Raw genomic sequence first — 70,939 nt, forward strand, 5'->3', positions numbered from 1 at the left:
CGACTCCTACACGTTAAAAATTTACGACACCTGCTGGTCTGTTAAGAAGTGTTGCTTTCTCTTTTTGGAACTCCTCCCAATGTAGCTTGCCGCCTATAATAAAATTTAAATAAGAAATAAATATAACAGGGTGGAAATACTGTATTTCATTTTTATGTGGGAACGTTGAAAAAAATAAAAAAAAAACTATTTCCAAGCTTGTGAAGACGCGCAATTCGTAAGTCCATTTCGTGCCGTAAAAACATGTTTTTGTACGATATTAATGCTTAAATATAAAACATACAAACAATATATACACTTTCTAGACTTGATTTTCGCATAGAAAACTATCACATCTACATTTTAACAAAAAATAAAAAAAATAAAAAATGGGTTTTTTGAGAAAATCAATTTTAAAAATGGTACTTTTTGGTTTTCACATAACATTAACGTAAACGTACCGCAAAGAATATTTTATACAGCTAAGTTATTTTATAATACATATAAAGAACGTGTTTTGGGCTCTCCGTGGACATAAAAAGTATTGATGTAACCCAAGTAGATCGCCAGTAATTAATTGTCAAAGTTCGTCAACAATTGACCAAGGGGGCGTTTTTGACATTTTTACAGAAAAAAAGCAAAACGCCTAAAATTATTTTATGGTATTGGAGCCTTTTAAATGTGTCCACAGAGTGCTTTAAAAAAGATAATATAATGTGGACTGAAAATCCACGGCGGGAGATCAAGCGAAACATCCGACCCACGACGGGTGTGAAAAACACTGCTTTTCGCCGCGGCCTCTTTAAAAATTCATAAGTCGCGAACAAAAAATCCGACGAACTTGCGGTCTGCGGCGACTGCGTTTTTAAAAACGGCGCCATAACATATATTTTTTTCATCGAAATTAAAAATTCGACCCTTTTTGCCTGCACGATTTGAGATGAAACCACCCATATATATATATATATATTTTTTTTTTTTAAGCGCAGCTTTTAGGCATTCGTTTCTGGCTTGAGCGGCGTCGGCATAACCGCGCGGTGCATTATGGGACATTTCCCATGATGCACCGCGCGGGGAGGAGGGGGAGGAGGACGAGGTAGATGAGAGGAGGGAGTGAAGGAGAAGGGGAAGAGTAGTAGCAGGAAGGGTGAGGAGGTGAGTAGAAGGGAGGAGTGGTATTCAATTCAATTCAATGTTTATTTACCATTTTCTTTACAATGGCGGGGGCTGGGAAAAAAAGCTGCATGGACAGCTTGACGAGTTCCACGCTCCCCTCAGTACCCTTGCATCCTCCTCCCTAAGAGCTGCGCTCTAATTCGGTGTTGCAGGAAGTTGTAAACGTCTTTTTTTTTTACATTGGTTTTGCCTAATTTGCAACTAAGCGGCGGAAAAAAGAAAAAGCGTAGCGCGGTGCAGGAAAGTGCAGCGCAGTGTCCTTTCCTTGAGATACAGTCGTGAATCGAATACGGCGCTGGGCACCGAGTAACGACCCAGGTAATTTTTTTAAAGGAAGGAACGAGTACCTGGTTTTCGTTACTTTTTTGACGAAGTAGCGAGTATACTTCTGGGGGGTGAACGTGTATACGACAAAGGTACCCAACCCCACCCCAGCTTGCGCCTGTACTTTGCACGACAAGAAAGACGTCAAATAAACTGTAAAGGAAAAAAAAAATTATTAGCGGAGACCAATATTGGAAGCGGATTCGTACAAATACAAAAAAAAATAGTAAAAAATAAATACGGGTTTGGTTCGCGCCGATGTAACGCGTTCCTTTTGAGTCGCAGTCGCGGTTAACGTACTTCGGTAGTTACTTTTGAGAAAGTAACGATATTTAGTCAATTTGAGTAACCCGTCTGCCCGTATATCTCTCGACGCCCCTGCCGCCACGTGTTCGGAGTTTCAACACCGGAGGCACGCGGTTTAGAGAAGCTCGTTTTAGCGAACGCCGTTTTAGCGACCCCAATTTATCGGTCCCCTTTTGGATAAACGGCGTTTCTCTAAACTGAAGCTCCGCCTTCTCTAAAACGTGCTTCGATGAAATGGCGTTCGATCAACCGTAGTAAACCACTTCAACACAATGGCTCCCAGTAGACTTTGTCTCACCTTAGCATGGACTAATTGCTAAAGCTGAGCAAGCGCGAGCGGCAAGCCTCGACTGCCTTGGCTGGAGCACTCGCTGCACGAGCGCTTGTGCAGCCAACGAGGCTTCATCCAAAGCAACTATAGCTTGCGCTTTTCGCATGTGCGGCTAACAATAGTCCATGCTAAGGTGAGACGAAGTTCATCCGCCATCTTGCTATGTTCTCGCTTTCAGCTGCAGAAATAGCACTGTTCTCCTTGAAAACCAAGTAACTTTTCGTGTAGAATACATTTAACTGGTTTCCGTGACACGTTATCGTGAATCTTGACTTCTCCCGCAATGTTTAGCGGATGGGGTTTCGCTTCGCCGCCGTCTGCCCAACTCGCGATAGCTCTCTCCCGCGGCCGCTGTGGCCTTCCTGATGGCAGCGGCCCGCCTCGCTGTTACACATGCAACCGGGCGCCCTTTTACTTGTTCATTTTTTGTTATCCGCGTTTCGAAGGGCCGTTTGCGCGATGTTCTTGGCTGGTTCGGTCGAGAGTGAGGCGCGTCACTCGGGCAGTCCCGAGCACGCGGCAAGACGCAGCTGCGAAGGCGGATCGCGCGGCGGACGACGCGAACAATGCATTCTAAAAAAACTTAGTCTCGGACTGGGAGGTTATTGTCGCAGGTGTCTGTGCCGATCTTTTATCTGCGCACAACGGAGTTTCGAAAAGTGTATACTGTACGCAAGATTAGAGATCGCTGTACACGCGTGTAGCGACACTCTGTTGTGGTCTGTTGAAGGTTAGAGGGGCACTAGACCACTTAGTCTATTTACTGTCACAACTAAGCACCCAGAAATACCAAACATGACATTCGTGCGTGACCGATTTCTCTATTAAAATTGGTATCAAATATAGACTACTTCGGAACCATCGCACAGACCTGTCCGACGGTGATTCTCCTCGTGCGCCGGCACATCCCATCCGTTGACCTCGTTTCCCGCTAAAGGATGCCCGCTGTTTTGGCAACAGTTTGCTGCAGCGGCCGTCTTGACGTGTGCAAGCACCCATTTGGCTGGGCTGCCCTTGAATCTCTCCTATTCACCTTCACCCATGTAGCGTTCCATTCCGGTTGCCCTGTGCTCGGGCTGAAAAAGTCAGGGCCACTCCGGTTTCGCTCCTCTTTTTATTTCTCGTCGCTTCCACTTTTGCCGAGGCTGAAACAGGCGGCGCGTGTAACTGCGTGACCCGACCGTCCAAGGACGAACGCGGTTATTTTAGCGTTGTCCCTCGAGGGTGGCCAAACCCCCATACATGTTCGGTCACTCGTCGGATGCCGTAACCAGTCGGCTCGGATGGATGGATAGATGTTAGCTATACCCTTCGTAACGAGCGGTAGCTTGCGCCACCTAGTGCATCCTCACAACGCCAAGGTTGCCAGGTGCTCGCAGGTTAGCGCGCCGAATTCTTTGCGAGATTTAGCCCAAAAGTGGCCAAATGTCGGGCTATAAAAATAGCCCAAATGATAGATCTTCATAATAGGTATTTGAAACATTTGTTTGGAACACTGACAATATAATATGTGACATTAGACGTGTATTTACAAAAAGAATGCGAAATAGATGATAAAACATTACTAGTTTCCAGATGCAATGGCGAAGCACAAAAACTTGCAAAAAACAAACAAAAAAAAACTTTTAGACCGTAGTATTTTGTATATAAATGATAGTGTCTCCACGACCAACACCACTGAGGGCCCGCTTATTGTATTCTCACGCTTGCGATTAGGATAGTTTCATTTTCTACATGCTTCAATTTATCTTTATTTCTTACCTGGCTCAAAAACACTACGTTTAAGGCTCTGAAACCAAGTGTTTTGAAATAGTTTGAATCTCCTGTATGAAATAGCCCAATAATTGCCAGATAGCTAACCACCAGATTTTCCCGCCAACTACGAAACTAAGCTCAGTGGACCACTCGCTAGATCCGTCAAGCGCCTCGGCCCGCACTCGAGGAATCATGGGAACAGTGTTCCTTCGGTTCCCTGGTTATCGGGCTATTTATAGCTCAACATGGTAACCCTGCAGAACGCTCGTCGCCATGTCGCGAGCCTGCCAAAGTCCGAGTTCGACCAGGTTCGAGCTTCTACCGATAAGGTCGACAAAAGTTTGACTTCTGTGCGCATGCGCAAAAATCGAAAACGAGTTGCCTAGTGGAGGCAGAGTGCTACATTTATGGGTTATATTGCTCGATTGTTTCACATTAATAAACCAACTAAAGCAGGGGTCGGCCAGCTTTTGCAGTGGCGGGCTGGATCCCGCCGTACAGATTAGGACCCCAGTTTTTTTTTTAAGAAGAAATGGTTATTTTTCGGTGAGATAACAAGTAAGTCAACTAACCCCCAGGCCCGACCCATAAATCTGCTTCTGAAGCGAAGCTTTAAAAGTACACATGTTTTGCTTTTATACAGAGTTCTTTTGTTTTTTTTCTTAAGCTTAACAGATTTGTTTTTGAAAAAGCCGTGAAAGCTACACTTATGCCGTTTGTGCAGGTGAGGGCCAAGGGGACGTAGTTCAGGGAGCTAATCATAACAATGATTTGGCTAGTTAAGTAAAATTTCAGTTAAAATTTAAAACAAATGAAGTAAAATTGTTAATTAACTTCTTAATTAGTGAAAACAAACATCTGGTTCAATTAGAAACTTCCTGAGCATCTTCGAAAACCACTAAATCCATTTTTAGAGCGTGTGAGAAGCGCAGTAGTGCGTTAAAGTTACCACTTGTGCAGCAGCTACAGGTGCAATAACAAGCCCACACTTTGTTTTCATCTCTTATCATGGCCCCAGCCTTGCACCTGCTGCCCGAGTGGTGACTTTGGCGCACTACTGCACTCCTCAGGCGCTCATATCCTTTCTAAATATTGATATGGTGGTTTCCAATGACACTAAGCAGGTTTCCAATAGGGAACATGTCTATTTTCACTAATTAAACAGTTAACAGGTTTTAATTAATTATCCCTTTGGCCGTTGCGATTAGCCCTCTACACTATGCCCCCCGGTCCGTGTAACTCGCCTGCAAAAACTGCATAAATGCAGCTTCCACTGCCTTTTTTCAAAATTTCTCAAGGTTAAAAAAACAAAAGAACCGTGTATTGTGTAGACACTGGTAATGTAACAAAATGTAGAATGCAAGTTATTTGTTCCTAAATTTTCAGAAACAAATTTCTGCAGCAGTTGAGAAATATACTGTTAATACGTCAAACTTCATGGAATTTTGCTAAAAATTGGAAGCTTAGCTGAACCAGTCAACCAAAGTTTGCGACACCTCCAGTTACTGCTAACACAGTTTGGATGTCCACTCGCAAAGAGATTTCTTTTACCGATCACAACACACAAGTAGCACACACACAAAACACAACACACACACCTCGCTGAACTCACAACTCTATTTTGTGTTTTTTATCATTGATCAGGACCTTAGGACACAAAACACAACACACACACCTCGCTGAACTCACAACTCTATTTTGTGTTTTTTATCATTGATCAGGACCTCGTCCCCACTGCAGCAACAAACACTGCCCAAAGACGTGTAAATGACATCTTGTTACCCATACTTTTTTTTTTTTGGAGCCTTAGCATTATCAGTTACCAATAAATGCCAGCTGAAGACATTTTTCATCGTGCTGAAAGGAACGAGTCGACATTCCGAACGTCCACATTAGTGAAGGCTTGACATTTCTATGTGTGAGGCAACCTGTTGCTGTGCAGCTCCTCTGGCTTTCATTTACACTTTTTTTTTGTTTACCATCCAACTGACTCACCAGCCGTCCTTCCCCTTTGAGAATTTCTATATGTGCCTTTTCTTGGGCCTGTCATTGCAAGGATCTAACATTCTAAAAGGTTAAGGCCAGCACTGGGCGAAGCAGCCATTGTTTTCGAGGAGAGTTTGCGCGTTGCGAGGTGAACGTGACAAATAGATGAAGAAGGAAACTGAGCAGAAGAACATGTCCCACACTGTTGCACATGGAGTTGACAGTTATTATTTGTGAAGGTCAGGTTCCATTTCAGCTGCTCCATTGTTATTGTTATTTGAACTTTTAGTATACGGTGAGCTTATAACAATATTGCCAGGTTTACGATGTCAAGATCATATGCCCCTCCTTCATCCAACTGCTCCAGATGGGAGCTCGCTGGGGTTTTGCCACATCGAAACAATAGTGTTCAGCAGCCGCAATCGATCCTTATACATTCTCAGTTTACGGTGCTTTAAGTATCACTTTGACCTATCATGGCATTGCATGTGGTTCCATAAGACAGATATGACCTTTTAATTGTTTGTTCCTTTTTTTCTCTTGATCAACCATTACATATTTATTTTGATGTAGAAAATTGTGCGGGGTATTTAATTAAGCCTCCTGCAGATCTGGAGATACTAAGTTGAAAAAAAAGAACAAAAAAAAAACAAGACAGAACAAGATACATAAAAGAATGCAGTGGAATCAACAAAACCTGAGTAACACTGCATACTCAGTTAAGTGAAGAATCGTGGTATACAATATAAACACCCTTAGCACAGTGACAGATGTCCTAAATAACAATGCTGGAATCAAAAGAAAAAAAAAAAGCTTGTCACAACAATATCACGTTTACCCTTCAACTAGCTATCAGTAATGCTTTTTCATGTTCAGTCCCACTGTAACCGAGAACGAGAAATGATTCCACATAACGCTGCAAATGTTAAAATAAAAAAAAAATCGGCATGTATTAAAGTTGGTACAGCAGTATGCTGTGTATAATATTTAGAAGAAACAAAAAAACTGGGTCTTTCGTAGATGTTTTTGGAAAACTCCTATGTAGGTGCTTCTGTAAACAATCTTGGCTTAGAATTTTGTTGGGTTGTAGCCGGCCAAAACTTTTTCATAATAAACTTATCTTTGCATTTGGTCACATACTGCTGTTTCCTGCTGTGTCATTGATTGATAAGACAGTTTACTGATAACACATTTTTGTCTGTATTTAATAACAGCATCCATTGCACACCGTAAAAACACCTACCCTTTGCCACATGTTTGGGCAAACCGTTAGCTGAAAGTTGCTCACGGATATGTTTGGGTCATTTGGCAAGCAATGTGGTGTTCCATCTAGAAGAGAAGTGTCTTACGCATCTGTCTTGTTCCTGTTGCAGGCAAAGAGGAAATGAGCCCGAGCAGTGGTGGCATGAATGGCTACTATGCGGACAGCTTCGGAGACCCCAAGAAAAAGAAAGGTCCAGCCCCGAGACAGCAGGAGGAACTCTGCCTCGTCTGCGGAGACAGAGCCTCTGGCTACCATTACAATGCCCTTACCTGCGAAGGTTGCAAAGGTAGCTGCTCTTCCCTCGCCCTTTGTGCTTTTGGTCAGTGTCACCTGGCGAGCATTGGAGATGTGCACTCCTGCCCAGAGTGGGAGCCAAAACAAACTCAATGGCCTCAGCTCTGTCCCAGTGACGTCTGTCGCTACATGCTCTCTTATGCAGTCCTTGGACGGTTAGCTTTCTTTCGTGTGACGAGCAGAGAATAAGAAATAAGCAGACTATTAACAGCATTCTTTTAATGATTTTGTTGCCAAGTCAATGGCCTCAGCTCTGTCCCAGTGACGTCTGTCACTACATGCTCTCTTATGCAGTCCTTGGACAGTTAGCTTTCTTTCGTGTGACGAGCAGAGATAAGAAATAAGCAGACTATTAACAGCATTCTTTTAATGATTTCGTTGCCAAGTGTCATATTATACAGCATTTGGTCACCGTGGCAGGCATACCTAACTAACAACCTGGAATCCGTTCAAAGCAGGGCCCTCCGTTTTATTTATTCCGACTATTCCCCATACGCAAGCATATCAGGACTTCGCCAATCAGCTAACCTTGACACTCTTTCTCACCGCCGCAGGGTGTCTCGTCTTTCTCTTCTTCATCGGATCTTTTATTACAACAGTCATCTCAGACAAAGTTTGTTATCACCTCCTTACCGCATTTTCCCTCGTCTCGACCATTCTTGCAAACTCCGTCCGATTTCATCGTCAACCGTCACTCACCAAATGTCTACTTTACCATTGGCCGTTGACGACTGGAACTCACTGCCTGACGTAATTGTTACCTTATCTGATACTGAGAAATTTTCTGCAGCCGTTAGCTTATTTTTTCTAACCCATAACTAGATTACAGCGTGTTTTCGTAGATAAATAGTTTTGTTACTTGTTTGTTTTTTAAGTGTTCACTCCCTTGTGTAATGCCCCCTGGGCCTTCAAGGAATAATAAATGATGATGATGATGATGATGATTTGGCAGTGATCAGGATCCTGTGACTGTCACTGCTTGAGCGTAAGGTACTGGCTTGAGTTGCTGCGTGGCTCACTGCACTTATAGACAGGAACCAAACAGGGAGAACAAGGTTGCATTGCTGCTCTGTTTTCAACTTGTTTGTTATCATGTGAGTGTTCTGATGAAAACGCACATTTTCTGAATTTTCTCACGATTGAAATCGACGGACAGTGGTTAAAATGGAAGAAAGATGTCACCTCCAAAAAGTGTTGAGTCAGTGGCAAGATGATTTCTGCAACTTGCATTGTCTTGTCCTTGCAAGCGTCTGTCCAGCACTGTCTGCTCAAACACTGCTTGCTTTCCTGTGGTGTTCTTGGTTTCCTGTCACTGCCTTAACACAGTGTGATATAACTGTTTGTGTTGGTGTCTTCTCTGTGCCCCAGGGTTTTTCCGGCGGAGCATCACCAAGAATGCGGTCTACCAGTGCAAGTATGGCAATAACTGTGACATCGACATGTACATGCGGCGCAAGTGTCAGGAGTGCCGCCTTAAGAAGTGCCTCAGCGTCGGAATGCGGCCAGAGTGTGAGTTGTGACCCTCCATTGCCTCACTGGTTGCAGGCTTCCATAGCTGGCATTGTTCTTGAACACATTGGTGGTGTGCGAGAATAACGAGGAAGGAGTCACCATATTTACTAAATTCTCCTCCCCAAGAAAAAGACGATTGAAGTAGGTCAAATTAGGGACTTGAGCATGATCTTTGGCAGGTGGTAAAGCAAGACTGTCACTTGCGGGAGAAAAAGAAAAAGGCAAGGCTCAAAGTGGCAATGACAGAGCATGCTGCATATAGCAAACAATGAATTAAGACAGCTGGTTTTTCTGTTTCTTCTCTCTTACATGCAGCTTTGTTTTCTCTGTCCTGTCCCCTTCATCTCTTCTTAGTCATTTGCGCTTTTTAAATCACCATCCAGATATTTGTTTTCTCCAAGGTAAAATATGCACAAAACATCTACACACGTTCGTAACACAAGCAGCAAGCGTCGTAAGAGGTGGCTGCATAAAGTCTCAAGTGTTTCGGGAAAAGACTGAAAAAATGTTGATCGGTTTGATATACGGAGCATGATACAGCACAAATGAGCGATTGTCGTTTTTCTTATGTTTCTCTTACAGTCGAAACGCTATCATCAAAATTATGATAGTTTGTTTCGCTTTATGTGCAGGCAAAGCCGAAGCTAAAAGCATGACGGAGCATGTTGCCCCAAACATGCTTGCACTGCACGAGCGCGCGATCGTCAGCAAGGCCGAAAGCTCCGAATTTGTTTCTTGCAGCTTCTGCTACTCTCGCGCATAAAGTGAAACTGAGCATCCTCGATTTAAGAGAGACAGCAACTTAAACCGTGGAGAGCGTTTACGGTAGACGCCTCTTGCGCAAATTGGGTGCCTGCGCGCATGCTGGTGTGATCAATTGGCAAGGAGGGTGGTCTGAGGAGAGGCCGAGCAAAGTTGAGACGTTTGTGGACAATCAACTTTTTTTGCTCCACCCTGCACCTCATATTGTAAACGTGGCGCACAAACGACTCGACCCCAATCGAGCGATTGAAAACACCCAACCTTGGCCCACCGAGCATAGTCAGGTGCTCCTCCGCGCGGCGTGGCTGATGCCCCGTCGACCGTGCAGGTGTGGTGCCCGAGTACCAGTGTGCCATCAAGCGAGAGTCCAAGAAGCACCAGAAGGACAAGGACCGGCCCAACAGCACGACGCGGGAGAGCCCCGCCACCTCGATGGGGCCTTCCCCGGGTCCCCCCCCACCGTCGGGGATGGGGGGCGGCATGCCACTGGGCAACAGCAACAGTAGCAGCAGCAACAACCTCAGCGGAGGGGGCAGCAGCGTGGTGCAGCTTATGGAGCCCGAGGACAAGAAGCCCCTTGTGCTCAGCCCCGGGGTGAAGCCCCTCTCATCGTCCCAGGAGGACCTCATCAACAAGCTAGTCTACTACCAGCAGGAGTTTGAGTCCCCCTCCGAGGAAGACATGAAGAAAACCACGGTGAGAGGCCTCCCTTCTTCCTCCCGCGGAGGATTGCTAGTGGCCTTATCTTGAACAGCGTCATTTAACATGGCTCTAGCTTTGACAGTGTCAATGAGCATAGTTTTATCTGTGACATTGAATATGGTTTTATCTTTGATATTGTCATTGAATATGGCTTTACATCTTTCACGGTCTCATTCAATGTGGCTTTATATCTTTGACAGTGTCAATGAATATGACTACATCTTTGACTGTGGCATTGATTTGACTTTATCCAACATCGTTGTTGAATATGACTATGTTTCTGACATTGTCATTGAATATCACCTTATATTTAATATTTTTGTTTAATGGGGGCTTTATCTTTGTTGTCGTCCCTCTTGTTTCGCTGTTAATGGACGGCCTCTCCAATCATTTGAGCCGTTCTGATAGGCTAGGATTAAGAAATGACAAATTCAGATGTCAAGGTTGTTGTGGGTACTTTGTACTTCCCCTTGGAGTCTTTTTTTTTTTTTTTTATTCTACTTCTTTCCATTACTGTAGTCCGTTGCAACTCAAGAAGGTAGGGCGAGGATAAGGCAAGTCGGGGAGGAGGAAGCAAACGGAACGATGGACAAGAGAGGAGAAAACCTTCTCTCTTTAGCGTTCCGTCTGCTTCCCCCTCCCCGGCCCGTCTTACCCTCGCCCTACCTTCTAGGGTTGCACCGAACTATAGTTAATCCGAGGATTTTTTTGGACAATTGGACTAGCGTGGGAAAAGTATGGTGTGTAGATGGCATCTAGTGCATCTGAACGAAATTCTAGTTATTTGCATAGTTCAGCAGATTTCAGTAAAAGCTACTGATTTTGGTGCATACGAATGCAGCCACATGGTGCTCGTTCCACGGGTTTGAATGAGCCTAAAAACTGGCTTCTCTTCTGCGCATCTTAGATTTCCTTGGGGCGGTCTTGTTAAATGAGCACAGTGATCTGGAGCGGTGCTCGTGGCTCTAACCACCCCCTCCCCTGCGTGCAGCCCTTTCCGCTGGGTGACAGTGAAGAGGACAACCAGCGGAGGTTTCAGCACATCACGGAGATCACCATCTTGACAGTGCAGCTCATTGTCGAGTTCTCCAAACGAGTCCCCGGATTCGACACCCTCGCCCGGGAAGACCAGATCACGCTGCTCAAGGTAGGCCTGCCTCTTCGGCCGCATCCATGTTTCGGAATCTGCAGGGAACCCCACCTTTTCTTGACATCTGGAGCCCTATTCGGGCCCCTAGAGCTTCCTTGGCTCCCGATTGGACAAGATGTCACAGCTTTAGTCTGTATGAGCGTTGTCAACCAGAGAAATTTTTGCATTCGTTCGCAAGTCCAAGACCGGGTAGTATTTTGGTGAGAACCTTTGACTTGCACCAGGATGGTGAGAGAGGTCTCGTGGCCACTTACGTGCTCGTACTAAGCGTTTCTTTATCCATCTGTAGACTTCAGCAAGTGTAAGGCAACAAAACTTCCTGAGATTTGCAGAGCAAGCGTGGATTGTCAGTTGCCTTCTTTGTGCAGTAGCAGACAGCCATTTTTAAGCTGGCTTTTTATCTTGTGTCTGCAGGACTCAATTCGTAGCAGGCAGTCCACTTTCTTTCCTTTTCGATTCTGTTAGCAGACGACGCTAGGCGCTTTCTCGTTTAATTTCGGTCCAGGAATGACACCTTGTAGCAGACGAGCCTCTTTGTTTACTCGCATTAGGAGACGAGTCATCCGCCAGTGATAGCTTGGCTTGCTCTGTGGGAGACTTCGCTCACACGGTGACCAAAATCGGTCCTCTGGACTAGGGTCTCGGTTCAGGAGCTCCGCTTCCCTTTGTCCCTGAAGGGGAAATCGGGAAGCGGCACCGGTGGAAGTGCACCCTCTCACCATGCCGACCCTGCTTCCCTCGTGGCGCAGGCGTGTTCGAGCGAGGTGATGATGCTGAGGGGCGCCCGCAAGTACGACGTCAAGACGGACTCTATCGTGTTTGCCAACAACCAGCCGTACACGAGGGACAACTACCGCAGCGCCAGCGTGGGGGACTCTGCGGACGCCCTGTTCCGCTTCTGCCGCAAGATGTGCCAGCTGCGGGTCGACAACGCAGAGTATGCCCTGCTCACCGCCATTGTTATCTTCTCCGGTGAGTTGGAAGATGGCCGCAATCCGGCGGCGCGGTAAACACGCCAGACGGAGATGTGTTCCAGCACCATAGTTTCAGCCCCTGTCACCATGAGCTACTGCAACGAGCAGTCAGCTGAAAACACAAAAATTTCACCTGGTGCGCTTTGGCAGCTGTTGCAGCTTGGACTCTTGACTATTTACGATGATGCATCACATCGCTTTCGTATCATATGACATGTTGTACAGACAGTAAAAGTAGCAAAACGATTTCAGTTTATAGAGCATGACTTTGCGGTGAGACAGGTGACAATTGTGTATAGGGAAAAAACGCAAGTATTCCACGAAGGAATAATAATAAAAAAGAAATGGATAGGACAACAAAGTCTCAAATGCAGCTTTGAAGTTTATTCGACAAAAATCACCTTGTATACACGTCCATACCCCCTTCACAGACCCAAAAACACTTCCTCGCTAAACTACACAGCGTATCCTTGCCTCCAACACTAGGGATGGACCGTATACCTCATTGGCATTGTAGCTGAGAATAGAGCAATGTGGTGTTCTTTAAAATTGGCACACCCTTAGAAATCAAAATTCTGCCCATGTGCTTGGATGTAGTAACTACCCAGGCATGTGCCCTGATTATCCAAAATGGAAGTGAATCCAGTATTGTTCCAACAAGCTTCGAATGAGAGCTTTGTGACAGAGTTTCTTGGCCCTGGTTCAGAAAAGTTGCAGGAAGTGATGCACAACGCACGACACTGTTAGCGTGAACATTCAATCGGTGAATTTTCACGCTTTACGTCTGTTGCTTATGTAAGTGCCTCAAATGACTACTTTCCCCTTCACTAGTAAATTTTTAGACAGTCCTAAAATTGTAAGAGACAAAAAAATAATAAATGAAGGTGACTAGGTGACTGCTTCTTCACGCTAGCAGTGTTGTGCTGTGTACTATCGGGCAGGAATGAAAGGCCAACTGCAGAACATATGGCCTTCGATAAGTGCTGCGCTACCTAGGGGCCCCAGCAACCGATCAAATTGTGGAGTAGAGTGTGTGCAGATTGGAGTAGATGCACACCATCGCATTCTCGACTCCGCCGTTTTATAACCTCCAGTCGCTGTCAGGGAGGAGTTTCAGTTACCTTCAGCAAGAGTTTGCCACTTTCGATAACAATTTTGTATCGCACAAGCGCTAAGCATGCATCCGCAACCAAAGCACGTCGAAAAGCATCATGCACTTGCCAAAGGCCGGGCCTTTGAAAGAAGGCTCGGCCCACGGCCCCGTCCTTCTCATTCCATTTGTAGCTATTGGGGCCTCTAATAGCCCAGCATGTATCGAAGACCACATGCTCCGCTGTTCGTGTTTCGTTTGTACCAGGAAGCACATAGAATGCACTCAAGCTTGGCTGACGTGCTCGAGAGGTTGTTGGAACTTCCCGCGGCCGTTCGCTTGATGAGGGTGGTTTCATCGTCTTGCAGAGCGCCCCTGCCTGGTGGACCCACACAAGGTGGAGCGGATCCAGGAGTACTACATCGACACGCTGCGCATGTACTCTGAGAACCACCGGCCGCCAGGCAAGAACTACTTTGCCCGGCTGCTGTCCATCCTGACGGAGCTGCGCACCCTGGGCAACATGAACGCCGAGATGTGCTTCTCCCTCAAGGTGCAGAACAAGAAGCTGCCCCCCTTCCTCGCAGAGATCTGGGACATCCAGGAGTGAGCGTCCCGGCGCACAAGCAGCAGCTCCCTTTCGACGCCGCGCGGCTGGCTCGCATCGTCGTCTGCTTCCGGACTCGTGGCGAGGTCGGAACTTTCGCGTCTCGCCCGGCGCGATGCCGGCGGCCAGGTGCGGTCAAAGTCGAATCGGCCAACGTTGGTTTCCTGGGGAGAGAAGGGTTCGAAACGACGACGAAAGAAGAGGGGAACCGACGAGTGGTGGCGACGACTACGGTCGGTGCTGCGTCTCGTGTGTCCGCCGTTGCAGTGATACGAAGAACGATCGGCACCGCCATCCACAACAAACCCCCCAACCACCCAACTTCATGTTTTTTTCCCCTCTTACATCGTGTTTTTTAAGTTAATTGTGCCGTGAAAAAAAAAAAAAAAGAATACCCAACACAGAAACAACCTCCAGAGGGGCATTTTGGAGTGTCACACGACGAATCGTGGAAGGATCGAAAAGGAAAGGGCAAGGTGGCAGGGAGAGGAGATGGGATTCCCTCTGCCCAGTCGGGTGGGGTGCGATCGGTCGACGCGGGCTGCTGCCACAGAGGTGCATTCATTCCATGCTTGTCGTTTTAGAGTTTTGTTTTTCAACCTCCCCGGGTCGGAGAGGTTAGATCGTTGACTGCCGCTGTCTGACTGCCCACCTTCACGGGTTGCTCTCTCGGGGTGACTTTTGGTCGCCCCACTCTAGGTTTTTAGAGAGGCCGAAGCAACGAGCCGTCGTCTCGCAGCACAATTTTATCGGACTTCTTGTCAACTCCATTCTCTTGGCCCTGCTGCTACAGCCTTTTTTCTTTTTAAACTGGGGAAGCTCTTCGTTCAAGTGCCTTAAAAATGTAGACAAAGTAAGGGAAGAGTTTGGGTATTGCGTCGTGCCGTCAATCTTTTTTTTTTCTTTTCTTTTTTATATACTTTGGATTTGGAAAGTTTTTGCACCGAGGGCTTTTATCATTTCATGCATCGCATCATCCTTCATTTAGGTAGGACTATCTAAGAAAAACAAAATAACATAAGTATCTCGCTTCCTTTTACGTTTTTGCTGACTCGAACAATGGGCAAGTTCTCAATGCGATTCTTGGCGTTTTGGGGGGGGGGGGGGGGGGGGGGCAAATGGAAAGAACGATTTTGGGACAAAGTTCTATGTGATCAGGCTGCCGTAGCCAGCGAGAGGATTGGGCGTCGTGCCCGGAAGCGCACGGCGTAAAGAAAATCGCGGGGATTTTTTTCTTTCTTTTGTTTTGCTGTGCTTGCACATCCCGCCCCACTCCCTGCCACCTTTGGAAGTGAAGGCAGCTGCCGGAGTCGCAACTGCACGTCGTCGGGCAGCGTTCTGCGGCCTGCGCGACAGGGGCTTGCTTATGAGTGAGAAAACGCACAACACTTGGACAATGACTGTACAAATGACTCTCCCGTCTTGTTTGTTTTCTTTCATCATCGTTGGCTCTACTGTTCTCCCTCCCTCCTCCCCCGATGTGTCCGTATCTGTTTCGTCGGCTTCTGCCCGTCGGAGAGGGCATGCCTCGTCCCGTCTGCGTCGTTTCACATCGAGGCGTGTGCGTGTGTACATAATCGCGTGTGACAGTGGGATACACCGCAGCAGCGGCGGCCATGCCTACGAAGGGGACGAGAGAGAGAGGCGTCTCGGTGGTCAAAGTTTGTTACCGGTGAAAAGGACTGGCGTAAGAGGAGGGGGGCCCACACAAGCGCGAGAAAGCCAAGTAACCCACCAGAGACATCTGTTTGCATAGGAAGCACTTTCCGATCTCAGAAAACAAAAACCGATGAAACGAAAACGGACTAGAAATGCGCAAACAGCGATGGCGTCGACTTGGACGTTGCCGGCAACGGAGCAAGTGGGACCTGTGTGTGCGTGTTCTGTGCGCGAGCGTTGCAAGCGGCGGCAGCGTGCTTCGGCCAAACCCCGGAGGTCTCGGCTTCCGCGGACCGTCTGGACTTCTCCGCCCTCCCGTCTTCGTGACTGAATCTCAAAGGGACAGGAAAAGTGGGGCAGCGAGAACCACATACTAATGGAAAATCGAAGGAACGCAGCGCGGACATCACATGCAACATCACTGGTGCTTCTTTTTTTTTTTTTTTTTCCGCTCGATTTAAGGTGTTTGGAAGGGATGTTGTGAGCGGGGAAACGACGGGAAAAAGCGCAATGTGTTTTTCGGCAGGCCATGCCGCAAACGAAAAGCAAGGTAGGCAGCAGTGCTGTGAAAACTGTATAAAAAAGAAAACTGAGTGTTTTTTTTTTTTAGTGTTTAGTACTCTTTTAGCTCTGAAAAATTCTATTGACTGGGAACTTCTCGATATGAGCATGTGCTTCACACTGTCATGAGTGTAGTAGAGTACTAATTTCTGCTTTGACGACTACCATGTTCTCTCCCACCAAGCAAGGGTCGGGTCGCTGCCATCCTTGCGGACACCAATTGACCTCTCTGCGTGTTTGAGTCACCCGCAGGATGTTTTATCACCGGCTGGCTTTCATTGTCAATTTTTAAGCGCGGGCGGGAAGGATCCAAGTCCTGTTTACTTCAACAGCAATGGGAAATGAAAAACCTTAAAGAATAAGAAACAGACAAAGACAAAGTTTAGGTTTAACGCCGTCATCGACTCGCTGCTTCCCACCACCCATTACGACCCTTCGTTTCTATAAGCCGCACACTTTTTTGTTCACGCTCTGCTACATACCCGTGTACCTGATTTTCATAAGAGTTTCATGATCTCTGCAGCGATCACAGTGCGATTCGTGCATCTGGGAACACGGTAGTCTTAGTTGAAATTTGCCCCCTTTCAAAAGAGAAAGAAAAAAAAAAGGACATGTAGCTTGGATCTTGCCGCCCCTGCTCCGACGATTGCTCATCGTTTTAAGAACCAACATCCTATTTGTTTCTTTGAGGGTTTTTACGTTTTAGAGGCCGTTTTCGAAAGAAATGTGAAATGCACAATGTGGGCATATTTTGTTGGTGAATTCCACGCAGGTAGGATATGTGTCGCATCTTTTTGTTTGTTCTTCTTTTTCGCGGCTTTTGTACCGCTTGCGAGGGATATTTATTGCTAGGCTTTGAAGTCCCCCAAGCCTTTCCGGGCTACGAAAAATGCAAAGGACACCGGCGAGAGGACGTAACGAGAAACAAGGTGAGGCGGCTGGGACGCCAGTCGCAGATTCAAGAGGGCCCACACCTATATATAAATATTCATATACTATTCATAAGAATATATTGAAACATGGAGATACATCGATGCACACACTGTCGTGGCCAAGGGCGCTATGTTCTTTGCTGCGAGTTTCCTTATTAACCAGAGCCAAGGATGCCTCGTTTTTCTGTAGTGAGAGATAACAGATGAGTGTCCTTCCTCCAAGCGCTCGCCGTGGAAATGTTGCTGGTTTCCAAGCCCCTTTCGTCCTTTGTGGCGCCTCTTTCTCGAGCCCGTCGCTCTCCTTGCTTTTGTTGCCGGCGAACCTGCGTTCCTGCATGTTCGACATGGCTACGGTCGTTTTAGGTTTGTACGAATTACTACGCGGACTCGACAAAGGACTGCTCGGTTGGAGGCTGTTTTAGGCTTTCGGAGATCTCCGACAACGATCCCGAAACTTGCTCCACATTTCAAAGTTGCATCTTCAGTCTGTGGAAGAGGTTTCTGACATGTAGTCATCCTAGCCGGAGAAATCGTCAACCCAGCGTTCCGATCTCTTCCACTTGCAAGGCCGCTTAGTGTTGCAGAGATATCTGCCAAAATTGTACAGCCACGAACGGCAGGAACCACTCGTTTTCTGGTTGCGTTTCCCCCCCTTCGAACGTGTTTTTCCACTGCAACAAGCTCGCAGATGTTTTTTTTTTTTTTTTTTTTTTTTTTGTGTGTGTTCTGCTTACGGCGAGAGCCGTGACTGTGATGAAGAGGAGGACTGAGCGCCTTGTCCCCGGACGTGTGGAAGCCGCAGTTTCTGGGCCACTGCAGAGAGAACTGGACGGTACCTTGTGCCTTGACCAAACATAGCGAAGCTCTATTTTTGCGGATGGACCTATGGTGCTAAAGCTAAAGCCAGATCCTTCAGATGCACACTATGGCACGACAGGAAAACCTATCTGAAAGCTCAAAAAGGATTCCTTCTCTTAAGAGACGATATCCGGCCTTAGCAGCGTGGCTCCCTCGCCTGGGGGACGGGCGCATCGCGAACCCCCACACTGTGTTTCCGTCCACCAATAATAGAGAGGAAAGAGAAAAGAAGATCTTCCTTTTGAGGCCAGAATCTTCTGCTGCCATTTCAGAGCTGCCACCGTAGCTACTGTCACTGTCACTTGTATACAGCTGCTGCCATTTTGATTTTGTAAGAGTCGAAGTACTACTTCTTTGTGAGCGTGTCACAGCTTGGTCCTCCACCAGAAAAGGATAAGTCGTCGAGGAGAGTAGATTTGGACGACGATTGGGAGCAGTTTTTGGTTCGACACAGTTGCGTAACAATTGCTAGAAAACTTTGTGGACGGTAGTGTCCATCAAATGTGACATTCAAAGGCAGGGGCAAAGTTAACGGTCTATTCTCGCTGCGGTAACTGGTCTGCCAACTTTGCCTGCATGCCCAATGGAACCTCCCCGTTGGCGAACCTCGCTATAGTTTGACGTCGTCGACCGTCGTCAAATGTGAGCATGTTTGTCAACAGGTGGTGCCGTTGAACTCTGTATGCAGGCGGAGTTGCCATCAGTTGGTCCAGTGGGACAAAGCCGAGAGAACTGGAAATATTCGCTGGGGTCGCGGGGGCTGCAAAGGAACGGTTTCAGGTGGCACCACGTTTGTACGGGCAGGAGTGCAGTATCGACGAGTGCAACAGTAGACAAGATGTGGCAGAATCTTAGCGCAGTCCTTTGGTTTCGTGACATTTCCTCCCCCCTGCTAGACAATCGATGCTTTCCCATCTCCCTTTAGTGAACGCCTGGAAACCAGCAACATTGCCCAAAAGACAGTCTCCTTACATCTCCGTGTCGTTGTCGCCCTACCGTGTCGTCGTTGCCCTCTGTGGACGTGGGTTGGGCTTGCGGACATTTTGGCTTGGCCTCAGGGTAATGCTTTTGTACACTTACTTTTTTGGGGAGAGAAGAATGGTGCCCCGATAGTGTGGTTAGGAAGGATTGTGACTGTCCTTGTGTAATTCTTGCAGCTTCGTTGCCACCTCCCTTCCGTACTGTGTCCGGTAGCGGTTGTTGGTGTGCTTGCTCTCCCATCTTTCTATTTTCCCCGCGTTCCTTAGGTGCTTCTTCGTTAGGGAGGGGCCGACGTTCCCACGTTTTTGTGAACACCTCGATGATGGCTAATGCTGTGATTTTTCCCCTTTTGTTTCCCCCCCCCCCCTCGCGACTGTTCCCGTTGTTATCGTTCCCGAAGGTAGCTCTGCCTGTTTGCTACGTGTCGTGTCTCGTGGGAACCTTCTTGGCCGCCACGACGCGCTTTTGTGCCCCCCCCCCCTCCCTTGTGTCTTCCTCGTCTCTTGAGTCGTGCCAGTCGTCCTGGTTCCTAATTTATTTCGTGCGGCATTTCAAAACTGCCTCCCGTGTCTTTTGTGTCCCGACCTCCCCGTGTAGTCGAGCTGCTGCGTAAATGAGGCCGAACCTGACTGCAGAATCGGCGGGCAAGTGGCGTTTTCCTCAAAGGTGTCGGACGAGATCCGGAAGTAGCATGGGTGATCTTTTTTGTCTAGGGAGCGGCGTCGAGCCGTCGCTGGCCATGTTTATGCCCACCTTCCCCGCCCCTTCTTCGTGTCTGTACTTTTGGCGAGCGCATGTGTCCTCCTCCGGTATTTTCTGAGCGAAACCCGTCGAATCATTGTCTACGCAGATTTGAGCCTTTAGAGAGAAGTGCTGCGTGCACGTGGCCAGAGTTATTTTCGAGCCTCCCCCTACCGCCACTCGCAACCGCCGAACGGGAGCGAGTGGGAAAATACTGGAGCGGTGCCCCGTTATTTTTCATAATCACGCGCAACCGACGTGCAGAGAGAGAACACAGAGCAACTATACTATTATTATTACCACGGCGTTACTAACAAAGCTTGTAAATAGTCGACAATGTTTATACTTATGAGAGAGAGGCAAGAGGGGTTGCAGGCGAGAGAATGGACTGTGGGAGAGCAGAGATGGGAATAAGTTATGTTTGTTATGGACTTTGTGCAAATTCTTGTTTTTGGTTTCCTCTCCTCACGTGTATGTGTGTATGTGCGTGCTACTTTGGAAGGGAGAGAAAAAAGAAAGCACATGGGATGCGCCTCTCTGCGGGCGTGCGCACATGCGAGAGGTACAAAATGGGGGTTGTTGTGCGCTCAGGTCTGCTACTGTTTTTTGTTGTACAGATTGTATCTTTTTTGCAATGTTCTATATTTTTAAAAATTAAAAATCCTCGGCCCGATTTACCATTACCAAAGTCTTGTTTGCGTGACTCCTTTTCTTGTACAGATGTACTATCTTTCCCATTTCAGAGACTCACGAGTTTTCAGGCTGATGGACCAAAATAAACGGACCATTTTCTTGCAATGGTTGCTGCACCGAATTCCCGAATTCTGACGCAGCTGGGATGGAAGAAAATGACGAAGTGCTTTATTTGCCAATTCAAAGGGTTTCTACTGCTATACTCGTTTTCACCTAAAAAAAAAAAGAAGTTCTGCGCATTGTTCAAACGCTGTGCGAAGTAGTTCTTACAAGATTTGGTTGTCGGAGGAAGAAGCAATGCTTTTGGCATTTTAAACGTGTATGTCTCGATAACCTAAATTTGGATAAAACTTAAAAAATTCCTAGTTTTTTCTTTTTTTTAGACAGTTAAACTTATTTTGTAATGTTGGTCTCCTTAGGGCTTACCTACAAAAATTTTATCTCATAGAAATTGCTAAACATATTTCTTCTATTAAAGTTGACACAACTGTTGGTGCAACCTTTTGTGCATTGTTTAATGAACCCTTTCCGAAATTCAGTGCCATCTGGTGGCTGAGATGGCTGTAGCTTTTGCCGTACTAATGGCGGCAATGAACCTCTAGCCTGCAGTATTGTATTGGGCACCGTCACTTTCGCAAGTCAATGGCAAACGAGAATGTGCTCTTCACTGTACAGTTCTTTCTCGATCATGTCTTTCAGTGTTGATGGCCACAAAGATGCAACCAGTCAGAGCGAAACTCCAACCCAGATAGACACCTTGATAAAGTTCTATACATCAAGGGGCTTTCAAGTGGATTCTGGGCTACTAACAGATTGACTGGCGAAAGTAATCCCTGGAGAAGGGGAACAAGAGGGACAAAGGACAAACATAAATTTTTTAAATTTAATTGCATTATAATTATAGATTGACTGGGCCCGAGTTATAAAAAGGAACACTTACGCAGCTCTTGCATTCAATTCCTGCTTCGTATCGTGCCAACGTCTCAAATGTGTACGCCTCGAATCCTGAGCTTAGGACAACGTTACTGGAACCCTCAGTTGGGAAACTCACCGTCGAAACCTGGGCCACTGGCGTCCACCGAGACCGAGCATAATGCAACAACAGTGCTGCTCTTTATCATTTGTCTTTACTGTGGTCACCTTGAGCTTCTGGAAAGCATGTTTTTGCGAAAAAAACAACTGGAAAAGCTCTTTTTGTAGTAACTTTTATTGGAGTTTAGTACAAAATAAGGGGCGTGTGATGTTTTCTAAAATCTTTAGTTTGCAAGGTTTTGCAGCACAATTAATATTGTTTTTATACAACCCTGCCTCAGCGGTGATTTCAGGTAGCACGTCCCAACCTAGGCGCATCTTAACTTGGGTAGCAATTCGCGGTGCATCCGCTTGGGAGACGGGGGTGGCACCCCTGAAAACCCCTTCCACCGTATCTGTTTCAGTGCCAAAATGGCCGATTAAAGCCAAAATAGAAGTCTCGTGGAGTTCCTCAAGTGGCCGCTGCGGAAGAAATGGTGGCGTTGTGATCGCTATTAGCTCGTTTCTCGAGTATGAATCTGGTGTCATTTTTTCAGAGCAGTCTTTATGGCAGTTTCCCAACTGAGTGGTTCTAGTAATGTTGGCTTAGGAGTATATTCACCATGTTCCTTCATCAGTAAACAGAAAAATGTAATTTGTATAGCACATATGCCATTTTTCAGATGATGATGATAGTGATCAAAGTGACCAGACTGAATTTCGGAAAGGTTCTATAGAAAGGACCTATCAAAAGCCCATCGCTTAAAGGACATATGCAAAGAAAAAAGAAACTTTTTTTTTTAAACAGCCTAGATGGAAAAAGAATGTCATAAAACAAATTTCCAACAAAAAGAAAAACTTTAGAGCTATATTTACTGCACAAAATGAATTTGTAGTTGGTGCCCGCGGAAAAGTGGCCACTATGGTCACGTGACTGACCACTATGGTCATCTGGTGCTTGCGCTCTTTCAGGAGCTTCCTTTGGTTTCTAAAAGTTACTTATTAATCTTATTTGAAGTGCAACAAAAAACGAAGTGCATGGCGACGGAATGGGGGTACTGAAGTCTTCAGCAGAGACGCACAGGTCTACCATGTGACCATTAGTGGCTCCTGCAGGTGCCAACTGCAAATTCGTTTTGCGTAATAACTATAACTCTAAAATCCTTTTTTTTGTAAAATTTTTACGGCTTTTTTTTTCGTCCAGGCAGCTTTAAAAAAAATGTTTTTTTCCTTTGCATGGTGTCTTTCAAGCCTGCTAGCTTTGTCATGTTCTCGGAAAGGCTTGTGTTTGCCACAAAAAGAAGTGTTTGCCACAAAAAGAAGCGCCTGCCCCTGTTGACAGAACAGTCACTAGGTGTCCTTCACTTTGCCGTGGCTCGGCTTGCATGTGGCATTCAGCCAGCCACGCAATTTTGCGCATTGTTGCGGGTTTTTATCAGGATGGAATCGCTGCTAGTCTAATGTGCACCTGCATATACTGTCGAGATCGGTTATAACGAAGTCGATGGGAATCGGAAATCACTTCGCTATACCCGCTATTTCGTTATAACTGACTTCGCTTAACAAAGTGCAAAAGGGAATGGGAAATTGGGACTGCTTCGCTGTAGCCACTATTTCGTTATAAGCGGTCTCGATAGTATTTGAATTCTCCACATAAAGGGGCAAATTCCTAATTAGTAATGCTCCGTGGAAAGCTGGACTTCTTTTACTACGGTTCTTAAGGTGAAAACGGGTATACAAGAGGGACCCAAAAGTAACCGTAATGAATTCCTAAAGGGTGGGTCACTCGTAGCGCTTAGCGGCACTGCTTCCTAGTCAGTTTGCCGACCGGTGCTGTCATACTAAAATTCTAGCGGCATGTTGAAAATGTTTCTCCCAAGCGCTTCAAAATCATTTCTTGTTTTTTTTACAATGTCTTATTTGAAGAAACAGCATACGGCCGTGAAATATTGTTTTATTTTAGGGAAAACCGCGGCGGCAACTCTTGCAATGGTTCAGACAGCTTACCAAGAAGCTGCTATTAAGACATCACATGTCTAAGAGTGGTTTTCTCGCTTTGGCCAGTGAATTATTGATCGACGACCAACCTCATTTAGGGAGGCCCTCAACTGATGAAACCACCAAAAAAATTTGGGCATTGTTCACTCGGAGTTTGTTCCTCCTGGTGAAACTATTAATTGGGTATTTTACCTGGGAATTTTGCGATGCTTGCACAACTCAGTAAGGCAGGAATGCCTCAATCTGAGGGAAAAAGGGTGGTTCCATCATGACAATGCCCCAGCACACACTGCCCTGTCAGTGTCACAAATTTGGAACAAAAATAGCCCCCCCCATGACTCCGCTTCTCCATTCCCTGTATTTACTGGACCTTGCCCGGCGTGACCTTTTTTTGTTTGCCTGTATGAAAAAAAAAGTCTTGAAAGGAAATTGTTTTGTGAATGTGGAAGGTTTTTCAAATCAGACACTTAAAAAATAAAGAATGATTCTAAAGTGCTTGAGGAAAAAAATTGACAATATGCCACTAAAACTTCAGCAGACGCCGCCGCTCGGCAAATTGACTCAGAAGGGGTGCCGCTAAGCGCTCCTAGTGGCAGAAGCTGGTACTGGGAACGTCCCGCCCTTCATAAATTCGTTCCAGTTACTCTTGGGTTCCCCCTCGTATATTGTAAAACCCTTTATCTTTGTGGCCCCTATTTTTCACGAATCGGTCACAGAGGACATAATCGCAGCCACCATCACAAAAAAAAAAAAGAAGCTGTAAGAGAAAAAAAAAAGTTAACTACTGAACATCAAGAAAAGTACTTGCTAGTCCGACGTTCTGCCCTGGAGCGAAAACCACGTGGGTCGACTCATATTCTAGGACCACAATCTGTGGTGAAGAGAACAAGAGTGTGCACGCAGAACTTGTGCTCAAGCTGAGCAAGTGTGCACACTCCCACACATTTCTCTGCACCACCACACAAAGATGTCCCCGAGTGAAGTGTGTAATATGCACGGTGCTGACACGGTGGTGTGACACCTTGATGGGCCACAGGCAGAGCCCAAGAGCCAACAGCGTGGCTCTGTTTAAATTGGCAGCAGCAAATGTTGTTTCAAATGCATTTCTGCTAATTGAACATGTGGAAGTGTAAGGGAGCACACATTTGCTTGAGCTATTATTCACATTCTGCCACAAGTCACTGTAGAGACACTCAACATTCACCTTCTGGTTTGTCCACTCTAGAACTTGTCTCTGCAGTTGCAAAGGACTTGCACATCACGCATAAGGGGCATGTCAGTTGAACAATGTCTAAGAAACATGACGTGAGCAAAGGTTGGGTGGGAAGCACCAATTGTGAAGCAGTAAGACGAAGCGACTGCTTATTATCGTTGGGAAATGAAAGGAGCAATATTGCCACCAACTTCAACGAGCAGAGAATTCCTACATCAAGCTACTACCCTGGTCACTTTAAACAGCCAGCAAGCTTCTGGGCCATACCAGGCAGTGTCTGGAGACTGACCCAAACTAAAGCCAAACTGAGCTTGTGGATGCTATGAGCATGGCTCTAGGCCAAAGTGTACTTTCTTACATTTTATTTGTATAATTATTGAGTAAATCTTGTGCTGGAAATTCAGCCAAAAAAAAAAATAAAAGCAAACCATTTTTAAGCACACTCTGGCAACATGAAAAGCTAGTGGCCAACACTCATCAATTCAGAGTAAAACATTTCCAAAGCAACGTGTTTTGCTTGTTTGAGAAAGAACAGATATCATTATTTGATGCTTCTATGGGTCTGATATACCCAGCATACTGTTTGATCTAATCAACAAAAGACACTGATCCAGATTGTACACGATAAACAATCTATACCACCAATTTGAAAGATAACAAACTACCTTTCCGAGGCTGTATTGCATCACATGCCTCAAGATGCACCTTCTGCTGAGTCATGCAAGCCCAATTCAGATTGAAACAGCTTGCCCTGAAGCCAAAGCAAAAACCGAAGGAGGTATGCAGATTTGAATCACCAGTGTGGTGATCCACACCTTGTGGGAGTGTGGATCACCACACTCCCACAAGACTGCATCTAGTATGCTCAAAAACGGGGAAAATAGATGGGGAGAAACTACACATTGACAACACGTCGTAGTGCAAGCTTTAATTGCACTTTAAATACATCTAGGCAGACTCTCCCAGCACTGTGCAGACACCACCAGGAGGTCTCTAAAAATCCTTAAAAGAAAGCTTCAGGCTGTCCCAGTAATTGAGGGAAGTCTTGAAGAGTGGCAGCTTGTCGCCCAGGTGCTTATTGTAGCCCTTTGCGTACACTTGCCGCTTGAACTGGAACCCAAAAGCGAAAGAATTACTGTCTGCTTCCCACAAACTTCCTAGTTCATATGCGCGGCTACAAGGTGTTCTCAAGCGCTATGCAGGCAGAAAAAAGAAAAGTACAAATAAGCCAACAAACAAAATGTAATGAAACTTTCCACTGAGGTGTCTTTAGGTGGTGCATAAATCACACCCATATTTCATAAAGTAGGTTTCGAGAATAGAAAAAAAAATTTGAATGCACTTATGCTATCGTGTAACCCATGGAGGTAGGAGGCTTCTGACCCCACCAAAGGTGAAGCCGGGGGAGCTAGACTTCCGGTTTAAAGGGACACGCCCCTCACGATGACCAAAAATGAACAAAACCAAGACACTATTGGACGGAAAGGACAGCCGATTTGGCACCAATAGCTGTTTTGGTCACCCTTGGGGGCGTTCCCACCGACTGCGACCTCTACTACTTCCAACTCCACTTGGGATTTGTTCATTTGGCTGGCTTGTGCCGGTGTGTCGCCTCCTCTTCTTTCTACCTCCATGGGTAACCACTAATCTCCACTGTAGTAGGCTGGATAGTCGATTGGGAGCCTGTCAGTGGCACTATTGGTGGCCATTGCTTGACACCAGGCAATACACGCAAGTGTATGGGAGAAGCACACAAAAGTAGAAATATACACTCCGTGCGACGCGACCGGCGCGCCGCTGCGCGCCCGTTACTGAAGGTAGGCAGTGAGAGCCCCAGCGAAACGAAACCAAGCCGCGTACATTGGTAAGCATTGAAGTCGGAGCGGTGCGGTTGCGCTGGGTTCACAGCATGAACTGCTGCGTCGTTAAGCGCTCCAATAGTTATGCGTCGCATCTCGTGGGGAAGAAGTTTCACAGTTTTTCACCTCGCCGATGTTTTGTAGGACAGCGACAACAATGGACCCGTGCCGTACGACACGAGAAATTTGGTCTCCCGATCATGTCTGCCACTGTGTCGGCACGGCTGACATATTTTGCAATGCCGCTTTGCGCTCTGCGTTTGTTTTCGTACCAGTAACGCCTACATATCTCAGCTCGAACTGAAATTCCATCCCACACTCGCGGGTATGCAGTGCGAATTTCGTTGAAAGAATGCCCTCCAAGGAAGTTTCGTCCCCATCATACGTGTCGATGATATTTCCGGACCAGTATGGCACGCAGTCTGTACTTCATCAAGAAAGATTCGGAGGGTACAAAAAGTGACAAATATTAATCTAAGGAAAACTACAATGAAACTTGGAATCAATGGACAATCAATGTTTGAGAATGGAAGTTTATGTGGTGTGCTTTCTTTTTTGATCGGCCTCCTTTTGGATGTGGAAACGCTGACACCCCGAGTCTTGTAGACAACAATATTTTTTTTCTCAGCTTTAGAGCTACCTATCGCAAAGTTGTTTTAACTAAAAGTACCGTCCACTGGTCCCTTCCTGCCTGTAAAGTGTGCACCTCCCGGCCATGATGAATGGTATTCTCGACAGTCTTTGACGGTCAAAACCGGTTCCCATTTAGTTACGCCGCCCAAAAATATTTCCACCTGGTTAAACTATGCCACCTCTCTTAGGTATAATAAGTGTTTTCTCAAGTTACGGTTGTCCAAGTACCTGTGTGCCGAAAATCAGCACCCCGCACAACCAGATTACTACACAACAGCTGACCGCAAAAGCCTTTGACAGCCAAACTGTGTGTTGGCTGGCAGCTTGGTTTTCTCGGCTTTGAAGCCACCTTTCGTAAAGTTGTTTCAATTGGAAGTACAGTGCACTAGTCCCTTCCTACCTGTAAAGTCTCCATCTCCCACGACGAGTGGTATTCTCTTCACAGCCCTTTCATGGTCAAAACCGTTTCCCCATTCAGTTACGCTGCCCAAACCAAATTTCCACCTGGTTTCCCTATGCCACCTAATTTTGGTAGTATAACTGTTGTGTCAAGTTACGGTCATGTCCAAGAACCTGTGTGTCCAAATCTGCACTTCCCACAGCCCGGTTATAACACAACATTTTGGATCCAAAATTGGATATTCCTGACAGCTTTATTACTTTATTTGTTAGAACCATAACTTTCACACCTGCTGTCTTAATAAAACTTGGCCCACTTAGTGCACAAACTTAGTGAACATCTCACTCGCCTCCAAATATCGTCCCAGCAGTTCTACGTTTACAGCGAGCGACGAGCGAAACAAATTTCCCACTGAGAGCAATTATGATGGCGGCCGCCTTGCTTTTCCAGAATTGCTCAAACCCCTTTTTCGACCACAACTAAATAAATTACCCCTAATAAGGACTCAAGCTCAATATATAAGAAGTGGAGAATAGCTAAATGCCCTTCTTAAATCTCTCCCAGCACTCATGCAACGCCACCCTCAACTTATCGGCTCAAAAAGCAAAAGTTTCGTCCCTGCGCGCTTCCGCCGCCACAGCTTCGCATGCAAAAAGGCGCCGCAGGCTGCTGAGTGCGCCTCACTGTTGAACACCAGCTCCTCCGCTAGCGGCGCTACGCGCGTTTTTCAAAGCGCCCCCTATAGTTCCCGCACGGAGCGTATTAAAGGCGTCTATTTCATGATGTGCCGCGATCATTATATCGGGCCTTTGGAGATGTGAAGCGTTTGGACGCCCATTAAAAAATCAAACGTGCCAGAGCACCCACAGCTGAGCTGCAAGCTTGCTCTCGTAGTGGAGTAAACAAAAGAACCTGCCATCAAAAAGACCGTCCTCGGGGAATTCCAGAAGTTGATGAATGTTGGAAAAGTTCCATCTTGACAGCGACTTTCCGGGAGTGAGCGAATTCCGCGTAGCAAAGCCTTCAAGCTTGACGTCTGCTAAACCCAACTCATCGAAACCACCACAGACTTTGTGGTAAAACTGGGTAATTGTCTCATTGAGCTGTACTACATTTTTTGCCCAGTGGAGTCACTCTAGACCACAAAACATTTTTTTAATGCTTGTGCACGAGCTATCTGACAGGCATCCGAAACAGCAGCTTAGAAACGTGGATAACGGCACTTTTACTTGTTTTTCCCATACAGCCCCATGCATTTAGCTGGTGTCAACTGATGGCTGCCGATGGCACCACTTCGCCCCAGCAAGACAAGACTCAGTCTGCGATCCAGCCTCCTACAGTAGACATCAGCGGGTGTAATGCTTGTAACGGTGAAAGCAGCTCTCGTAATTCGCCACCATCGTGGCGTGGCATCGTTTTTGCGCCTCCTCCTGAGCACGATACTGAGGATTTTCACGTCATTTCCACTTCCGCTCTCGATTCCACTCCCGTGCCCAATCCGTACTCTGCCTATGATGAGCCTCCTTGGCATGCCGTAACTGAAAGCAACTCTTCAGAATAAAAGGTTACAAAGCGTGAACAAACGGGGACAATAAGGAAACACAAACGACGGTACAGGCGACAGAAGCGCCTGTCTTGTCGTTTGTGTTTCTTTACTGTCCCCGTTTGTTTGCGCTTTTTAACCTTTTATTCAGTAATGGACTAACTAGCCCAAACCCATGTTTTAATGCAACGCTTCAGACCTGCTACAAACTTTCCGTGGTCTAGCCGTATGGCGTGCAAGTTTGTCCGCTTGGATGGTCATCCGCATGATCCGGGACAATGGGCTATTGGCTACAGCCACTGTCAAAGTGAGGACGGCGTCTCTTTCGAATGCCTAGCCTCCAGCACGCACTCGTTGCATTCCGACACATGCTCTGGCTGCACGTGCACGTTCAAGGCGTGGGAAATGTTCGCGAAGGAGGGCAACGCAATGCGGGCAAAAAGTGAGGGAGGAGGAGGAGGAGAGGAGAGTGCGCGGGGACGTCCAAATGCCGAGCTCTGGTTGGAATGATTAGTGGATGGGCGTAAAGCTAGCTGCCTTTATCTCCACTTGTCGAACATGTTAGAAGGTGGAACGCCAGTGTCTGATGCTAGGCTTTTGCACTTGAACGCGTTCAACCGTCTCAAAGAAGCGCTTTTGTTACGTGCGGTGCCATCTGCGAGTAGCAGAGTGAACCGGACGCCTATTTTTAGTCTTTCTTCCGCACATAGGAACGCCAGGATTTTTCTGGCATAAATTGTTCTACAGTAACATACACGCGTGAAATTTGATTATAATAAATGCACTGCCTAGGACAGCTTGGCGAAATGTTTAATTGCACTCTGTTCACTGGCTCGTTTATACGACCCTTTTTTTACGCATGAATAGCCGTCAGAGACACCTTGCACACGCTAGCGTAAAATATCGGGCAAGCACCCATGTCGCAGTAAGCGCCCACCTCATACTTTTGAAAAGGACATACCAAGCGGCCATCCAAACAGTGGGTAAATGCAAATCTAGCTGCCCTTGTTTCTACTCACTGTTTAAAAGTGAATGCCCAGCACCAGACTCTGCTGTTAGGCAAAGGCCAGACAAAGGCACCTAGCCTCGCATCTACCCACCAAACATTCCAACCAGAACTCGGTGTCCCCATGTGCTCTCGTCTCCTCCTCTCCCTCAGTTCCTACCCGTGTGGTCGGTCACAGGTTAAGCTCCTTCCTTAAAGCCCTGCTTTCTTCCCACTCTGGCAGAGCAAATGAGGTGAGTCATTCTTCACCTGTTCTCCACTGCTTGATCCGCTCAAGTGGAAAGAGAGGAGGCTTTGCAGGAGGAGCTTGCCATGCACTCTGAACTTGTCACCGACTATGGCTAACCTCATCGGCCGCTCCTCCGAGCACGCCGGAGCAAGGTGGTGAAGCCTGCCCTATCCCATGTGCCCCTTCCGCATTTCTTTATCCTTGAGCCTAACTAGTGCCTGTCCCCCTATTATTCGAGATTATCTCCAAATGTTGGGCAGGTGCTTTGCTCCATATTTTATTGTATATGACACTTTACTGCATCGCTGGAAACTTTTTTTTTTTTTTCGAAGGGGGGGTGGGGGGGCATTAGTTTTCAGATGCAGTTTATAATTATTATCTCAGATTATGACTGCAAACTGCCCTTCAGCCAACCATCTTGGACTGTCCTTTGCGATGCAGCTCTCGTTTCGAGCACTTAGTACAGTTGACTCTCATTAATTCAAACTCTCTTAATTCAAACTTGTGGATAATTCAAACTAACATGTAGGTCCCATCCTATCAATCTCTATGGGAGGAAACTCCTGGTAATTCAAACTTTGCTTTATTCAAACAGATTTTTGGTCCCCCTAAAGTTTGAATTAACGAGATTCGACTGTAGTTGTAGTCTGCTGGCTCCAGAGAGAGTCCCTGCTTACCTTTTTGAGGAGAAGGTGGTAGGTCTCCTGATCTTCTCCGGAGACCAGCAGCTCGGGGGCATCGAAGTAAGGTACAAGACATGTGCACATGACGGTGTGCTTGTTTGCGGTGAGGCTAAAGGATCAGATTGAGAAAGGCCAGAGGTTAGTCAACAGACGTCTTCGGTGCGCGCAAGCGTGCAGCTAAAAGTGCAGTGCTGCCTCATTACATCGTTCCAGTTGGACTTGCTCGGTAGGTTTTAGACACGAACCAGCTACCATATTTTCTGGTCTACAAGTTCCATCGTTGTATGAATCGCAACCCCCTATAAACAGCTCTTTTTACAAAAAAAAAGTGAGTATGTGACTTTGGACTGATGTATTAGTATGGTTGGCACAGCAAAACTGCATTGATAAGCCCACATACATATATTACGATCGCGATATAAGCGCAAGCAGAAGCCAGTATCAATATTCTTTCCAAAGAATCAAATGATATATTTAAGGGGCGCTAAAGTGGTTTTTCAGATCCTCGTTTTATGGAATTAACTATGCTGTATACTCTCCGGTTTCACCCGAAAAACACAGATAAACATCCGCCGGTGTCGAAAATACAAAATCGGTTAAAAGCGAAAAACACCGGTTCTTTCATATTTCTGAGCAAGCACTGTTTTTTTTCATTGAAAAAGTCCTGTATACTATCCAATTTTAATCGAAAAACATCAATAAACATTCACCAGTGACGAAAATAAAAATCGTAAAAAAACAAAACAAAAAAATAACACCGGTTTTTAAATGTTTTCTTTCTACTAATGTTTTGTTTTTTTCACTGAAAAAGTCATACACAAACTTCCGTCAAACACATTCCCTTACCAGGAATCACGCACCTTGCCTGTCTTTCGTTTGTGACCTACATGGTCTTGGACTCTTGGAGGACAGTAGATTTGTTCCACTGCTCTCCAAGGTCAGCGGTCAGCTCCTGGGCCGCCGAGCTTCAAGATCCCTATCAGCGGCCCGAGAGGCCAATCACAGCTGGCCAGTACTGTCCCAAGCATCGTTGCACATTTTGGGGCTTCCCGTGTCTAGCGCAAATCTTGAGCGGGCATTCTCGAAATTGTGCGTCGTCAACAGGAAGGAGCGAGCATCCTTGACAGACACGAGCCTAGGATTGTGTGCTTGCATATGCTACAATAATTGAGTGTGAAAGAGATTGTGTAAAATATGTAAATAAAATTTGGACTGCTTTTCGTCTCCAGTGGTAGCTTACATTCCCAATTTTCCCCCCGATAATAACTGTTTTTATCGTCTGGACGAGAGAACTCACCGAAAAGCAGCGGTGTTGGTGAAATAAATAAACACCGGAAAGTATACACCCTAGTCATAACCCACTCCATGAGCTCTAAGCATCCTAAAAAACCCAAAATTACATTCATGCACGGCCGATTTGCATATTAAAAAAGTGATAGAGCTTCCTGACACTTACCTTTGGCACAGAACGACAGATGGCGCTACCGAACCTTGATGAATACGGTTATACGATGGACGGCGCTTGTAATCCACTCGCAAGCAATAGGCTCCCGTGTGGACGAGCGGGACTGGTAGGCCAGTCCCGCTGGTCCACACGGAAACCCACCGCTTACAAGTGGCTGACAAATGCTGTCCGTCGTTGGACCATACTCAGCAAGGTTCGGTAGCACCACCTGTCGTTCTGGGCCACCGGCTGGGAAGCCGCTGGCCCAGCGGCTTCCCAGCTGGGGCGGCACAAAAGCCGTGCGGGGAGAACGTTGAACTGTTAAAAAAGAGGTTAGAATGAAGGGTGACATTTCCTATTGTTGCAATGTGGCAGTCAGTTTTATAGCCTCGCATGCCAGAGGCACCCCATGCGGCAGTTTACGCCTTTAGGATAGCACAAGTCTGGGCCAGCTCATATTGCCATAGGCTGTACATGGCGCATAGAACAATTAAGATTTTAATTATATTCGGATCATTAAATTTTTAATTAGTGGAAATAAACAGGTAGTTCGAATTATAAACTTGATGAGCTTCAGAAAAACCACAAAATGAGTCAATTTTATCAAACTCAGGAGCGCTTGCTTCATTGTTTTGGATCCAAAAAGGCAACCGACTTCGACATGTCAACATGGCTCCTGTTTTTCTAGCTCCGTCATCTTTGCACCTGTAGCACAGGTGGTGACTTTTGCCAACATGCCACCATGCTTTCCAAGCACTCCAAATCTCGAAACGATACTGGTTTAATGCTCTTTGATGATGTTCGTCAAGTTTCTCATTAGAACCCCATGGTCACTTCCAGAAAGTTAACTATGCAAAACTAATTAAAGGCCGACGCGCAAGGAGACCTTTCTTCCAGGCAGAAAACCCTTCTCCAAAGTCCTTCTCTTTATTCCTCCCCCTCCTCACCCAAAAGCAGCAGAAAGGAGAAGTTATCTCCTTTCTGAGAGGGAAAGGAGAAGTCAAGGAGTGGTGTCCCCCTTCCCACTTGTTCGTTGGCCTTTCAGGACGTAATTATCCGAAGAGCTATGTACCTAACAGAATTCGTCCCTCAGCAGTGACTAATATGGCAACAATTGTTTTTCCCTGTGGTGCACAGCCTTCATAGGAAACGTTTCAGAGAAACAACCAGTATATAGAAATCTCCAAGCGGTAAAAGCATTACATCATGAATCTGGCAGCAACAGCATTTCTACAACCGAATTGTGTGTTGAAAGTGGAACTCAATGCAGGTTTTCCCGTATACTTAGACACGCACTCTACAAACTACTACTGTGTAGAGCCAATGAATCTAATGCACCTGAAACACCCCGCAAGAATCGGTTTCTCAAGGTATCACGTTACAATTTAGCACAGAGGTGCCTGTAGGTGGTGCATGTTGTGTGTAAAAATTTCAAAGGATGAACTCAGCTGAGCAAAAGGTAAGAAAATAATAATGCTTTTTCTCTACCTTAAGGTGTCCATCTGCAAATGGCACACGTCTGATTGGTGCAACAGCCAACTGATCACGGCAGCAATTTACAAAGGTCATCTGCATGGCCAAAATAACTGGACAAACTATTTTTTTCCACTGGTTTTGAGTAAGAGTGTACAAATATACGAGATTCAAATTGGGGTTGAATAACGATTGTACGAATAAATCTATTCCAATTTTAAATACCTAGTATTTGAGTTTTCTAATAATTCGATACATCGAAAATGAGTTCAGTTGGCACAAAATCTGGTCTATTCAGGAACGTTGTCCATATCGTAAAATACCAGTCATCACAAGCCTGCGTCGGATTTAAATCAAGCCAACATCCAGAAGCCTTGACTAACAAACAATTTTGACAGAAACCAGTTTGTTTCTTGCGTTCCTCGAACGAAGGAGTCATACTCCCAGCTTTTTGGGTGCGCTCAAAGAAAACATGTAAACCACACTTGTCGCCATTTTAAATTCAAGGATCTTGCATTACATGCAGCATGCTTTGTGCTCTATAAACCTATTCTTGGTTGTTACCACCCTAATGTAAAAAAAATATGAAAATACAAATAGCAGTGACATTTAAACCGACTTCTTGCGCTAACTTGTCGTCACTTCCCTCGGCGTCGAGCAAAGTGTCAGGGCCGCACTCTAACAAAGGTCTGTGAGTTGACCTTCCTGCAGAACACGAAGGCAGTCAACATTGGCAAACAATAGAAGTATCCTAGCAAATGACAAACCCCACAATACGATCAGATCTGAAAGGTACAATGAGTAAGCGCCCAATGTCCCTGCGCACATCGCCTCTGTCAGGAGGCCAAAACATATTCCGAGGATCGTCATTCGCTGGAATTTTTCGCTATGACTGGCTGCCTCTGTGTTTTGCAAAAAAAAAAGTCAACTCACAGATCTTTTTCAAAAGTGCGGGCGGTGCCAGTTGTCGATAAAAGGTTCAGCAAGTTGCGTATCAACACGTTAATGGGTGGACACGTCTGTCAGCTGTCTCATGTTTGTTGTTTTAATTGTTTATAATCCTGCTTTTATTTGTTGTGGTCTCTATTTATTCTGTGTTTCCTGCAGGAGAAAAATAAACATGCAGGCCTTTTTTCTCATCTATATGGCTTTTCTTTTTTTTACCTCGCAAACATTGTGATTAGAATTTTTAGTTTGTATTCGATTCTACAGTCAACTTTTTCGCCACCGTTCGCCACTATTCTATTCGAAGTCGATCCAAATTAAAATTTCGCTATTTGCACACCTCTAGATTTGTTGTGTCCATTCAATGCGTATTATGAGTAAGAATGACCAAATTATGTACTGACAAAGTCAAAAAAGTCAAATTTGGGTGTTTTACGTGCCAAACCAACGACGGGCATCTGGCACGCCCCAGCGGAGAACTGAGGATTAATTTCGACCACCTGGGGATCTTTTGATGTGCAACCGAAAGCACGGTTACACGGCGCCTTCTCCGCAATAAGCCTCCGTCATATTGCGGGCACTTATGTACTGACAACTAATACCAACATAGTGTGTGCCAAGGTTTACTTGAAAGAACACATCTGCTTTCAGCGAGGCAGAACTTCTGCAAGAAAAGGCTGCAGGGGACAGCTGCTGCTCCATCTGTCGGCTGTTGCACCAATCAGACATGTGGTGCTTGCAGATGCGTGCCGTAGGTAGAGAAAAAGCATTCTTAATTTCTGACTTTTTACTCGGGCACTTTCATGCTTCGAGATACTGATACACCAAATGCAAACCCTATGGGAACCTTCATATTCGATTGCAGCGGATATGTCGAGAAGCCCATTTTTGCGGTGTAGTTGATGTGCGAGTCAGATCCATTGGGTTCACACAAGCAAACAACAGTCTACATTTTATTTTTTCTGCACTTTGGACTAAAATTAGGGCACAACCTATTATCATGGTCAAGGAGATCGACCTATAATAGCGAGCAAACTTTGTAATTCCTTCAAGCTAACCGAGATGCTGCCCCCCCCCTCCCCTCCCTCCTCCTCCTCCTCCTCTAGTGACAAGGGATGCTGTGACAAGGGATGTCCATACAAAATTCCTTCCTTTCCACTTCCTTAAAAATGAAGGGCAACCTACAGACCTTTGCAAAAATCGCCTTCTGCGCGCTGCCATTTTTGTCTGCTGGGCTGTGGAATGCCTTCCAAGCAAGCACTGTTGCTCTGTTGTGCGGAATACCAGACGTTGCGCATGCGCCCACAGCTCAGGTGATAAGCGATGCCAAGGTTTTTATTCAAACATTTTTTCCATATTTAATAGGAAAGTACGTACTTCATTAAAAAAAACATCATGTAGCTTAGACCTATTCAATAATCTGTTTCCCGCAGGAACTTAGAATGCCTAATAGCAACTGATCTTTTGTGCGAAGTGTTGATCTTTTGTGCGAAGCGTATCCTCCTTTGCTTGTGTGCGTGCATTTTTCTATTTATCTGTGCACACCAAAGGGAAGATCTATATGGTTGATTATGGACACATAAAATAAATATTTTTAGAATTATTACTTGGGGTTACCCTACCTACGTTCGGGTAAATACGGTGTGCAACATCATTGCAAAGCACAAGTACAAGCGCTGCTCTTCCACACTTTGTAGCTGCAAGGAGACTGAACTTCACTATTGATGAGGAAACACTGCCAACACTTTCTTTTACAACATTGTGGAATGTGATGCCAGGAAAGCCAACTTTCTGGAAAATGATAAACACTGCTTCCAAGCCTTCATTTTCGTTAAAGGGATGATGAACCGAAATTTGGATTAAAAAAAAACAATGCTGGAGATGTAGGTGGAACGCTACAATCCCTACAACATTACTAGTAAGGCAATATCTCAAATGGACGGCCGTAGTTTTGGAAAACGAAGTCGAGATTGAACCAGGCCGACGAGGCGCGTGACGTCATGATACCTAGTTTCCTCCTCTCTTCGCTTCGCTCCCTCAAGGCCGCGAGGAGGAAAAGACGCGAGGCCGTTCCCTCTCCTTCTCGGAGAAATAGGACGTCAACATTCCTGCCAAATGCGCCTCTTTTTTTTTAAAAATACGGTCATCCGTTGGAGATATCGGTGTATGAGTGATGTTTTGGTGTTTGTAGCATCCCGTTGCACGCTTCTGCCGCGTGTTTTGGGGAATCCACATTTCGGTTCAGCAACCCTTTAAGTTACAAAATCGGCAAAGAGAAAGCTTGTAAGGTCACAGCACAATCCAATACTCCTGACACATGGGCCTTTCAAATAACATTTCCTTTTTAAAATGCCACGGGCAGCGAACCGGCACAAGCCAAGTGCAATGCGTAGTGTGCATCACGAGCCAATTTACCGCTCGGCCCAACAGCACGTGGCTGAATGCCACTTAAAATGCTTGCGAGGCAAGAGTCATGGCCAAACGATGATCGGCGGCTGATCATCATTCCCGATTCCAGCTGACACTCAACCTAATTGCTGTCTGATCATTGCCAGTGTAAAAAGTTCATCGGGAGAAAGATTCATACTCCGTTCCAGCATAACTTGCCAAAGGGAAAATGCTAGGTCTCGTGGAAGCCAACCCGCATCGGTGTAAGGCACGTGACGACGGACCGTTCAAATTCTTTTCTCTGTAGGGACGCTGCATGCTTTGCCCCATTGCTCCGATTGGCACACATGGGACCTAGGTTTTTGCCTTTGCCAAGTTATCCCGAAACAAAGCCAAAATTGAGGGTTTTATGTGCCAAACCAACGAAGGGCATCCGGCACACCTCAGCGGAGGCCTGGGGATTAATTTAAACCACCTGGGGAATCTTTTGACCTGCAACCGAAATCATAGTTTTTCTCCACAACATAGGCCTCCATCAGATTGCAGACCCTGGGCCAGGACTCAAACCTGCCACGTGAGGACCCGCAGGCCGACGCTTTGCCTCAAAGCCACCGAGGAAGCTATGAAACCAAGTATAGAGGTTTGCAGAGAAGCCCTACCGAATATTTTATGGCATCACCGAGGACTTATAGGCGTCGACATGGTCCACTAGAACTTGGCCTAGGAACGGTGCATCAACTCACTCGTATCGGTACTGGCTCCAGTCATCTTCCCTCTTCTTCCAGTCCTTCAGCATGGGGCCGTAAGGGTCATCCATAAGAGCTTCAAAGTTGATTCGCTCAATGTCGTCTACCACCTTTTTAGAGGTTTGGGGAAGATATAATTATGTTAGGCATATGCGGCCAGACCCCTAAAGTTTGCGTTTGTTACATTTCAGAAAATGGAGATGAAGCATGTTTTGCCAAGAGAATCTTAGACCGAATAAATGAGCATGTAAGACTTTAACTACACTTCTGTGAGGGGTATAAAAATTTATGACTGAAAAAGAAACAAAACAAAAAAAACTAGTGATAGCAGAACACAGCCTTAAAGACTTTGTTTTTCTGCTCTTCTGGCCTTGGGGTTTTGGTCAAGGTCATTTCAGAACTTCCATAATTTCATTTTGTAGTTCTGGCCTTGGGCTTTTGGTCAAGGTCATTTCAGAACTTCCATAATTTCATTAGTTGTAGTACTTCAGTTGCATGGTACCTCCACAGACAATATAAGCTAAAACGCCGCATCCAGCCTTTTTCTGCCTCTGCACTCCCGACAAGCTCTGTTATCTCTCAATTTATCAGAGAGTCTGAAGTATGCAATCTCAACTTCGCAAATTCTTTGTTTGGACCACAGATTTCTCTTGAAAACTGGCTGGCAGGCAAAAGAAGCATAGAGGACTATTTCAGTTCAGTTCATAATGTCCGTGAAAGTACACAGGAAAAGATGTTTCAATTTGCAAACTCCACTACTTGCTACTATTTTCTTTTTATCTTTGGAAGAAGCTAGTGGGCTTAACGAACAAGGGGAGTAGCAGTGCCGCATACCATTTGAGCACAAACTACTTGCCCTTTTAGCATGTGACTTTGCAATGCAAACGTGTTAGGCACTTTCCAAAGCCATGAGATTGTGGCCTTAAAAGTTGAAATCTGAACTTGTCAAGGTCCGAATTGCCAAGTCACTTGATCACATGAAGTGTACCACATATTTCCAGAACTGCTTGCCTTTTTTTAATGATTCTGAGGGCAAAACTGACATACAGGAAATATAGTTTCCGATAAACGCAAATCCAGTCGGCTCCATTTCTCTTTCTTATTCACACTGTTAACACAATGTTCTTATTTACAATGCTGTATCAAGAACAAGAGGTCCTTCCCTAGCATCTAAATGCCTCTTGAATGAACCTCCAATACTTATGGGATTGTACCCAACCTCTGAATTACATTCTTTAAAGGAGCTGTGCAAAAATTTCAGTGCTTTGCTTAAATAATTTGGGAGTTGGTGTCCCTACCTTTCTCAAGTAAAGAACAAAAAAACGCTTTTGCCTGCATGTCCTAGTTTTTATTTTAAAAATAGACAAAGATTGAGGTTTTCGGTACCTCTCAACTCCTTCACCATCTTCCGAGTCACGTGCGCTGTGACGTCAATGGGGGACGCGCGGGGTTCCGGTGAAGCTCTCTCTCTAGAGCCATCAGTAAGCAGCAAGAACTCATCCACTCGTGACCGCGTGACCATGTGCTTGCGCAGCGCAAACAATATGGTGATAGGAAGAAAGCCTGATCCGGGTCCGGCCATCCGCATCCGGCTCTGCCCTCGTACCCCTCCGGCTTCTGGCAGCTGTTCACGGTAGCAGATAGAGCTGACGGTTTGTGAACCTAGGATAGATGGCGCCACTAAAACTCCGTATAATAAAAGCTTTGTTGATGATACTAGGTTTTTGATGCATTTATATTTATGTTGGAACGACAAAATTTATAGAAAAATAACCTTTTATCGAGCAGGTATTCGCAAAACTTTCTATCTTTCTACAAGACCCCCATTGACATCATGCCGCGTAGTTCTCATGACCGCCGCTCGCAGCTGCAGGTTGGGGAATATTCTCATTTTTGGCTCGCGATTACGCGGCGATTGCAACATTTCAAAGGAAGGAGGTGTGTTTTCTGTCCTTTGTGGCAAGATAAACAATGTAAAAAGTAGAAGATGCCAATTCTTTCAACGTTAAAATCGTTGCAAAGCTCCTTTAAGATGTCCTTCCTAGTATCAGAAAACAACCTGGGCTATGACTAAGTAGCTTCCATGATAGCACTGACAACAAAGTGCAGGTCATTATCTATGCAAATGCCACTCGCTTGTTTCCCACTGTGGGCAATACTGATACCGTACTGATACAGAAACCAACTCTATTCTAAGCAATTTCTCTACTATGTGATCAGACATTAATGGCCATAAATTAAATACAATCAAGTTCACAGCAATTTTATTCTGACCTACAAATAGACCAAGGCTGACAAAAAATACAATCAGACTTGGTGGTTTGCCAAGGGAATCGGTTAACCAGCATAAATCCTTACGCGAGATTACTCTAAACTATTTTCTTGCTAAAACTTCTCAAGTTGTTAATATCCTTACTCAGTCATATTGTTTCACAACTCAGTATTAAGTTAAAAAATGATCATGGATAATTTCTGTCCCTTTTAAATTACTGTCACTACATATCCAACCTTGAACACATTAGTGCAAAATAAAATTTTACATAGTATGGCAGATGTTTCATAAACTTAACCACACACAACTTTTATTCTCAAAACACCAAATACCTTCTACAGCACTGTTTCCCAAACTTTGCTACACTGGAACCCAAGAAAAATATAAGATATTGTGTCGCGACCCACCCCCATCGGGGCTTTTTGCAATGTCATAAGCTTTTCATTTCAGTGCATGAACAGTAATACACAAAATTGTTGATGAAAGTTAATCTGACAGTTAACAGTCTGGGCAAATCAGCTAAGCATAGAACCATAGTGAAAGAAACAAAAAACAATTACGCTAGCAAGAATGACTGTTCATAACCACTAAAGTGGGTTTGTTTCCTAGAGCAGTTTTTTTTTAAAACAAGGGTGCAGTTTGGAAACCACAACTGTCATTTCCAGTTTAACGTTAAGCTGCGAGCTGTACTTCGTTTTCATCGATGCCAGCGCAGAGAAGCCAAGCTCGCATTTTTTTAAAGTTCACGAGACTCTTCACGACCCCTTGTTGAATCTGTCGCAGCTTACAGTTTGGGAAACACTGCCCTACAGAATGCATGTACAAGCAACGTTTTGCTTTATTTCATTCATACTTCATCTCACCATTCATAGATCTTTTTTTATACCTTATCTCTGAACTTACGAGGCAGGAAAGTATTATTAACACAGACATCACAGTGGCATGGGTCATCTGTTGATCTCATAATTTTCAATTCCTACATCAGAAGGTACCACAATATATTAGCAATGTACCACGATGTACCAGCAATAAATGTCTTACAAACAACCTAGACAGATAGACAATCAGCAAGAGAGACTTTTTCATACTCTTATTAGTTCCTTGGATATTCAGTTTCACGTTTTTCTTTTTCTGCTAATCTCTCATCAAAGCAGCTATCCATGTAGTTGCTATTGACAGCTTTTTGTCTCTAATTCCCTCCTGTGTTTCCGGACAAAAAGAACTTTGACCGACAAACAAAAATTTATTAATTTTCAAAAGAAAAACAAACAGCAACATAATACTACTGAATAAGTAAATTCTAGTATCTACCATGGAATGCAGAATGGAAATTAGCATTGACCAAATGATACGGGCAACCGTGAACGACGGAACCCACCAGTTCGAACTCCCCAATGGTGGTCCAGTCATAGAGAAGCAGCTCACTGTTGTCCCTGTCGTGGAAGAGTGCAGTGAGACCCAAAGCCCTGTTTGGACAACTGGCTGCACTTTCCCCATTTCCACTCACCGTATGGAACGCAGGTAGCTTTGCTTGTAAAGCCTGTCAATCTCGTCCAGGTACTCCTTGGTCAAAACCTTGCTCTGGACTTCGTAGGGCTGGAAATATACAGCAGATAATGTAAATGCGTGGGTACACGGAGCCACACAGTGTACCCATTCAGTTGTTTGGGTGGAAGTCAAACACTCAGTTTTACTGTGGAGAGAGAGACAGAGAGAATAAATGTTTACGAGATGACACCAGAAGACTCGAGCGAGCTGCTGAATTCTCAGCACTGTAAAAATCTACGACTGAAGAAATGCTGAAAAAAAGACAAATTGCAAGACTATTCAGTGTGTACCCACGCTGAATAGCGTGGGTACACACCCTTTCCTCGATTTTAGGATTTTGCAACGCTTGAATTTTACCACTTAAGTTAGCACCCCACATGCACATTTCCCACCACACTGATATGAATGAGAAAAATCCTTAACTAAGCTTAAAAAAAAGGGTGATTGCATGTTTGGACTAGGGACTTAAACCGTAACCATAACCGAAAACCTGTAACCATAACCGAAATGAAACCGTTTTTTGAAATTTATGAAAACTGCAACCATAAATTATTTACCGGTAACCAATATTAACCGGAAAAAAAAATATTAATTTTTTTCCCGAACGATTTTGAGGAGGGATCTTGAAATGTCGTGGCCATTTGACAGAGTTACCTTCAGCGATTCGTGCATCTGGCAATACATTTTCGTTCAGTCTAAATTTAGGATTAAGAATGCTTAGTTGGAATCTGGGGTCGAGCTTATAATGAAAAGTCTATTTCTAAATCTGCCACACTCCTACAATCGCTACATGTATTCAGTATGTGTCGCCTTCAGGGTATTAACTCGTAGAGGCTGCAGGAGGACGATGGCCTGACCAGCTTCGAATTTCAAGTGGAACTCAATTGTATTGTCTGTACCCCATGCTCGTCTTCTTTCTGGATGTCCGAGCATTGTGGCTACCGCCACATAGCTCTCCCCTTTGAAGACGGAGTCATCCCAGTGCACGATTTTTGAAGTCTTGCTGGGGGTCGAGATGCAGCTTGTAGTGGCCTGCACGGAGGGAAAAGCAGGCGGCTGATCTGGCGCGAGTGTCTCGATAAATATTGGCTTGAGTCAATCGGTGGACACGATTGTGTTGCAAGCGTTCACACCCACTGTGAATATCTTTTCGCCATGCACAATGATGGGGACCGGTGTGAGTGCCTGAAGGAAACGACGGGCACTGTTGACGTGCGGGAAAACATGGACTGTCATGGAGATCCCAGTGGAAGAAGGGAGTCTTGTTCTGGTGTGCTCAAGTAGGTGTTGCATGAATGTCAGAAAAAAGGCGAGTTAAGTCCTCTGTAGGGCACAACAGCGGTTGGTTTTGAAACATAGGGTGTGGCGGGGGAAATCAACTCAGCGGAAAGGCATAGTGGTGCACAGCATACCAGATGGGATGCGGCACAACCGACGTCTTCCTTTATGGCAGGAATGCAAGCCCAGGAGGACGATCGGCAGGGACGTGACTCATTGTTCTGGGTCAGCGTGCGCCACGAGAGACGTCTTTAGATGCTGAAGGAAGCACTTGACTAGGCCGTTTGTTTGCGGGTGGTAGGCCGTAGTGTTGAGATGTGCGATGCCGAGGACAGTTGTCGATTGTCGGGAGAGGACTGGCTCAATCTGTCGTCCACGATCTGCGATGACCTCTGTGGAAACTCCGAAACGAGCAATCCAAGTAGACAATATTGTGGACGTGACAGTCTCGGCAGCGGTGTCAACGATGGGAGTGGCTTCTGGCTGGAGCGTGAACCTGGCGATGACGGTTAGAATGTATCATTATTAGTGGTGCAAAAATATCGATAGTACTATCGATAGTCGCTAAAAATCTGACTATCGATAGTAAAAAAAGTATTGATATAGTACGGTACTATCGATAGTCCACCATAGAAAAACTATCGATAGTCGACTATTGTAAACCTATCGATAGTACTGTCGACGGTTTACTATCGATAGTTTTGCGAAACTAGTAGATTGCGTCAATCCCTCTTCTCTTTTTCTCGCTTTATTTTTTTTTTTTCAAATGGGACACCAACTAGCTTAAGCACTTACCATAGTGGTGCAAAACTATCGATAGTACTATCGATAGTCGACTATCGAAAAACTATCAATAGCACTATCGATAGTCAACTATCGTAAAATTATTGATAGTTGACAATCGGAAAACTATCGATGTACTATCGATAGTCGACTATCGATAGTTCTGTGGCACTATCGATAGTTTTGGGAAACCTATCGACAGTATCCATAGTCAATTTATCCATAGTTTTGCATCAATAATCAGTATCTCTCGGATGACGGTAAGGGTCCGATCAGGTCCACGTGAATGGTGGCAAAGCGAGTCTGGAACAGCAAATTTTGACAAGGGCTTGGTGGTACGACATGACATGACACCTTGCATCGTTGACAAGCAAGGCACGCACAGGCTCAGGTGCAAATATTGGCGTTCATTTCCGGCCAGACAAATCGTTCCGCAATGAGGTGTTGTGAACCGCGAATTTCTGGCTGTGAGAGACCATGTAGGCCTTGGAACACCCGACGACGTAGGGGCGGAGGAAGATGAGGCCACTTACGTCCCAATACAGGGTCGACGTTACAAACGACTCTTGTGCCTGGCTTAGGGAAGTAGACGGCTGCGAGATGCAGAGACTATGTCATGGGAGAGTAACTGGCATTAGACGACCTGAATGCGTTGGTAAAAGGCTGCTGATCAGGGAAGATCACGAAGGCTTGTCCCTCCAGAAAGGAACAGAGGTGCTTCACAGCGAGGTAAGCTGCAAGAAGCTCCCAACCGAAGGTATTATATTGTTGTTCGGTCGGCTTTGATATCTTACGAGTTTCAGCTCAGTTTCTTAGAGAAGAAACTGAGCGGATGCCACTCGCCATTCATGCGCTGCTGCAGCATACCTCCAACTGCGAAGCCGGAGGCATCAACCAACACGCCCGTGGGGGCGTCGTGTTCTGGTTGAGCCAAGAGCATGGCGAATGCGAGACGCTCTTAGATGGTAGTGGTAGTGAAGGCAACACCAGCAGCATCGGACCAGCCCAGAGAAAATGATGCAGATTTGATAGTTTGAAGGGGGGCTTTGAGAAGCTGCAGAATGGTCGCGCAGAATGGAATAAACCGCTGGTAGTAGTTGACAAGGCCCAGAAAATGGCGGAGTTCGCAGAGCGATTCGGGACGTGGGTAGTCGGTGATCGCTTTCACCTTGTCAGGGAGAGGGCGTATGCCACTGACGTCAACGAAGTGGCCCAGGAACTCTAACAACAAAACGCCGAACTTATATTCCGCTGCATTGATGATAAGGCTTGCTCGGCGAAACATACAAAAACCAGGCGCAGATGGCGTAAATGTCCTGCCGGTGAGGTGCTGGTGATGAGGAAGTCATTGACGTAATGGTAGTCCGCAGAGAATGACGTCGACGAAGCGCTAGAAACTTTGTGCGACGTTTTGCAAAACCGAAAGGCATTCTCGTGACCTAGAAGAGGCCAAACAGTGCGACGATTGTGGTCTTTCCCACGTCCTCAGAAGCGACGGAGATCTGGTGGTGCGCCTTCTGTGGGTCCAGTTTTGAAAATGTATTGTGCATCCCTTAAGGTTGATGGGGAAGTCCTGGATGTTGGGTATGGGATATCAGTCAAGGCAGGTCACTAAGTTTAGGTTGCGATAGTCGCCACAAGGTCGCCAGTAGCCCGGTTTCTTCTGAACGAGGTGAAGGGGACATGATTAGCTACTGGAGGATGGGCGGGAAATGCCTCTCTCCATCACATGCTGAAATTCTTGCTGAGCAATACATAGTTTCTCTGGCATAAATCGACAGGACTTGGCATATGTGGGCTGACCCCTGGTGATAATGCAGTGAACAACGTCGTGCTTGACCGGTTTGCTCTAGTCAGGAGCAGAGGTTAGTGCTGGAAACTCGCTCAGGAGGTCCCCGCAGAGCGACAATATTGTCTGGCAAGTTGTGAAGGCGAATAGGTGGAGTGCGGAAAGGCCTGTGCTGCAGTCAAAGATCTTCTTCCGAAAAAAGTCAACCAGAAGGGAAAAGTGGGATAGGAAATCCGCTCCCACCTTTTCAGCGGCAGTCTTGAACGAAGCAATCTAAAGCCTGGTTTTGAGAGTGTATGTCAGTGTTGCCCGACTGCGCTGGGCTGTGGGTTTTCTCGTCAGTGGGCTGTGGCAGCCTGCGTAGGCACGATTCCAGACGCTGCTGGTGGCTAAATTACCGCGTTTTCTTTTTTCTTTTATGCTCTATGGCGAATAGAAATTCTCGGGATTTTTAAGAAAGCATTGTACTACCTTTAAAAATAAAAGCAAACACATGAAAGCTATTTCAGGTGAGTCCATGCGTGACAGAACAAATGCAACTAGAATGTTTGTTTTATTTTATGTTGATTTTTTACGGTACCATACACTCAGCCGTGTCAATCTACAAAGGACTTTTTTGTCAAAAATATTTTACCACACAGAATAGCCAAACTGCATGGGTATTCCCCACTCGCAACACGAAATTCAACGAGTCTCATCAATTAAACAACATATATTGTACGTACTCCACGGTGGCGCGTAGTCCGAACAGGATTTGAGAAAGGTCTCAAATAACACAGCCCGACACGCGACTCCCGCTCTCGTTTAAACTTATTCCTCCGTTCTTTTTGATTGGGTTGGTGGCGCCATCTCTCGGCATGTTTCTTTAACACTTCATTGTTTCAATAGTTTGAGTTTTTTTCCATAGAGGGCAGAAGCACTCGTAAGCGGCGGAAGCGCGGGTCGCTTCGAATTTCGCTGGCTGGAAAAAGCATGGCAGCGTTTGCGCCACGCTCCTTTTATGGGAACTCATCGCGTGATTTCGTGGAAAGTGATGACGATTTTAGCGAAGAAGACAATTATGTGCCTCCATCAGACGACGATGAAACATCCTCCGCTGACTGCAGTGGCAGTAGCGACGAAGAAGTGTGTGTACAAGACGACAACAACAGTGGAACCTCTCCTCCACGTGCGCCGGCATTGTCCTCGTGGACTGCCTACACAGACGATCTCCCAGACTTCCCTGATGTGGCGTTCACCGTTCGCGACCCTGGACCACAGGTTGGATCGTCAAGCCTCGGCTCCGAACTTGAGTTTTTCCAGTTATTTTTTACGGATGAACTCATCGGAGAAATCGTGCAAGAAACAAACCGGCACGCCCACGAGAAAATTTCATCCATGGATTCGCTCGCTGAGCAATCTATATGGAAAAGTTGGGAAGACGTTTCTGTAGAAGAATTCAAGGCTTTTCTCGGTGTCCTCATGAACATGGCCCTCAATCCCAAGCCGGACATCAAGGAGTATTTCAGCCAAGAAATCTTGAAGAAGATGCCATTTTTTCCCGCCGTGTTCACTCGTACAAGATTTCTCCAGATATTTTGGATGCTGCACGTCTCTCCACCTCCGTATGGTCCCTCACACCAGCCGACACGAGGTAGTAAGGTGAGAAACATCGTAAACTACATCGACACAAAATGCCGTGAGCATTTCAAGCCCGGCCCGAAGATTTGTGTCGATGAGAGTACAGTTGGCTTCAAGGGCAGGGTCTCATTCAAATGCTACAACCCGCAGAAACCAACGAAGTGGGGCCTCCGTGTCTATGTACTCGCCGACTGTAGAACAGGCTACATATCAGCATTCGAGCCGTACTACGGTAGCACAACAACAGAGAGCCTCTGCCGGCCAGACCTCCCCTTCACGTGTCGGATCGTCCTGCACCTCCTCGGCAAAGTGCAACGCGCTTCATTCGGAAATGGGTACCACCTTTATACGGACAGGTTTTATACTTCCCCGCAACTTGCTGAGGAGTTGCTCTCTCAGGACGTTTTGCTCACTGGCACTGTCATGACCAACAGGAAGCATATGCCCCAGCAGCTAAAGAAGAAGTTGAAGAAGGGTGACGTGGCAGCGTATCGGAAGGGTGACTCGTACATGGCCCTGGCTTGGCAAGATAAGCGTCAAGTTACCATGCTGAGCTCAGCACACAATCCCTCGACGAAGCCTGTGACAAGAACACAATACACGGCCAGGCTGTGACACTGGACAAGCCAGTAGTCATTTGTGACTATACAGAGAACATGGGAGCTGTTGATCGAGCCGACCACTACTGCGCGAGTTACGCGTTCTGCCGCAAGTCCCTCAAGTGGTGGAGAAAACTTTTCTTCAGGATCCTTGAGGTTGCCATCGTCAATAGCTTCCTGCTAATGCAGATGCAACAGGCTGCTCAGGGACTGAAGGGGCAAAGGCACCTCATGTACCGCCGTAAGCAGATCGAACAGCTGGTTGGCGACTTGCGAGTGCGACCAAAGAAAAGAGGACGAGAATCACAATCCGACACTGAGAGATTAGATGGAAAGCAGCACTTCATATACAAGCTACAAGAACGTACCAGCAAAGACTGCGCAGTGTGCAGCGATCGGAAGACAAAAGGAGGCAGGAGAGAAACAGTTTTCTACTGCAAGACTTGCACAAAGAACCCCGGTCTCCACCCCGGAGATTGCTTCGAAAAATATCACACGCTGTCAAAGTATCGCTAGAGAGCGCGGGAATGCAGAAGCACTGCGAAAATAAATATTTCTTGTTACCTCTGTACACTGGAGTAATTTTTCTTTCTCCTTACTAATGCGCACAAAATTATATCTGACCGGAACCACCGTCAAGTTGGTCAGACTATCTGACCTCAAAGGGTTAAAGTCTGAAAATATATCTCCAACCAAAAAATGAAAGGCAACCCGACGTTTCAAAACCAACACGGTTTCTTCTTCAGGGGTGTCGGAAAGTGGGCCCTTGCAAGGATCAAGGAGACAGCTCCTTGACCACAAGAACCAACCTCACTGTGGAGGAGCTGTGCCGTCCGCTCGAGTTTTGTCTCGGCAGCACATACTTCACCTTCAAAGGGGAACTTTTCAAGCAGGTCAGTGGCACTGCAATGGGTGCGGCCATCTCAGTCACAACGGCGAACCTCACGATGGAGGCAATCGAACAAAAAGCGCTGAGGTCTTTTCCCAACAGCCCCAAAGTATTCATGCGCTATGTAGATGATTGCTTCTGCATTCTCAAGGAACGGGACGTGAATAATTTTTTGGCGCACCTCAACTCTATCGAGCCAGCCATTAAATTTACCGTAGAATATGAGACGGATGGCACCTTGCCGTTCCTTGATGTGCTGGTGAACCGACAAGGACAAGATCTGACGTTTGTGGTGTACCGAAAACCAACACACACCGAACGCTACCTCGATTTTGTCTCCAACCATCCAACGAGTCATAAGGCCTCAGTGGTTTCGACCCTGCTGCGTAGGGCAACGACTATCTGCTTGTCGGAAACCGATAGAAAGAAGGAGAAGAAGACCATAATTGAAGACCTAAAGAAAAATGGTTACTCTAGCAGCTTTATTGAGCGCATCGCCCGACGGCAAGGTCTCGCCAGACAAAACCAGATGCCAGTAGAAGAACGACAGCCCCATCGAGTCGCGCGCATAAGCGTTCCCTACGTAAAGGGAACCAGCGAAGCGCTCGCACGAGTACTGGGAAAGCAAGGTATTCTGGTGGCCCACAAGCCCACGTCCACACTGGGAAGGTTTATGCCAAGACCGAAAGACCGTCCACCAAAGGAAAAAGCACAGGGCGTGGTTTACACCATTCCTTGCGCAGAGTGCCCCGCAACCTACATCGGCGAGACGAAGAACTTTCCCGAGCGTATCCGCCAACACAAGAACGACGTGCGGAAGTTCGACAGTGAGCGCAGCGCCATCGCCGAACATTGCGATACCCTAGACCATCGCATTGACTTCGCGAACGCGCACGTGGTGGACACAGAGCCCAATTTTCGAAGAAGACTTTTCTTGGAATCATGGCACATCCAACACACCCCAGGAAACCTAAACAGGTCGCTGGGCGCTCTGCCCTCTGTGTACGCACATGGCCTCCGTGACCTGACGGAAAAGCTGAAGAGATGACCATCTTCATAACTAACAAGTTATTTTACAATTTTTCCAATTTCCTAACTTCTCTTTTTTAATTTTTTCTTTTCTCTTTCTTTCTTTTTTTTCCTTTTTTTGAAGACAAAGAGGTTGGGAGCTGCTGCTGTGTCCGTGCGCCTTCAGTCACCCCTGAAGAAGAAACTGTGTTGGTTTTGAAACGTCGGGTTGCCTTTCATTTTTTGGTTGGAGATATATTTTCAGACTTTAACTCTCACCCAACCAGGCAGATATCTGTCGAATATGTTTACTTTCCACTCATAGTCTTTCTCAATATCCGAGCCCGTGGCTATCGCCACCAACTAATCAGTTAGAATTCGGAGATGTCCACAAAACTTGGTTCTTTCAAAACCATCAATGTTCCTGACCTACAGCAGTCAGTATAAAAAATGAAGTAAATAGACCATCATGCAGAGCTGGCGGAAAACAAAACCTGGTATTGATTTGTCGAAATTGTGTCGTGAATGGCTATTTTGGAATGACACAACAAGAAAAAAAAATGTCAGAAGTTTTACACTGACATTCTGTATAATGTCACTGTCGAATATATATATCAACGCACAACATCGAAGACCATAGAAAGGAACGAAAAACACAGAACATATTTTTATAGTTTTCTGTGCTGTTCGTTTCTCTCCTTAGTCTCTCAATTTTATTACTGTATTCAGGGGCGGATTTAGAGGGGGGATCCGGATGTCCTGACCCACCTCTTGATTTCTAAATGTGTAAAATTTAGGGCGTAAAACTAAGGAGAGGGGAAGGGGGTTCCTAAACATATGGTACGCTGACCAACACCTGACCCCCCCCTCAGGAAATTCCTGCATCCGCCCCTGACTGTATTCCACTTAGCAGTATTTTACAAGATTAGGGCTAGAGTTCTGCTCCTTCCTTCAGTGTGGGCAAAGCCTCTTCTGCATATCTTAGGTTGCAACAAACTATTCTTCCAGCACCTAGTGGGAACCTTCAAAGGGTTGTTTACAAACGCTGCCAAATAATAAAATAGCAATGTTTATTTTTATTAAATAGAATGCGATAATCCCCAAGTAGCGGGGGTAACATGTATGCTTGGGTATCAAACTATATAATGCAAATAAATGTAGTGAAAAAGTGTCGGAGCTACAAACGTGTCCAACTTTTGATTAACTAGAAGTACTAAGATGTTTTTGAGTTCCAGCTATTGTGAATGTCCCATAGTTGGGTATCTGGGACTACTTTAAACCTTTTGTCATAAAACGGCTGCCTAGCATTTCAATCAAACAAATTAATGGAAAAACTGAAAAAGAAGAAGGTTTTTAGGAATGTGTAGTTGGTAACCGAAACCGTAAAAAACGGAAACGAAACCGATATCAACAGAAAACAGAAACCATAACCGAGACGTTATATTTTTTGGTTTTAGTCTCTGGTTTGGACAAACAATTCCACATTCTGCACCTTAACGAAGTTTGACAGCTTCATTTAGAGGACGAGGTTAAAATTCAAAGGAAATACTCTATCAGTTCTCCTCCGAACCTTATACCAAGTGTCACATCAAACCGATAAAGGCAATTCATGGCCGAAATATCAGTACACAGAAGAAATAGAATACTAAAAGAAATCCCAAAATGTATGTGCCAACGTTGCTAATACTCCAGCACTCCCTGTTCAATTACAATGTGTCTAACTCTATGATGGAAAATTTCCAATTAAAACTAAATTTGTTCCACAAGCCTAGAATGCAGCTTTGGGCAACATAAGCTAGTTTTGTTTGGTGTGCCATATAAATTAAAATATAAACTATATAATACATTCCCTATGAGAGAATGGTGCATTCAGTACACTTGTTGTTACTAAACAGAAACCTGATCCATGGGTCTGTGTGGAATAATCTTTTTTCTTTTTTTTTCCCCAGATGAGAGAATGATTTGAGGAGTACAGTGACTTTGGCATTCTCAAATGTGAAAGATGAACAGACTATAGTCAGATGCAAGCTAAGAATGCACCAGAAGCCATACTAGCTCATTGCTTCCATTGCACTTTGGCCGGGCATGCTTACAAAACTCTCAAATGTTACCCAAGGTGAAAGCTTGTGCTGCTTGTTTTGTTTGCACTATGGAGCACCACTTGTCAAAAGGCTCTGTTTCATTGAGATGCCACAAAACAGGATCAGAAGTAGCAGCCCTAGGCAAGCTTAAAAAGAGACATCCTCTAACAAGCATTTCTTGCTTTTCTGCCGACTGAAACGAGGGACTAGTCAGACGCAGCTTCTAAGGCAAGCCGCACAAACATTAAGTGTTATGAATCGAGGTGCTCGCTCTGAAATCGCACGGAACAATCGAGGCCTGCATGTAAAGAGTACAAACTTCCACCAAAGATGTAATTTAGGGAATTAAAAATTAACTGTAGGGCTAGTTGGTTATTCATTACCAAGTTATAGCACAAAAGACTAAGACAGGAGGCTGTCCTGTCCCATTGTTCCTTCCTGTCCTATTCTTTAGTGCTAAAATTTTGTAATTTGTAATGTAACTTAGTGATGCCTTTTGCTTCGTAAAATCTGAAGGCGTAGCTCCGTTCCTGTGAAAGATTAGACCAATCCTCCTGGCATTTGCAACGGCAAACGCCAACACAAAGAACTAAGTCATCTGAGGGTTGTGCTTGTGGTGCCACCTCCAGTAATGTATGTGCTCCAACAAAAAGCATTGTTGGAGCACACACATACCTACTCTTAATTCCACTGCAAATACTATTTCAAGAATCATGCAATTAGCCAGTCAAAATCAAAACAGTGCTTCGAATTTGCCTTTTCATTTCTGTGCAAAAAGTTGTTAGCATGTATTGCAAAGCGTATATTGAAATTTCAAGGGTAATTTAGTTTGCACATCAGTGGCATCTGACATGTGGAGATTTATGATGGTGGAAAGTCAGCACATTGAGAATTAATATGCCATAAAAATACAGCTAAACTTATTAATGGTATACCCAAGTTTTCATTCCACTGCTAAATCAATTTAATTTCAATTTCAACTGCATCCAGAAACAGGGGGGCGGGGGGGTTGGGTCTGTTTAGAGGTGTTAGCTAAACATAAAAAAATAAACCTATGGTGCAGTTCAGCTACACCTAATCACTGTGATTCATCAACCCTTTCCCAATAGCTAAGTTCAAAGTAATCTTCCTTAAAACTCGAAATTGAAAGAAACAAAAAAACATGACCACAACAAATGATGTCGCAACAAACTTTTCAGAATGTTGCGGTCTATCATATAAATTATAAAAGTGACCACAATTTTATTGTAAAAATTTTACTTCCACATATACCTTGTCAGTCAGCATTCATCAGCCTTTTTTTCTTCTTTTACATGATGCACGGTTGTCTATTATTTTACCCTGGAAGTGTTTTACCCCTCAACACAAGGCTGCACTGCAACGAAGCTACATGCCGAAATTGCAAATTTTACTCTGCGGGCGCAGTTTCTCTGCAGTACACGAGTGCGCGGTAAGAAGCACACTCAACAGGGCTAATTAAACCGCCCGAATAGACCAGGAACAACGAGAAATATCTCGAAACTTCTGAGTATCATGTCGCGTTTGATACAAAGATCATATCAAATCGCACATATTCAGAGCAACACACAAAGATGTAGAAAATTCGTGCAAGCTTATCATATTAATCTAGCAGTGTAGCGACGACTGAACTACAGTGAAGTCCCAAAGTGGTTGCCCACAAAGAGAAGTGATTCAGAAGGGGAAATAGGCTAAAATAACAAAATCTGTACGCATGCAGAAAAAAACAAATCTTTCCAGCGCTTCGTTACAAGGTGGAAGCGAAAAGATGAGAAAGAAAGAGAAGCTCTCGCCTTACAACGAACGCATTGTGGAAGTTCGTTGTAAATGGTTTTTGCTATATCAAACTGATCGTAGTGTTTCCTGCTGCTCGTTATAAACGGGTTTCACTCTATTAGTTTGTCTTGATAACATGAGACTAGCTTTTGGCACAAATTATCCACATTTTGATGAAATGTAGTAGGACGTAGCAGGGTAAACACTTTGGTGCAGTTTGGCACAAATGGTGCAGCAATCGCATCCCCGCATCTCCCGTTAGGCACACCAAGCCGACGGCGGCATTCGGTCGAAAACAGATGATGCCATCGTCTACTTGCTTCCCCCAGCGGGAGTTGGTGCCCCAAGCACTACCATCGGTTAACACAGTCGTCTGCAGTTGCGTTCGCCGTTGAGAATGTCAGGGGTTTTGGTTTAACCTTTTACAGGAACAAAGCTATGCCTTTAAATTTCACACCTTTGGTGAAAGCCTCGGCTCATTACGGGTAAGCCCTTAATTCATAATATCCTAGATGCCTGTTAGGCTTTTCATATTCACTGAATGCCCAATGCAATATTTCGAGGGACCATGAAACAGAAGTTGGTGGTAGGAAAACAGATGACTCTTCCCTCCCACGTGCGATTATCTTGTGATGGCACTGGGCCTCTGGAATGATGCATTGTGTTCTCAAACAGTGCTACTGATGTTTTTTTTTTTTTTTTTTTTACTTTTTCTGTTTTCTTAGTTTTGGGGCTACCTCTTAAGCTGCATGTTCAAGCTTTGGCAGGCCTGACTATGTGGGTTACTTGTCCTGTTTCATACTTTATGAATATGAAGAGTTTATTTTGGGCGCTATTAAGGCGTAAGTAAAAAAAGATTTGTCATGGTTCCTTTAATAAGCTTTTCTGTAGGCACAGCTGTAGAGTGCTAAGCAGGAAAGGGAGGTATACGACAAACTTACAATATTCCTTTCTTTGATCCTTTGAAGAAGCACGTTGGAGGGAGCATCGAGGTAGATGACCAAGTGGGGGCGAAGCAATTCCGGAAGCCCCGCTTCCTTCATCAAATTGTAAGCCTTCAAGGCTATGTGCGCAGGGATAGAATAGCATGGCCGTCAACACTGGGTTCGTGCACGTTTTGTGGACTCAGTCACGCTTACCCAGCTTGGAGATGTAGCCAAACTTGTGCATTGTTTCTGCAAACACGAAGTCGGAGAACGGACTGCGCTCTAGGACAACTCCTTCCCCTGAAAGGTGAAAAGCATGAATCCCGTTAAAGGTGCACAGCAAGTGTTTTCCACCTCACTTATGTGGGGCTTTAACTCAATCCCAATAAACTGTGCCAATTCCAAATATTCACAAATTGAGAGGATGGAGTAGCAAGCTACTGAATCAAATCTTTTAGCAGAACACCTTAGTTATGCTGAGCGAGAGCAATGTGGTCCACTGCCAAATTTTTTAGGTGAAATCGAGACATGACCCACTTTAAGGTTATGAAATAGACAAACCCATGCTAATCTAATTATTTTGCTAAGTTACTTTGGAGCAACGTGACGTGACCTAAACCAAATATTTACACCTTACATTCATGTTAACACTCTTAGAGCGAGCCTAGTTAAGAATGATACGCCTTTGCATAGTGAGGATAGTATATCCCACCTAGTTTCGACACACAGTTTCATCGCAGTACAAAATAACCACAGTTGTCCTCTTCCAAGGTGCATGGCAGAAAATCACACGACTTACCGGTGTTCAGAAGGTGAACTAAAGCGTCGAGGTACCTCTCAAAGCGCAGCTGGAACATTATCATTTGCATGCTGGCCACGTTAACGTTGTGCGGGTCTTCGTAGAACTTCTTAATGTCGCAGGTGCGGCACGCTTCCGGGGCCAAATGGTCGATGCTCCGCAGGTCAAACCCGTACTCGTCCACGTACAGTTGATCGAATGAGGGTTCGCCGAAATACTTCATCCCCAGCTCGTCGGCGAGCGACTTGGCGAGCGCAGTCTTACCGACACCGATGTTGCCTTCCAACACGATGACCTTCGTGTTTTCGTCGAAGCGCGACTCGACCTTGTCGATGAGGTCGTGGTACCAAAAGAACCTCTTGGTGGCGTACGGGAAGGGCTTCGGCTTCTCGACGGGCTCCCTAATGTGCCTGTTCTTGATGCCAGCCGACTGCTGCAGCTGAATGGTGCACCTCGCCAGGGGAAGCAGTCTGCCAGCCGACGCCTTGGGCAGCGCATGGGCGCACACGCTGAGCCGCACGATCGACAACATGACCACGGGGCTGTCGGGCCTCTCCGATCTGCGGGCACGAGGGGCTATCGCACCGATGAAACGCGGCACTCTACGATTTATTTTGACTGTTTTGACCTCCAACCAAAAGATCCAAGAAATGCTATCGAAGGAAACCGAAGTTAACGGCAGTGTTCGGCAGGGTTGCTTTCCGCCGGAGTATACGGTTCGAAAAGCGCAACACGTCATATTTGGCGGCTTTGAACTTAAAACTTTGTAATATTTATCTCTCAAGGTATTTGAGTTTTTTTTTTTTTTTTTTTTTAAGTTAGACATTTTTTTTTCGCACAAATAATAAATTAAGAAATTAAATACTTACTTGAGGCGCGTGGCGTAGATTTCACCGGCGCTTTCACTCATTCACAGCCCGTGTACCCACAGTGGGTGTGCCCATGCGCGGTTCTAGGCGCGAGAATACGAAAATGTTGTGCCGTTTTTGGGGGCTATGTTGGACAACTGTTTCGTTCCTCCTAAAAAGAGACGGAAGTGACGCAAGGGACAATATCGCGTCTGATTGGCTAGAGGCTCAAACGACGAAAGTTCCCTCTTTCGTCATTTGAGCCTCTAGCCAATCAGACGCGATATAGGCCCTTGCGTCACTTCCGTTTCTTTTTAGGAGAATTGAAACATTTGTCGAACATAGCCCCCCTGGTGCAGTTCTCATGAAACACGAGCGCGTGGTTACGGTGCTTGGCTTTCGTGCGGAGGCTGGGTTCGATTCGTGAGAGCGAAGCGTCTTTTATTTGTTCTTTCAATTTTCCGTTCCGTAAGTTTGAGAACCTTGCATTCTGATCGAGGTACAAATGTTCTACGCACCGAACATTCTACACCAAATGTTCCAGAAACCCGCGCTTGAAACGGCTCGACTAAGACGTCTTGGGCTTTACAGGACATCTCAAAGATGCGATTCACTTCTTGGGTGTCTTGTAGGTTGTAGCTATCTCTAAGATGTTTAGGAGACGCCTTGCAAGACGTCTTGTAGCCCAAAAAAGAGGGAGCGTTATGGAGTCTACAGGGTAACTACAAGACGACTCAAGACATCTGAGGCTATCAAGTCTTGCCAAGACATATGCAAGACCTCTTGCTCGTCTTGCCAAGACGTCTAGACGTCTAATAGGCGACTTCGTGTTCAGTGGGTAAGGGAATCCGCATGGCGAGCCGAAGTCAGTCTCGCCCCGGCGCTCTATCCTGCTATATTTCGCCAACATCAGTGCCTGCGACGCTAATCTTCTATTTTGTTTTGGGCACAATTGTTCACCTCATTAAAACGATTACTTTCCCAGTTATTTGCCGCCTCATCATTTGTCTGGCCACCCTTACCACATAAGGGAAAGCCTGTGGTTTATTTAGGGTTGTCAATGCTAAAAGGGGGGGGGGGGGGTTCAGCCTGGGGGTTTGTTAGGGGTGATATATAAATCAATGGGGAGTGCAACAAACAGCATGCAGCGCATGAAAATAATTCAAGGTAAAAGCTGCAGCATTTTACAGTTGTGGGAACCACGTGTTCCCCGTCTCCCTATATCTATAGCACACACAGGCCGTGGGGAGCTTATGGCCACGTCATCTTGGATACGGAGCAAGGCCGCATTCCTCGAAGAGGGCGTGTCTACCTCGCCCTTTTGGGTGAATGTGCCTCCGGCGCACCCTTTGGAATTTATTATGGGCGCGGCCCATCTGCGGGATAAGCCACACCACCTACCCCGGGCGCGTCCATTTTCTGCTGGCTAGATAAGCCGGCCACAAATGGCGGCCGGGACTCTCTGTTTTGGGGGAAGCTCTCCTCGCGAGCCTCTTTCTTTTTGTGCTTCCCCCTTGTCCCACGAATCTGCCCAATACGGCAGCAGGGGCCCCCTCCAGGTGAATGTGTCTAGTGCCGACACTTTTCCGCTTCTTTTATTTATTAGTTTTGCCGACAGGCACAGTGTGGTGGCACAGGAGCCAAATAAACCCGCTTCCTCAGTGTCCTTGTGTTTCGGAGTGATTCCCCTCCTCGGAGCCCACGGCAGCCTTCGGATGGACCCGGCCAAAGCAGTCCTTAACATCCAGCTACGGAGTGGGATCGACCTCGTGGCACAATAAGGTAATGCCCGCGCCACACGGGCAACTCGAATGCCATTTACAACGAATGACATTTGAACGATCAGCCAATCAGCGCGCGACACTCCGAGCTTGGGGCGTTCCACGCGTGACAGATCGCGAGCGGATTCGTCGATCACACGAATGTCATTCGTTGTAAATGGCATTCGAGTTGCTCGTGTGGCACGGGTATAAGTCGAATCCCACGCAGCATGGCAAATAAGCAAGAAAGAAAAAAAGAAGAAGAAAAAAAAAAAAGCAGTTACACAGTGCGGCAAGTTTTCATTTTTAGAGTAAAATTAAAGACGTTTACGATCCCCTTGAACACCAAACTAGAGCGCAGCTCTTGAGGAGGAGGAGGGGGAGGTATGAGAGGATGGTATGCCTCTCCTCCTGATCCGTACCCTCCCCTCTTCCTCTCCTCTCATTTAGAGGAAATTTTTTCCGCTAAATTTATCAGGGAAAATTTTCTGCTTAATTTAGCGGGAACATTTTTCTACTAAATTTAGAATGAAATTTTTTTCTGCTAAATTTAGCGGGAAAAAATCTATGCTATATTTAGCGGGGAAATTTCCATGCTAAATTTAGCGGGGAATTTTTTCAGCTAAATTTAGCAGGGAAAATTTTTCGCTAAATTTAGCGGAGAATTTTTCCCAGTAAATTTAGGAGAATTTGTTTCTGCTAAATTTAGCAGGGAAAATTTCCCGCAATATTTAGCGGGGAATTTCTTCCACTAAAATTAGCGGGGAATTTCTTCCACTAAAATTAGCGGGGAAATTTTCCCGCTAAATTTAGCGGGGAATTTTTTCCTCCAACTTTAGTAGGGAAATTTTTCTGCTAAATCTAGAAGGGAACTTTTTCCACTAAATTTAGTGGGAAAATTTTTCCGCTAAGTTTGGCCGGGAAATTCTCCCATATTGCTACGCGCGGTGACGTCACGAGTGACGTCACTGGTGACCCTCGTGACGTCTTCATGGGAAAGTTCCATAATGCACCGCGCAATGACCTTTTTCACATACCGACGGCACCAGGCGGTGGCTGCACGAACTAAAAATTGAGGAAGTGACCTACCTGCGCTACCAATCGATAATGGGAGTTGCGCTACCAGTTTCTTCGCTCTCTGAGCTGCAACGCGTGCCCAACGCGACTTTAAAGAGGGGAAAGAAAAACACCCAAACGTCGCGTTTTTCTTTCCGTCCACTTTCTTTTTTTGTGAAACTCAATTATATATATGCTGCAATTACGTGTTCTACCCGCTGATCAACAGCCTCCTTCCGAATTTCCTCGATTTTTCGTACCGACTTCTGCCGCTTGGCATCGGGCGTTCGCGCGTGCGCAGAACGCTTCTCGGAAAAGGTCCATTATGCCGACGCCGCTCAATTTGGAAACGGGCGCCTAAGAGCTGCGCTCTAAAAATATTGAAAGCAATTCGATCATTACAGTACGCACCCTGACAGTTGCTTCCTGCCAACCAGATAACTTCCCGCAAGGAATTACGGGCCTTTCCCGAAATCTTTCATATTGCTGGGGCCTCCGCTCCTGGGGCTCCTGGTTACGTGCGTGGGTGGAAGCAGCTTCCGCTTTAGTGGCGCACGAACGTTGCGCGTTTTAGACACGGTCGTGTTTGTCTTCTGGATAGTGTTCGTCTTTTTAGTGCTTTTAATCATGGTTCAAACCGTTCATCAATCATCACCAACTATATACTTCGTTTCAGCTTCGGTCCGAGCGTGGCCGATGTTAGGAGCCGAAGGACCAATCAAACAGCGAAAGAGGCACAGCGCCATGGCGTGCTCTCTGCAGTTTATTGGACCAGCCAGTATTCGCCGTCTCTCTGTGCGTGCTCCTCCGCCGGCTAGTCAAGCGCAGAGAGCACGCCATGACGTTGCGCTTTTTACGTTATTTGATTGGCCCTTTGGCTCGTAACATCGGCCGCGCTCGGACCGAAGCCCAACCAGAGCAAGTCTCCATCGTCACAAAAAGTTGTCCCCAAGCATAGTACACTGTAGCTAGGTGGCGCAAGACACCTCCTATTTCGGTACGTTAGAAGTTATTTTATTTGTCGATCCAGGGCTAGCGCAGCTCACGGCGCATCGTGGTCTGCTCGCCGTCTGCTCTCAGGTTTGAACTTCTTGAACGTCAATTTCTTACCCTAGAAGAGCTGACCATGAATCCCGAAATGAAGCAAAAGGTGGCTGCGGTGCTAACCGTAACAAGGGAAGTGTTCCACTGGGGCTTCATTCCGGCAATTCTGTATTTAGGTGAGTTCCTTTTAAAGCCTGCTCCACTTAGGCTTAAGGGGTGTCCAAACGGGACACTACAAAACGCACGACTCCGACAAATCGTGAAAATTGAAGCGGACGCGCCCGCTTCGCGCCCGCTTCAATTTTCTTGATTTGTCGGAGTCGTGCGTTTTGTAGTGTCCTGTTTGGACACCCCTTTAGCTGTATTCCCTGGGTCCGAAGTAACGTTGCCTGGGTCCAAGCAACCCAGCTCCGGTGGAAATCAGTTCGTCGAACGACGTTTCATCAACAGATCGTTTCGCCGACACTGCGACGTTTCATTGACAGTTCGTTCTATCTAATACCGCTGTTACACGGGCACACTTAACTGCAGTTACGCTAAACCACAATTAGCGCACAATACTTGCCGACAACATTCTGCGGCGATGCAGTCAAAGCTATGGGCGAACGTGCGCTTGAGCATCTTGAGCACCCATGAATGCAGTGCACGCGCTCTCTTCACTTCTTTTGAAATAGCTGTCCGAGGGCATAGTGCGGTATCTGTGCTGCCACGTAACCGCAGTTAAAGCTGAGTTAACCGCGGTTAAGGGTGCCCGTGTAACAGGGGTATTCGGCTGTGTCAGAACCGATAGTCGCCGGCGGAGCGCCGTCACACACCCGGGAAAAAAATTCCCGGCAGTTTCGGACGGGCACTATGATGTCTGAAACGCGTCTATCGCTGGGGAGCGTGACACCCCGCCTGCGTTCACGCCGCTTCGCGGCGACAGTCTGCAGCTGCTCGCTACAAAAAAATATTAACCCACTTGGCCCCCCCGTACACGCCGCTGCGCGGCGGCCCGCCGGTGGCGCCAAGCCCCGCTGTCCCCTATTGCACCCACTGAAAGGGAGTGCAATAGGGGACAGCCCATTTAGTTCAGCGACGTTTCGTCCACAATATATATATATATATATATATATATATATATATATATATATATATATATATATATATATATATATTCAGTGATAATTGTAAAACAAATGTGTAAATATCGCCGAATGTTTGACACGCACGCACGCGCGCCAAACACACATAGGCTACGTTTACATGAATGCGATCGTAGCGCATCGAATCGAGCAGGAACCAATCACACGCCGCCTTTTTTCTTACTTCTTCCTCTTCTACCCAACTGCTACCAATCAAAATGATGAAATCTCGACTCGATGCGCTACGGTCGCATCCATGTAAATGCAGTCATACACACACAAGACTTCCTGAGCGAAGTGAGATGTTTCCCCTCATAGCACTGGAGCACACGGTTTGTTTTAGAAGTGCAGGATTACGGCTGGCAAATTGGTTTTCGCCCTATCGGAGCCGCCTGAGTGAATCCGCTTTAGTTCCTGTGTAGGGTGTACCAGAAGGAGTAGGGTTACTTCATGTGCGCTTAGAAGGCGTATTGTGGAGAGCGCGCCACTTTCCCTTTGGACGGCGGCAGGCCTTTGCAAAAATAGCTCTCTGGCTGCCGCCATTTTGCGACTCGAGCGACCCGTATCTGTCAGAAATTTCTGCCACCCGCCTGAGCTGCGGAAACCCGGTCAGCGCGACTCTACACCTGCATGCGCGTTCGGAGATCGCAGACTTTTCTTGGAAGTTTTTACTTCATTTGCCTGTTTAGGGTGCTTACGTTTCTTGTGTTATTTTCCACTGAGAACCAGGGAACACCAGGGCTCGTAGCCTGCTCTGCCTTCGCAGGGAACGAACAAAGAGAGCAAACGTCAAGCAGCCCGCGATGCGGGCCATTCAACATTCTTTCAGGATTATTTCCATTGAGATAATCTCCGAAAAGACTTCCCAGCTATGTTCCTAGTCTTCGCGAAAAATAGCTGATAGGGTTTGGGGTATGGGGATTGAATAGACACGTTCGTTCACCTGCTTTGGTGCTGCGCAAAAAAGCAGCACTTTTCAAAACATGCTCTCAGACAAGCCGGATTCCGTCCGATCTTCTTGAAGTGACGGGACTATTGTCGACTGCATATCGGATATGCTGTGTTATTTGAGACCTTTCTTGACTCCTGTTCGGATAATGCCGCATCGTGGGGTACAGTGCGCTGCAATATGAAAGACCTACTGGAAGTTTGTGACCGAGGCGGTGGCTAGCGGGGGCGGTGCGAGCGCTCCGGGTAACTCCATTCTGCTTCGAGGGGAGTAGGCTCCCTTGGGGCTTAGCACAAACTGATAAGCACATTGCGCTTTAGCTGTGCCCCGAGTGGGCGTCCTCCCCTCGAAGCAGATTGGAGTTGCCCAGAGCGCTCGCAGCGCCCCCGCCAGCCACCGCCTCGGCCACGCGCTCCCAGTGGGTTTTTCATATTGCAGCACACTGTGCATACAATATATGTTGTTCTATTCATGAGACTCGTTCAATTTCATGTTGTGAATGTTCAGCTATCCTGTGCTGTGGTCAGATATTTTTGACAGTTAAGACCTTTGTAAATTGACACGGCTGAGTGCATGGTACCGTAAAAAAAAAAAAAAATCAACATAAATGGAAACAAGCATTCCAGTTGCATTTGTTTCTGTTGTGCACAAACTCACAAAATATAGCTTTCATTTGTTTGTTTTTGTTCCCCAAAATAATGCAATGCTTTCTTAAAAACCTTGAGAAATTCTCTTCGCCCTAGAACACGAAAGAAAAAAAATAAAACGAGGCAATTTTGCCGCCACCAGTGTCCGGATTTGTGCTGACGCAGGCTACCACAGCCCACTGAAGAGAAAACAGTGCGGTCGGTCAGCACTGATGGACTGATGAAAGTCAACGCTCGGCAACTACCGCTTCATAGCAATCACATCAGTACTCTACCACGTGTTCACACAGATAATATGAGACCGACTGCAGACATGGGCAGTGGCAGAAGGAGTCCTGGGGGAGCTAGAGAACGGTTTCCGGGGTGGAGACGCCTTGAGGACAATTTATTCGTGCTGACGCAGGCCATAGAGATCGCTCAGAGAGAGAGGCGTCCACTTTACCTCTGTTTCCTCGACATCAGCCGGGCCTACGACTTGGTCGAGCATGAGAACCTGTGGAGGCAGAGTGGATCAACTTGCTGAAGGAAATTTACAAGGAGACTGCTGTGGTGGCACAGTGGCAAGAAGAGATGACTCATCCTGTAGCCATCACCAAGGGTCTGAGACAGGGATGCCCACTGTCGCCACTGCTGTTTATGCTCTACATGGCAGGCTTCGAAAAGAGACTGCAGGACTGTGCAGAGGGCTTCACCCTGGAATATACGGAGACGGGAACCAGTGGGGGAGGAAAAATCTCTGGGCTAATCTATGCCGACGATATCGTCCTGATGGCAGACTCCCTGGAGAGCCTGCAGGCCCTTATGAATGAGAATGGCACTGGGGCCGATTTTTAGTGCTAAGAAGTCGGCATTGGTGGGCTTCGGGGACAGAGGAGACGCCGAGGCAGATGACCTGAAAATCCAGGGGGAACAAGTACCGTGAGTATCACAATACAAGTACCTGGGAATCCACATCCAGGAGGGTCACAACTACCTCGAAGACCATGAGACCAGGCTCCAGGCTAAGAGCAGGAGGTCCAAGGGGATATCGACTGCCAGAGCCCTGTGGGGTTACAACCGCTTCCCTGGAGCATGACTTCACAAAAGGAGTTTTCAAAATCTCCGCTTTGCGCATCTTCAGCGCCTATCAAAGCTGTGCAGCGCACTCTTGCTATTTTTAAAAAGGGCAGGAAAAAAATTGAGATGTTTACAAATCTCTAATGCGAAATTAGAGCACTGCTCTTGAGGTATTTTGATTTTTCAATATACCGTCACGGGAGGGTACGCAGTGGAGGAAGGGAGGGTACGGAGGACCCTCCTTTTCTCTTCTTCCTTCATAACCTCCCCTCTTCCCATAGCTTCCCTGCTAAATTTAGCTGGAAAATTGACGCCAGTTGACCTCGACACCAATTCAGTTTCCCCGCTAAATTTAGCGGGGAAACTGAATTGGTGTGAATGTCATGTGACGTCAGTTTTGCCGCTAAATTTAGCGGAGAAACTGAATGCGCAGTGTTGCGTTATGGGACATCACAAACCTGCACACCAATTCAGTTTTTCCGTTAAATTTAGCGGGAAATTGAATCTGTGTATAGGTCTGTGACGTCCCATAATGCAACGCGTGCAATTATGCCGACAGCTATGACGACGCCACGAAACACGGGAATGAGCGCCTAGGAGCTGTGCTCTAAAACGTCACGACTGGTACCAGTGCGGGGGAATATACCTGGCAAGCTTGCAATTCCACGCGCAACCCTCGAGCGACACATGCTTGGCAGCCGAAAGATTGTCTTATGACGTGACGACTGGTTGGAGGTTTGTCGTGTTTTCTCGCATTTAGTTGCATCATCAAGGAAAACAAATATATTTAGATTCACGGGATAAAAACTATGCTAGAATCAACCTCTATCTCATTTTTGAAAGAAGAGTTTCAGCTTCCCCTTAAGCGCCTACCGCCTCCAAAGCGCCAGCATCAGTCGAAAATATTCACCTTGTTGCGGCGGCCACAAGACCACCAGCGGCAATGACTGGATATTATGTAAAAATAAATGTGCTTTCTTTGATTCCATTCCCCCTGCCTTCAAAACTCTTTATTGGCTGCCATCTTGGTTTTTACCAATTTGACGAGACAAGTGCCCACATTTAGATTAACCCAGTTTTCAGTGAAAGTGGAGCGGGCACTTCCCCAGTATTTTACGGTAGTAAAAAGAAAAAAAAAATGTTGACAAAACATTGCAAGAGCACGTGTCCACGAAACATTGCAGTGTTGATGAAACCTGTGTCCATGAAACGTTCACGAAACATGTTTTCATAAAACATGGTTTGACAAAACGATAAGGATCCGTGAAGTTTGGTGAAAAACATGCTACAAACGAATGCTTATGCCAAAGAACGATAATTGCTGGAAGAGCAACCGAGAGGTTCACGCACACAAATACAATTTGGATTGTATCGACAAGCAGACTTTCAAGAGCCCTGTTGGTAACAGCTCTCCCTTGTTCGTTCCAGGATTCAAGAAGGGTGCAGATCCAGGAATGCCAGAGATCAATGTGCTCAGGTTAGCTTGGAGTCTACTTTTTAACATAATGTAAAAACATGTTCATATGTGGAAACCCCATTAATTTTCATACAGTTTTGTTACTTCATTGTGGATGCAGGCTCTCATTTTGTTTCAGTGTTTCAATGTTTGCAGTGCAAAGAATAAAGCCTTTCACTTCAAATATGAAGAGTGGAATATAAAAAAAGGGGGATATGCTGATGGACAAGCAAAGTTATCTTGTCTTTCTGTCCTTTTAAATTAACTTCTCACTCCTTGCATTCAGAGATGCAAATCTGGTGATGTAAGAACATTATTTAGAAGAAAGTCCTAATAAAAAAGCTCCGGCAAAGGTACACTATTTCTGCTAACCACTTGGTTATAGAATATTCTTGCTCCAGACGGTGTGCAACTATTTTTCCTGTTTGCAGTTTGAGGGTGTGGAGAATGTTTCCCAAACCATAACAGCTTTAAGAATGCAAGGTGAAAAGCTACTAGTAGTTTACTTGCACCGAAGTAACTTGGAATTGCTAAATGAGCTTATAAAAGTGAATGCACAGTCCATTTGGAAGTTTAGCAAGATATCTTCCTCGAAACGCTCCAACATCATAAATTACAAGACAGTCAGCTGTGAAATGTCTTTACTTTTTATAATAGAGCAATCTTGCAAGTTGAACGCATTGACTTTAAAGAATTGTACAGTACTTCCGGGTGAAGATTACTCTCAATTAAAAATAGAAAACATAAAAATGAGCTGGGTGTCTTCGGTGTTTCATCCAAGCTCCTCGTCCTTGTTTTGACTGTGCTTTTCGGCATCTATTCTTCAGCAAAGACCGGAATGAAACGACTATATTTGTCCAAAAATGCTAGAGCTCGGAACTCTTTGTTCTCAACTGTGTGCACTACATTACCTTTGAGCAGTCTGGGATGCCTTACTTCAGAATGTTTATCACTTTGTTTTTCAGCTTGCTTTGGCAGTGAAGTGTCCTGGGTGTCTAAAAATCACCTCTCACCTTACCAGTCACCAGCACGCTTCGAGTAGCAAGGACAAGACATGCGAATCGCCCCCCGCGCACCTCGGAATTATCCCACAGCGGCTATGCTGTAAATTGTAGTGCTTCACAGGTTTTCTGGAGGTTTCCATGGGAATGAGTTGTCTAATGGGAGAGGTTGCTGGGTTTTCCTGGAAGTGTTAGAATCCTTGGTCACTCGTGCTACTTTCATCTCCGTTCACTGTTTGTCGACATCCGTCATCTCCCAGTTTGCCCCAGAACCTGTCTTGAAATGTAAAATTTTCTTAGGAAAGAATAAAAATAGCTTACACTAAACATCCCAAAGGGAGCTCAGTGGAGTTATTTTAACACCTTGGGCCTGCAGCACACCTAGTGGTGTCCTTTTTTTCCCTCGTAAAACAGCTTTTTTTTCTTTGGATTTTAATCTCTAGCATGGTTGATGAAAAAACAATTTAAATGCTAGGAGTAAATTTTTTTAAGTTAACATTATAATGAGCAGGCTACAGAGAGAGAGACATAGAAAATGGACGTAGTGGAGAGGTTGACAAGCAGGCTACAGACATTAAACAAAACTATGCAATTTTGATCAAGGCTTACCGTGCACTGATGCAACTGCAGTTGTAATAAATTTTTGATAAAAGAAGCATTCCACATCATCGGGGCAAGTGGATTTGACTATGTCAGCTTGGGCAGAATGCAAAAAGCTTCGAGTGTACAGTATATGTAGAGGGTGTACAAAATGGAGAAATATAAACGCACCACTCGGCACAAGCCATTGAGTATAGTTGTATTTACTTTTATTGTCTCTAGCATTAAGTACAGGTACCATCCTTTGAGTGGTGAGCAGTAACAGTTCCTTGTTGTCATCTAACAATAAGAATAGAAAGCTCAGTCGATGCACAACAACATCCAAGGCGGGCTTGGCAGCACACAAGTGTGGTGTCGTTTGGCAGAAAACACTGTTGCGTGAAAGTGCACTTGAAAAAACAGCAGCGCCAAACTAAGTAGGACATCTCATGTGCAAGCACATTTTGACTCGTATTCAGGGCATGAGGCATGCTGTCTCGGAGGTTTTGTCGTCATGCGTGCGGTGATGGTTGAAAATATGGATATTTTGGGTGAGGCACAGTTAAAAAAATGCTTTAAATGTGTACAAACACAGGGGTGAGGCAAAATATGCAAGCACATTTAAGCACACGGTAACTTGCTTTTAGCTCATGATTCAAATGTTGCATCATGAGGAGGCCTTACATCTTTCTTGCGGTGGGTGTGGCTGTCCCTAGAGAAAAGTTTTTGGCACATATCATTTCGGAGCACGATTGGTCTCTTTGTGAATGTCTATGCAAAACAATAAATCACTTTGGGAGTTTTTTTGTTTTTTTTTCTCCTCTCCAAGATGGCAAAAAGTGAGCTGCAAGTGTCCCGTCTACCAACCGTCAAATTTACAAGCTCGTAACAACAATGATGTGTTCTTAATGGCATCATCCTATAAAATGTATAAGGGAGCCACCTGATCTGAAGCAACAAGTGTAAGTAGCTCGGTAGAATGGCCGGTGATACGCGTTTAAAGAGTGAGGAAAGTTGAATGAAACTGAGCAAAACACAGGCAGATTTAATTGAGACGGCACCTCACGTTAAAGGGACACTGACCTCCCCCCACCACAAAAAAAAAAAAAAAAAAAACCAATTTTTTTTTTGCCAGACGGTTTATTATGGTGTTCGAAGACTACCTAATCAATGTTTCGCTCAGCGTCAAGTATTTTTTAATAAATTAAAAAAACACAACCGCTCTGAAACTGAAACTGGACTGGGGGGGCAGAAGAAATAGAGAGGATGAAAAAGATTTGGCAGAAGTCACGTGGCTGTGATACATTTGTTTCCCAATCAGCATATTTGCAACATTTTGGAAGCCACAAAAAATGGGTATCGTATTTCTTTTCTATTTTCAATATTGAGCGTGTGCCTTCGATGACCCACGACTTTGATTATACTTGTTGGTTGTCTCTAAACCGTAGAAAACGGCACATGACCACAGAGAAGAAAGTGAGCGCGACTCAAACTGGCCAGTTCTCGATCGGCAGTTTTCGGGCAAAACGAAAACGAATTTCGAGCCGCAAATTGTGTACTGGGCAGTTGGGCTCTTGTACGTCACGTACAAATAAAAACCTTGGTGAGCATAAATGCCCTGCCAGTGTCCCTCTAACGAGGTTCGCATCACCTAGGGTGGCCGTCTACTCGAGCTAAACCGTACCCAAAAAGGCAGGTTGGACAACTTGAACTAGGAAAGGGTACTCTTAGCGTGATAGTCGTTAAACATTGTTCTGTATACATGCTATGTACAAGAGTGATTTGGTGTGGGAAATGGGGGCGGGGACGCTACATTGTTGCAACGCCGGGGTTTCAAAGCACTTGCGGAAGTCGCTGCGAAGGCAGAGCTGATCTCTTGTCTTGCGGTCTCGGGACTTGGTGGGCGACAACCTTATTGCAAGGACAGGACTGACTAGACGGCCCTGCGAGAAAGACTTCTCGGACGGTCGTACAGAACGCTGCTGCCGTAGTGCGTGCTCGGTGTCCGCTTGATCCTGCGCTAGCGGAACAAGGTAAGAACGCGTGGAGGAACAAGCACGCACCGTGGTTGGACCCTCGACAGACAAACGTAAACAAGGCCAGCGTCATACAAAAGATAATGAGACACGTAAATAGCAACGAAAATGACCAATCCTCGACTGTGTCAACTCTAGCTGGCTTCCCACCCAAGAAGCACAAGGTTTCAACAATTACGAGCTTTGCCTCATGCATCATATGAGAACACAATGTTTTCTCGTACGATGCTGAAGGGTGATACAGACAAGGGAGCATGTACGATCGGTCACACCAAAATGCTTCTTGGGCTAGCCCATGAGGGCGTTAATAAGTGCCGCTTGCACTGTTTTGTGAAACTAGGAGACAATCTTGATGACTATGTTTAACTGAAAGGTGTAGTCTCGACGTTGTAAGTGGTTGGGCAGCACAGTGAGGCGCAGAGTTTGGGCCAACAATAATGCAACCTAAGGTACACCCGCAGACACTATCGGCTTGAAGAGACCAGCTAGACCCCATACCATACCAACTTTTGCAGCAGTCTTTGGTCAGATCAGATTTTGGCTAGACCAAGAAGTGTAGACCTTGGCTTTTATGCTCAGTGACAAATTTAGGCACAGCATAAGCTCCTGAAAATACTCCGTGATATGGGTTCTTTTTCCATCGCGTTTCCTAAGTATGATTGGCCCTCGAATGGTGCTGCTGTACCTCGGAGATTCTGGGAGGCATGCATTCCGAGCTGAATTGATATCTGCAACACAAAGTCTACTTAAGCCACAAGCTAAGCCTCTAGCCCGGACAGCTTGACTGTGTGGCTTGCTTCTGCAATATCTACCTTATATACTTGGGTGACAGTTTGACCAAGCACCCCAACATTACTTTAGGCGCTATAGATGGAAGCGGCTTAGCGACATGCAGCGCTGGCATAAAAAGCCACCTAGTGCTAACACCGAGTTTTGTACAGGTGCTTATGCCTTGTAGCTAACTCCAGCCGTGCCGGACAGTATGCTGAGATTTGTCCTCTTCCGCTCGACTCGTTCGGTTGTCGTTCTTAACTCTCTTGTCACGTCTCGTCCCCATCTTGGTCCTAGTACAACCGTAAACAAACTACACTCGACAACTCTGGCCAACCCTGGTGGAACGCTGGCAATTGTTTCAAAAAGACGGAGCATTGCATGACTGAAGTGTTAGGGACATCCTCCGCTCCAAAGGATCACGCGAGCAGGTCACTGTCGTCCTCGTCGCTCACGCACTGGCCGAAGTTCCTCGCAATGCGGTCGGTGAGCGACCTCAGGTCCTCCGTGCCCCCTCCCACCAGGCTGGCCTTGATGCCCCCAAAGTTGTCGTACTCCGAGTCGTATGCGGCACTCAGGGAGTCAATGCTGAGCAGACGACTGCTCGCACGCGAGGACACGCTGGTGTCGTCAACGTCTCCGTCGTGGCCCGCGTCATTGAGTACGGAGTTAAGGTCGCTCAGTGCCCCCTCGGCGTCTGTGAGTCCGTGGTCGTTGGCGAGCGAAGCGTCGTCCGTCGTGTAACCACCCCTGTCTTCCATCAGGGGCGCGCCTTCGTCCTCCTCGCTGTCGGACGCCTCCTCTTCGTCCGACGTCTTCCCATAGTCGGCCGGGTAGCGACTGAGAAGTTGGCGAACCACGGCGCTCCTCTGCTGGCTTGCGGGCTCCTCTTGCCGGTGGCGTCGCTTGGCGGCTGGACTCCCGTCCAGCGGGGTCAGCTCGAAGCTGTTTTCGGGGGCGGCGTCGAGTCGAAGCGCCACGCCGTTCCCAGACTGCCTGCCAAAGGGCGTCTCCTGGA

At 46.0% G+C, this 70,939-nt stretch overlaps 4 protein-coding genes across 6 annotated transcripts in view; 2 read left to right on the forward strand and 2 right to left on the reverse strand.

Moving 5' to 3' along the window:
* LOC8051300 (ecdysone receptor) overlaps nt 1-20,632 on the forward strand; it is a 210,975-nt gene extending 190,343 nt beyond the window's left edge. Inside the window, exons 5-10 of one of the 2 annotated variants that reach the window (XM_040205666.3) lie at nt 7,231-7,407; nt 8,784-8,924; nt 10,018-10,385; nt 11,383-11,538; nt 12,291-12,513; nt 13,974-20,632. In XM_040205666.3, the coding sequence (XP_040061600.2) occupies nt 7,231-7,407; nt 8,784-8,924; nt 10,018-10,385; nt 11,383-11,538; nt 12,291-12,513; nt 13,974-14,215 (1,307 nt within the window). In that variant the 3' untranslated portion in view covers nt 14,216-20,632. The remainder of the gene's footprint in view (nt 1-7,230; nt 7,408-8,783; nt 8,925-10,017; nt 10,386-11,382; nt 11,539-12,290; nt 12,514-13,973) is intronic. The other variant, XM_042293120.1, reaches the window with a different exon arrangement.
* Nucleotides 20,633-25,772: 5,140 nt separating this feature from the next.
* On the reverse strand, nt 25,773-56,355 carry LOC8051296 (NADH dehydrogenase [ubiquinone] 1 alpha subcomplex subunit 10, mitochondrial). The gene is made up of 8 exons (XM_002405582.5): nt 55,595-56,355; nt 55,009-55,095; nt 54,811-54,932; nt 41,988-42,076; nt 41,859-41,913; nt 38,206-38,318; nt 31,207-31,321; nt 25,773-25,969 (listed from the first exon to the last, which is right to left on the reverse strand). The coding sequence occupies exons 1-8, from the start codon at nt 56,331-56,333 to the stop codon at nt 25,853-25,855; spliced, it is 1,437 nt and encodes a 478-aa protein (XP_002405626.3). The 5' UTR covers nt 56,334-56,355; the 3' UTR covers nt 25,773-25,852.
* Nucleotides 56,356-57,146: 791 nt separating this feature from the next.
* On the forward strand, nt 57,147-66,864 carry LOC8051297 (mitochondrial import receptor subunit TOM7 homolog). Its single transcript, XM_040499190.1, has 4 exons — nt 57,147-57,160; nt 60,300-60,478; nt 65,507-65,555; nt 66,500-66,864. The coding sequence occupies exons 1-4, from the start codon at nt 57,147-57,149 to the stop codon at nt 66,513-66,515; spliced, it is 258 nt and encodes an 85-aa protein (XP_040355124.1). The 3' UTR covers nt 66,516-66,864.
* A 353-nt stretch (nt 66,865-67,217) lies between these two features.
* LOC8051298 (adenylate cyclase type 1) overlaps nt 67,218-70,939 on the reverse strand; it is a 368,813-nt gene continuing 365,091 nt past the window's right edge. For both annotated transcript variants that reach the window (XM_042293121.1, XM_042293122.1), the window contains exon 22: nt 67,218-70,939. This exon is cut by the window's right edge and continues 1,312 nt beyond it. In XM_042293121.1, the coding sequence (XP_042149055.1) occupies nt 70,341-70,939 (599 nt within the window). In that variant the 3' untranslated portion in view covers nt 67,218-70,340.

This window comes from Ixodes scapularis, unplaced genomic scaffold (genome assembly GCF_016920785.2).
Source record: "Ixodes scapularis isolate PalLabHiFi unplaced genomic scaffold, ASM1692078v2 PGA_scaffold44__24_contigs__length_19508400, whole genome shotgun sequence".
Classification (NCBI taxonomy): domain Eukaryota; kingdom Metazoa; phylum Arthropoda; class Arachnida; order Ixodida; family Ixodidae; genus Ixodes; species Ixodes scapularis.

What these genes read in the sequence shown, in the direction of transcription:
- LOC8051296 (XM_002405582.5), bottom strand. Translation starts at nt 56,333, where the DNA reads ATGACGTGTTGCGCTTTTCGAACCGTATACTCCGGCGGAAAGCAACCC. An exon ending in AGTTCACCTTCTGAACACCG is followed by an intron (nt 55,096 to 55,594) that starts GTAAGTCGTGTG and finishes TTCACCTTTCAG; the next exon opens with GGGAAGGAGTTGTCCTAGAG. An exon ending in CCATTGGGGAGTTCGAACTG is followed by an intron (nt 38,319 to 41,858) that starts GTGGGTTCCGTC and finishes ACCTCTAAAAAG; the next exon opens with GTGGTAGACGACATTGAGCG.
- LOC8051297 (XM_040499190.1), top strand. An exon ending in TCCGGCAATTCTGTATTTAG is followed by an intron (nt 60,479 to 65,506) that starts GTGAGTTCCTTT and finishes TGTTCGTTCCAG; the next exon opens with GATTCAAGAAGGGTGCAGAT.